This window comes from Micromys minutus, assembly GCF_963924665.1.
Source record: "Micromys minutus genome assembly, chromosome: 20".
In the NCBI taxonomy this organism is placed as follows: Eukaryota; Metazoa; Chordata; class Mammalia; order Rodentia; family Muridae; genus Micromys; species Micromys minutus.
In genome coordinates, this window is record NC_137955.1 from 51,885,167 (window position 1) to 51,956,974 (window position 71,808).

Below are 71,808 nucleotides of genomic sequence, written 5' to 3' on the forward strand. Positions count from 1 at the left end.
CTGCCATCAACACTTCTTATATGCATCTCAGGCTTAAGAAATGAGTAGCCATCAACCTACCAAACCCCCAAGAGCTCCTAGGGACTAAAACACCAACCAATGAGTACAGACAGAGGGACCCATGTCTCCAGCCACATATGTAGCAGAGGATGGCATTGTCTGGCATCAATAGGAGGAGAAACTCTTGGTCCTGTGAAGGCTCTTTTCCCCAGTGTAGGGGAATACCAGGGTGATGAGATGGGAGTAGGTGGATGGGAGTGGGAGCATCTTCACAGAAGCAGAAGGAAGGGGAATAATGGGAGGTGGGAGGGAATAGCATTTGAAATGTAAATACATAAAATATTCAATTAAAAATAGGTAAAAGAAAGAAAAGAAAAGAGTAGTCAGTCACTTTGTAAACCAGGGGCTGCCAACTGGCCTTCTGCTCTCCGGAGCCAGTGGTGGGGAATGCTCTAGGCCTCCAAACCTTCCTCTAGGAAGTAGACACAGCTGCCTTCAGGAGTCACCATGCACACCTTTAGCATGTCAGTGACATGAGCAATATGCCATATCCACTGAACAGTGTTCCTATCACTTCTTAGGGGGAGGGACTTTCTTGGGGAGCACAGAGGCCAACAGGTTTAAATTCAGGCTTTGCCACAACCCCGATCTCAGGAAAATCAGTTCCAACTCTGGACATATGAGTTCTCTCCCTAAAATAATGCTTTGGGGCAGGAAGGCTGTATGACCACTTGGGTTCTTATATTCAATAGGCAACTAGTTAGGTATTCCAGTATTAAATGTCAAAGTCAGTTAAATGTCACAATCGGTCCAGCTGTGAAGAACAATAAGTATTTATTCTGTCTCAGCAGTGAGGGCAGCAGAGCCTGGCTCCAGGTTTCTCAGGCTCTGGGTCATACATCATCCTGTTGCCTCTCATTCCAGGTCCAGATGGAAGCTCTGTTTCCAAGCCAACCTTTTGTCAGCTGCACTCACCTTCTGGCTCTATGGGCCCTCCAAGATGTTTATGAGCTTCCTCAGAACCAGCAAAGAAGGGAGATTCCAAAAGATGCTATTACAGTCCTATGAAATAGAATTATACAGATGTGATTACACATGTGTGTAATCTGATGTGAAGCCACATGTAACTGTGTGTGTACATGGAACCACAAGTAGATAACAAGCATACAGTTACATGCATTCAAATTTTTAAGCATGCATTAACTACATAGTATAACTGTGCCTATGAAATGACATGTATGGAATGTAACTTATACAATGTACTTTTACCATAATTATATGTAATCATATGCAGTCACCAGTGTGGCCATGCACATATGATCATATATGAAACTGTGCACATGTAATAACATAAAACCCCCATTCTAGCTGTACCTCAGTTTCCAATTGATCCAGGGAAGACAGGCTTTATTTTAGCTCACAATTCCAGGTTATAGTCCACAATAACAGGAAAGTCAAGGCAGAAAAAACTTGAAACACCTACTAACATCACATCCACAGTCTTGAAAAGAGGATATTTATACTCTTGCTGATTACTTGCTTGTACTCATTTCCCTTCATTTTAACAGTTTGGGGACCCCTGGCTAAGGGAATGGTGTTGCCCATAGTGGGCTAAGTTGTCCCATATCAGTTAACTTAATTCAGACAAACCAATATCCACAGGCCAATGTAGACAAACCAATGTAGACAATCCCTCCCTGAGACTCTATTACTAGGTAATTTTAGGTTGTGTTGAGTTGACAATTAAAACATTAATGTTGGACCTTCCCATGCTGAAGCCCAGAGCTACATGGAAAGCCAGGTGAACTTGACCTTTGAGGTGAACTTTGTCCTCCCCAGTGACCTGAGTTGTGGACAAAAGTGTTTGGAGCCTTACCAGGAGTCAAGAGACTACCACTTTGGTTCTTCTTGGGGAGAACAGGAGAAGTATATGGACATGGGTAGGACATACAAACCCAAGGCTAATCAAACAGAAAGAATTGAAGGAGCTGATCCCAGCTTAATGAGTGTCCTCTGTTAACGGAACTACTCCTGTAACCCCTTTACACAGGGGGAAGACAGGCTTGTTAAATAGCAACCCACAAGTAGCAGAGATAAGATATATCTGACCCACATAGGAAGGGAACCAGACAGAACTGTGGCTTTGGATGGTGCACTGAGCACTTTACCAGTAGGAAGCCATGGCTACAAGACAATTACACAGAACATGGGTATCTGTGTATCCATACATGCCTAAGTATTCCTGTGTGCATGTATATTCATATATGTGCATGCATGTAGATGTGTTCATGTCTCTGTATGTATGTACTATACAGCAGGAAGGTATAATAAATTCTTAGATGGAGATCCTGCCTTAAGGCAGTGCCAAGTACAAAGGCCAACTTCAGGAATAATGTCTGCCCTGACTACTTCCCAGAGTGCTCTTGGGTTCCAAAGGTCAGTGAGTAGCAACTGGTACCCAAACCCTACACTATAAAACCTTAGGTTCTGTGAGCTCTGAAAGAGCAGGAGAGGAGCTGGACGGAAAGAACTTCAGAACTTGACAGATGCTAGAGAGGTTTTTGAAGATGCTTTCTAAATGATGGAACTGCTTTACCAATGGTGTGGTGTGGATTCCTGAGCTTTGCTTGAGGATGCCCTCTGGCCTGAGTCTCACATTAATACACAACACTCAAACTTCCAGAAACCTCATAAAAAACATCCACTAGACAACACAGAACAGCCATAATCAGTGTCCAGCCCCAGATGCTACAGGTAGGGTCTCTACATACTGTGCTTGGACGAAGTTGAAAAAGCTCCTTTCGTGATCCATTTCTGTAAAGCATAAAGTGAGAGTTAAGGAAACATACATTAGAGTCTATATGGATAAGGAAGGCTGTACACAATTGAAACCTGGTGAATATGGGGACAGAAGATGCCAGATAAAGAAAGACACCATGACAGTAATTATTAATAACTAAAGTGGGTGGAGCTATCCTCTGTCTGGGAAATCTGACCACTGTATTTGTCTTTTCAAGGAACACTGAAATGGGAAATGTACACATCCCTGCTAAATATTAATTTCCCATGCTTCTAGTATGTGGTCAGAGCTGAGCACAGGGTCATAACCCAGGAGGGTCTTCCTAGCAGCATCAACTGCAGGGAGGCATGCAGTCTTCCCTAAGGGAGGGAAGGAGATGTCACAAGGTGCTGGAATGTTTGTGCATTAGAAGCTGCAGCTACAATATCATGCTAGCTAATCATGAATTCCATGTCTAGCAATCAAAGTTCACACTGTGGCCTTCACATGCCACCTAGAGTGTGCTTTGGAGGCCCGTAAAAGAAACTGGCTATGGTCTCCTGGGTGCACACTGAACAAGCGTGAACAAATCACGTCTGCTGACATCAACATTGCTCCCATGGGTGATGCTTATAACCAGGGCACCTCCCTAATCTATACAGAGCAGGGTGGAAGACAGGCGTCTGGGATGCCACATGCCAGAGCCCTGGAATGTTCCAAAAGTACACAATATCTCCATTGGACTTTCTAAAGGTCTTTTCTTCCACTGAGAAATCATTTTAAGAACAAGAATTCTCAGAGAAGAGGACGAGCACATCTCAAATATCACTTAAAGAGAACATAGCCCAAAGAGAAAAAAATAAAGCCTTTCAGGTCAGAGCCCATGAATCACTGCCTCCCTCAGCCAGCTTCACCAGATACACACAGGGTTTTCCCAGCTCTGTGCCCAGGTCTCTAACCCCTTTCCTGTCATAAAAGCAGAGTCTCTGATAAATCTAAGAATTTACACAGTGGCTTCCACACTATGGCAGGAGTCAATTCAATTGCAGTTTTGACTGTAAATAAAAAACACATTTCTTGGTTCACTAGAATGTGCTTGTTTTTTTAGTTGTTGTAGTTGTAGTTGTAGTTCTTAAGTTAAGATTGCAGAATGATTTGAAGATTGGTGTTGATTAAAAGACCTTCTCTCCTTCAGTTTGGATACCAATGTATGTTTTTTATTACTCTGATAAGTTTTGAAACTAAAGTGGGGTTTTCCAGTCCAAGAAAAGCATCTTTAGGTTGGACACATACCTCACACTAATACAGAAACTTGACTCTTGTGTGTAAGGCCCTACATTCTATTTCCCGCACTAAAAGTATATCTTTAAAAGATTATTCAAGCCAGACATGTAATGCCCAACTGAATGCAGGATCACACCAAGATTAAGGCCACCCTGGAGTTCCAGGCTAGGCAGGACTACTTAGTAAGACTCTCAAAAGACAAAAACAAAGTTTTTAAATATTGTAATTCACACCATTATAAACTGAACACTGCTTCTCACTTTGGTGAAATGTATGTGAATAGATTCAAGTTTAGGTGACACGTGTGTGACCATACACATTGTGAAATGCTGTCAGACATCTTTGTGGTGACATCAGGCCCCTTATAACTCTACCAATACTGTCAAGTCATTGTGTCATGGAGCAAGTGGTAGTCAAGGCTAACCTTAAATGGATTCCAAGAGTGTCCAACTCATTATTGTGATGGCTTTGGCGCTGTGTAGGGGATTGTCCTCCCCAGACACTGACTACACTCCCAGAATGCTTTGCTGTTGTGAGCCCCAGAGTATAGACATTCTCAAACACATGGTGGCCCTTCTGAAGCAGGACTTCATGTAGGACAGGATGCTCTTCTGCCAGACACAGGGACTTTTAAAACAACCATATCTAGAGAGAACTGGTTTTTCAGTTCTTCTCCACCACTGAATGCTACATTGGGTCTCTGGAGCTTGATGTGAATAAATATGTGTCTACTTCATCAATCCATGGGAATCCAAATTTTATATTCTCAAAACACAGAAATCACTCCCCTTCCCCAATGTTCTTGGTACTGCTAAAAGACAGAGGGACATAGACCTAATCAGACCCAAGACCAGCCTATTATTCTGCAAGTGCCCTGTAGCACACAATACCCTGTCTGCACTGAATCAAACAACTCACTTTCTTCTTTTCTACACGAATGAGAGACTGCCATTCCTGGCCCTGCCAGATGTCTTTGTAGGCCACATTCAGTCAGTCACCCTTGCCTCCTCCCAAAGTCCATGCTACCCACTGGCTGTCCATGTTGATCAGGAGGCGGGACAGTTCCTAAATAACACATACCCAGCCACCAAACTGCTATAAGAATAGACTAATACAGCCATTCATGTATGCCCAGCCTGGTGTGTCTGGGTGTCTGCACTGATGTGCTGACAGGCCAGGCCAGGGCCCCAGTCCTGACTGTCTTTGCATAGCCTGGCCTCTGACCATTCAGGATGCCTGATGGAAGCTCCCAGCCAACGACCCCTCTATCTCTGAGGGTGACAACACTCCCCTCTCAGCCTCTCCAAAGGTCAAGCCTGATAACCAGGGACCCCAGGAGGCTTATCTGCATCCTTCCTCCCCCCACTGTTCCTGAAAAGGGACAGATGTAGAGGAGCCTGTGAAGAGAGCAGATAGGTAGGTGAAGACAGGTTCAGAGGGCCCTGCAGCGGGACTCAGTCCACAAGTTTACAGAGCCCTCCTCACTTCCAGAATGGCGAGGCCCTGCATTCTGTGCAAACAGAGCCACGTGCTTCATGACTGTGCACCTGTACCAGCCATGGCCAAACAGCTGACAGAGCAAAGGACAGTGTTTCTCCAGGAAATGACAGAAAAACTCTCCCTACGGTGAAGAAGAACACTGAAGGTGATACTTCCCAACCTGTAGTTTTCTTCCCTTCTGGCCCCCCAGGGACATGTGCCCCCTACACACACACACACACTGCAGCCTGTAGAGGGTCACTGGGTATACATGGACACCCATCGAGTTTCCTGGCCTACTAAGGGATAACCACAAGGCCCTTACTTTTCTAGTTTGGAGATAGCTGAGTGACAGCAGAGGAAACACCTGGGCCTTGTGTGTGGCAGACCTGGTGGTGAGTCCCTTGGCACCCTCCTGACTTCAGCCTGTTTGTGTCTCCACTGCAGTGAAATGGGCAGGCTTGGATGTGGCCACTGGGGAGCAGTGTGCCCATGCTGCTCTGTCAGACCTTTTCTCTCCATGGTCACCCACTTTGAGTGATGTAAGGAGAGAGAACCCTCACTCTACCCTTCCTCCCCCTGAGCCAACCTTGGGAATTCCTTCATCCCCCCTCAGGCCCTCAGCTATCTCCCTGAGGCTGCAGCATCAGAGCCCCTCAGATGGGGTGTCTTGACGAGCAATTGTTCCTTGTACATCCAAGCAGGTAGTCTGAAACCAGGGTGCAGCAGGACTGCTCTTCATGCAGCTGGTCTTTGTCTGGTCTCTTTCCCTGCTCCCAGGACACCTCAGTGCTGCTTGGTTCCAGACATGTCACCCTACTTTCTACAGTGTGCTCCCTGGAAGGCTGTGTCAAAATCACCTTCTCGCTAAGACCTTGATCACATGGGACCAGGGCCCTAACCTAACATAACCTCATCTGAGCCTAACCACCCAAGCAAGGGCTCGGTTTCCAGATAATGTCCCACAGAGCTTACAGCAGAGGTACATGATTCTACCCAAGCCAACTGAAGCTCCAACAGACTTGCCCTGACTCTTTAATAAACCTCTGACACCCCAACCTGTCTACTGTTGGGTCCTGGAGCATTGGTCTTTCTGCCCTATTTTTGGAGTCACCTTGCCCTCCTTTAGAGGCCTCAGCAGACCTGGGGTACATATGGGTATATAGAGCTGGGTCTTTATACCAAGAGGGACTGTCACCACAGTAGTGCCTCCCGGGATGGAGTCGTGACTCTGGGAATCCTCCAGATCCCATGTCTCTCTTCAAGGCCCATCCGGGGTGTGCAAGCACCCATTCCCTGCATGATGTGGGGCTGCTTTCTACAGCTGTGTGGTCCCTGTGCTGCCAGGTGTCTACTGAGTTTTGTTGACCTCCACAGGCCTGAGGGGGCAGCCAGCTGCCTCCTGGAAGAAGAGGGACAACTAATCTCCTTTGTTCCCAGTGTGCTGGGCACACAGGGTAGTGCTCGGATGGAGCCCTGAACCTGAGGCTAAGTCTGTGCCTAAGCAGAGGCTCACCTGCAAATTGGCAGGAAGCCAGGGTTGTGACAGCCAAGGCACACGTGCTCTGTGACCAGTTTGGGTGGCAGAGAAAACTCTGTTTAAGGACAGTGGTTCAACAAGGAAATCAAGGCCCACGCCTTGTTTCCACATTAGAGAGAGCGAAGAAGAGCACGTGTTAATTACATGAGGGACTAAACAGGACAAACCTTTTGAGCAGCAGACATAACATTTAAGAATAAAATCGACACGGCGGGTAAAGGTCGCAGAAGATCAAGTAAGGCGTTAATAGTTGTGCTTTTTCCATTTTCTTATCGATCAATATTACATTTTTCCAAGCTAAAACGCAGCAGCAGAGTTATTGCTGACCTTTTCCTCACCCTTCCATTGTGTATAAAACCACAGCAAAATAACAAACGACTTTATAAGCAACGGAATTTTTCTGAAACAAACCCCCAGGTGAGCTAAAAATCTTCCTCAAAATGTATTTCTTTAGAAACAAAGAGGGAAGGAGACACTTGTAATTAGCACTGGAGAAGCCCTCACCTTAAAAATAACGTGTTCTCCATTTCCAGCGGCTTTTCAGTGGTGCCAAGAGCACTGCTGGGGGCCTGCACTCCTTAAAAGCTGGCTGGGTAGGGTTGGGAGTGGCTACTTGTACACACATGCTCTAGCCCTGCACCCGACCTGGGCTTCAGCAAGCCAGGATCATAAACAGCTTCTTTTGCTCCCCAAGGAATCAGAGCTCCCTTCCTGAGAAAGTGCCTAGAAATGGTCTTCTAAGTAAGTCCTCAGGGTTACCCTCAGGCCATACCAGACACACAGACATGTGTGACAAAAGGCATGTGACTTGTGTCTGGTATGTGCATGTTTAGCTCACTCTTCTGGGAGTGAGAACCCCAGCACCAGTGCCTTACACTAGAAGAAGAGTAGAAGCTTCCAGAAGGAGCCCATTGTAGGCTTGTGACAGTGGCTTCAGATGCTGAAGACAGAGCTAGCGATCTAGAGAGCGACCTGAGCCCTGCACCAGGGCTCTCTCCCTAGGCCCCACAGGCCTCCAGCAGAGTGGAAATCAATCAGAACTGATTTAACAAAATCAGGAGTGTGTGTGCGTGTGTGCGTGTGTGTGTGCGTGTGTGTGTGCGTGTGTGTGTGTGTGTGTGTGTGTGTGTGTGCGTGCGTGTGCGTGCATGTGTGTGTGTGTGTGTATGTGTGTGTGTGTGTGTGTGTGTGTGTGTGTGTGCGTGTGCGTGTGCGTGTGTGTGTGTGTGTGTGTGTGTGTGTGTGTGTGTGTGTTGGACTGTCCTTAAGACTTTGTTTTTATTATTTTCTTTTTTTTTAGATTTTATTTATTTTATTTATTTTATTTATTTATATAAGCACACTGTAGCTGTCTTCAGACACATCAGAAGAGGACATCAGATCTCATTACAGATGGCTGTGAGCCACCATGTGGTTGCTGGGAAGTGAACTCAGGACCTCTGGAAGAGCAGTCAGTGCCCTTAACCCCTGAGCCATCTCTCTAGCTCCCCAACCCGACACACACCTTTTAACTTATCTTTTTTAAGATTTATTTATTAAGAGTGTTTTAAAAATAATTTGTATTTTTATTTATGTATATTGGGGTTTTCCCTGCATGTGTACGTTTATGTAAGAATGTTGGGTTCCCTGGAACTGGAGTTATAGACAGTTGTGAGCTTCTATTTGGATGCTGGGAATTGAATCCAGGTTCTCCCGAAGAGCAGCCTGTGTTTTTAACTGCTGGGCTAGCCCCTCTTCAAAACCTTGAGTGACAATGACTGACCAAATCTAGAATTCATCAGCACCACAGGAAGCTCCCTGGTGCTGAGTCATTAGCTCCTCCAGGCTTCTAGGAAATGTGAGATCTGTATCGATGAGATTCTGTATGACCATGGCCTTTACTGCGGTTGCTACGTACTGGTATCTCATATTGGTCTCTCATAAGTATCAAACAGGCTTGGCTCCCACATGCCAAAATCCTAGTCTGATTAACACAAAGACCATCATCTCCCATTGAGATGAGGCCTATAATCTCTTTAAAGAAGTCGGATTATTTTTTTAATTCTGTCCCTTTGATTATAGGTAGAACAAATGAGATTCATAGTAACTTTTTATTTTAATTTAAAAAATGCATGTGCAGGAGCAGCTTTCCAAGAGGATGTGTCTGTTAATGAGAGTTTCCTCCCCTTTTATCTGCATCCCAGCCTTTGAGTTTGGCTAAAGGGGAAGTTTTCTTTTAAAAAAAATATTTATTTGTTTATTTTATGTATATGAGTCACTGCAGGTGTCTTCAGATGCACCAAAAGAGGGCATCAGATCACATTACAGATGGTTGTGAGCCACCATGTGGTTGCTGAGAATTGAATTCAAGACTTCTGGAAGTGCTCTTAACCACTGGCCCATCTCTCCAGCACCAAGGGGAAGTTTTCTTAATTCAAGCGTTTGAATGTGTACACTGGTGGTACACACTTGGTTGCTGCCAGTCTGAGATATGTTGACTTACCCCGCACCATGAAGTGATAGAACACACACAGGGTTAGAGGTTCACCTTGTCAGTGAGCAAAACCTCCTGCCCAGGTCTAAGGACCAGAGGGAACAAAAATAGGTATTGAAAGGTCAGGCTATGGCAACACTCAGTCCAGGCTGGAACCCAGGGTCTGGTGGAAGCAGGGTTAGGACTGGGAACACAAGCAGATTCATGTCCTTAGAGCTCAGAGTTCTGGGCCAAGATAGCAGCCTTCTTCCTATAGATCTTTGGGAAAAGAGATGATCCTATGGGGAGAGAGGGAAGGAGGAAAATGGGAATGGGAGAGGGGAAAGGGAGAAGGGAGGAAGAGAAAAGAAGGGAAGAGGGGAGAGGAAGAAGGGAGGAAGAAAAAAGAAGGGGAGAGGGAGAAGGGAGGAAGAGAGGGGAAGAGGAGGAGAGAGAGAGGGAGAGAGAGAGAGAGAGAGACCCTAAACCTGGGCCTATTGTACCCAGGGTGGCCTTTGGGTAAATCACTGAAGTGGCTTATCCCAGGTCTGAACCCACAGGTTCCCATGGTGCCCTGAGGGTACAGATGTGAAGCAAGCCCAGTGCTAGTGCACCATCTGGCACTGGTCTGTGGGAAGGTGAGACAGATCAATACAGCTCAGCCAGGAGCAATGCCTGCAGGGACGAGGGAGACAAGAAGCCAGGCAGCGGGAGAGGCAGGAATGAGTGACAAGGTAGGCTTTAGATCTGCGAGGCCTGGGCATATTAAAATAGAGGCTCCAGGAGGGGCTGTGATCATCAGGCTGCTGCTTTTGGTTTAAGAAGAAGCACAGTGAACTCTCCCTTGGTCTCCCAGCACTTGCCACCAGGGGCTGGCTTTTGAGAAGGACTGGTTTTCACTCAGAGTCCAGTGTGGCACTGGTGACTGTGCATACAATTGAGCTCTCTAGGGGAGGATACTGGCAGGGCACACAGAGGGATTATGTAGCCAGCATCATGATCTTCGTGAGGACACCACACCATATCTTCTAGGCTTAGTGCCCTACTTACTGTCCTGTGTGATACACCTGCACCATGCTGAGTCACAGCAGAATGAGAATCATCTCCTGGAGTTGTGGAGAAACATCTCATGAGCCCTCCTGGAGGACGAAGATGGTAAGAAACAACTGGGCAGCCCTGGAGAGTCCACTGCATGGAATCCATTCTTCCTCAACTGAGGGCATAGCTGAGAGGTACTGGGAAGTGCTCTGCCCTGAAAACTCTTGATAAAACAAACAACAAAAAACATTTCAATGTACCCCAGAGTAAGGACATGGAGTCCTACAAAAGAGGCAGCTTTCAGGGACACCAGTTGGAGGGCATGAGGACAGAGAAAATCCCAACCTAGAGGACAACATGTTAGGGAGGAAAACACCCCAATAGAGGACTTATTAGAGCACCAAGAGTCAGAGGAAGTGGAGAGAGGCCTGGCTCTGGGACTTAATTTGCCACAGTGTGAGTACAACCCAGAAATAGTGTTGACAGAGTGTCCCTGGAAGCCTGACCAGTGTGTGCACTCGTGGGACTCAACTATGGCAGCCCATGGGGGGGGGGTGTTGAGGGGAGGTCCTTCAAGGATTGCAAACCATCAGAGCTCACAGAGCCCAGAGCACCTTCCCTGGAGGTCTTTAGATTGTCATCTGTCACCTATTGCCCCTGTGGAGGAATGCAAACGCCAGATAGGGAACATGGTGCTGCTGAGTCTTCAGAAGTAAGCCTTGCATGCCTTTGCTAAGAGAAGAGGGCCAGGCACTGCCCCTCGGCAGCTGTGTTAACAGTGCTATCAAAGGGAACAGGCAAATCAGTACTGTGCGCTCAAAGCCTGAGGCTCAACAAAACCAACCAACACTGGGCTCAGGCGCCAGCTGTCCTGGAATGTCCCCTTACTGGCTATTACCTTTACTGACAAACTGCCGTTTATCTTCCTTGAAGGCGGAAGAGGATTTCACCCGCAGGTAGAGGGAAACAACCGTACAGATAAAAGAAGGAAACTTCAAACTGTGCATTTCTGGCTGTTTCGGTTGATAGCAAAACTATAGGAGGGAGGTTCCAGGGAACAATGATGTCTCTAGTGTAGCATTTTTGTCCTTCACATCAAAAGTTTGATTCAATGAACAAGCATTTTTGTCAATCCCCCCCAAAATCCTAGATTTCAGTACACATGTCTTTTTAAAAGTGGGTTAAATTTAATTCTTCTGCTTATAAATTAAGTGAACCTTGTAAATAATTATGCTTACCACAAAACACATCTTACAATAAAGATCTGGAATAATAGCATCACTTGAGGAGAGACGTGGTGCTTCCTGTATCCTTTGAGATCCTTGCCAGGGACACCTTCCTACGTTGTTAGTAGACATCAGCGGCAGCAGGCAATTTTGTGACCAAAGTCAAGCACAGGCCTTAAAAGCACACAGAAATCACCCAAGCCCCACAGCAGCAGCGACAGGGCCTTTATTTGCAGCCTGGCAACATCCCAGCTGCAGACAGGGTCTCCCCAGCCTCCCACCCTCACCTCAGGGTTTGAGAAGGTGCCTGCCCCTGTGGCTCCCTCTTGGAAGTTGGGATTGATAAAACAATGCAAACAAAAACATAGGAGCTAGTGTGCCGCCTCCGCTGTATTTTATCTGGGAGAGCCACACTTTACCTTGGTTTCTATAAGCGGTGAGGCTGCGTGGGCAGTTCTCATTCTGACTTTCCAGCCCCTATTGGTGAGGACTGTTGTGGCATCCTCTGCAGTCTGTTGGCTGAGCTGCCGCCTTTCCTGGCACACGGACTGATCAGCTGTCCCCATACACAGCTCCAGAAGATGCAAGACTGGCCCAGCACTCTTTGTCTGGGAAGGTAGAGGGGCCAGGGATGCGTCCAGCTTTAAGCCTTCTGTCCATCCTGGGAAGAGTCGGGATCATATGGTTCCTGTCTGCCAATCCCTCCTCCTCTTTCGATGTAGACTGACTCTCTGTGGGGGCTTATGCTGTTCTTTGGATTCTTTGGGGGTACCCCACCCACCCAGGGGAAGGCTGTGTTCCTTTTAGTAACAAAGACAAGAACTACAAACGCTAATTTGAAGAGTGTTTTCCTCCTCTGGTGATGTCATCATACCCTGCTCACCCTCATTTTAATGATCCTGTGAAATCTCATTTTTAATTACCTGAGCAGAAAGGTTTCCGACTCCATCCAAATGCTCTCCGCCGCAGAAGTATCAGCGCTCCTAACCAATTACCCACATTTCCATCTTACTTATTGCAAATGTGACCTTTCGTTAGAATTTGATTGTGAGCCTCCTGCTGTGAGCAGTGGCCATGTCTTGGAGGCCTGTTCTCTCTGCCTCCTGACTGCTGTTATTGCTAATCCCCTTTGATACCTGGAGGACAGGCGGGTGGGACACAGAGGCTCCTGACACAGGGAGCCCAGACTGCCTGGTCTCCTAAACAATTCCACATCCATGACAGGGACAGAACCAAGGAGCAGGTCTTCAGACTATGGAAGAAGCAAATATTCTCCTGTCTGTAGTTCCAGAACCTTCTCAGCCTCAGAGGATACACTGAGGTCAGGTGGAGAGGTGAGCCCATCACTGTCACCCACATTTTACACAGCTTTGGGGGAATCTCTGGTATCTGGGAAGTTTGGAGAAAGCAAGATTGTGACTGTTAATCAGAGTGATTTTCCTGCAAGGAGCACTTCATTACATTAGACCTGAGTCTGAGGGGCACAAGCCAAAGAGAAACTCCACATGGAATATGGTCTTTTCAAAGGAGGAGGATGTTACCAAGGGCTGAGGCCCATAGGGAGTCCAAATCTTCTTTTAACAACAGCCAAGGGCACTTGAAGAATAGGGAGCCAGCCTGCAAAGTTAAGGCTGGCTAGGGTGGGAACAGGCAGGGTGTCACAAGGTCTCAGAACCTTGAGTGAAGCCTGAGGTCGCTGTTGAGACACAGCCGGACAGCTCATCCCTATTCTCTTTCTAAGGGAGCTCAGACAGACCAGTTGTGTAGAGAGGAGAGAGAAACGCACAGGCCCTTCCAGCCAGCTCCAGTTACTACTACACACACAGATCAAAACCAAGTACCTCACTGTATGGGATTTAGATCCAGGAATCTGAAATCAGGGCAGGGAGTGCTGCTGCCTTCAGCCTGAGAGGCAGGAAGAGCTACTGCTGATGCCCATGGACAAGAGGTGAGCCTAACAAGCTTGTCTCCCAGAAAGTAACCACAGCAAAATGCCCCTAACTGTGGCAATTAGGCTCAAGGACAAAGATGGGGAAGCTGCCTGATACAGGATGATGCCCAAAAATGAATGAGCCCAGGCTTTCTAGTCAGGGAAGCTGTAGGCTTATGGCAAGCTGTGACAACCACACCCGAAAGCCTTCTAGATGTACAGGGCCAGAGAACCCAAGAGCTGGTCAAGGAGGCAAGAAGTCCACCTTGGAGTCTGCCCCATGTATCTTGTCAGGTATCCAGGATCTGAGAACCTTCAGAGTCAGACTCTGGAGGAAGATGAGAGGAGGAAAGGCATCCTAGAGGAAGAAGACCCATCCATGCTGTAAGTGGTGAGGGTGGTGGTCAGCGGTAGTGATCAGATAGATGGGAGGAGACAGGAGCTGAGTCATTGGGGCAGATGGCAGGGACGGAATATCCTAAGAGCAGCTCTCCTCCAGTGTCCTTCCCAGAGCCTGCTCCTGTCCTGGGTTCTCATCCTGGGCTGTGGAACCAGGAAGGCAGAAGAAAGGCACAGAGGCACCAGAAAGACAGGTTTCCAGTGAAGGTTCTACTGTCCCTGGAGTAAAGTTTACCCTGAACCATGTCTTGTAGGTTGATGTCCATTGAAATGGTGTCATTCATACAGGCGGCCAAGCCTTCCCTTTGGAAATGTCCCCAGGGTAGTATACTACAGACTCACAGAGGAATCGCAGGACATCCTCAGTGCAGGTTAGTACTGGTGCTGTAACTCACACAGAATATGTATGTAGAAGTGTGCAAAGACAGAGGCTTGTACCTCCTTAAGTTAACAGAAGCATCCACAATGCAGCAGTGCCAATGAGGGCCTCTCTTCCACACACTCACACACAGAGTCAGCAGTAACTGACAGGTCCTGCATACCATGCTGCATCAAACCTGCCCAGGACCAGTTCCTGTGTAGAGCTTCTAAAGCACAAGAAACACAAGAGAGAAGCAGATGAACCAGCACCTACAAGGGAAAGATCGAGCTAGGAGGCAGACCCTGGGGACACCATACATGCCTTCTGTAAACAGGCTTTCTGTTTCTCATCTCCGAGGGTTTACTCCATTTTCTATCAGCTAGAACAATCACAGAGGTTGGAGGATGCAGGGAGGGAGGAGGTTCCACCATCATGGCTTCAGCTGCCCCAAGCTTCTTTTCCTTTACTCAAGGTAAACTTCATGGCTGATCTGGCCAAGAGTGCTCTTCTTCCATGGTCATCTCTTCTGAGGATGCCTCATGAATTTTACAGAAGCCCCTCTGTGAACTGATGTTGAGATTTCTGAGGACCTTGGAAGACCAGGAACAGGGATCTATACATATATAAGGCTTGTGGCTCGAAAGGTCTCAAGTTATGCTAGAAGCCAAGGGACACCAGCCTAGGAAGCAAGGAGCTATCAGGGTTGGAGATTTTGTCCATGGACACTGAAGGGCTATCTGGGAAGGGCCCTGACTGAGGTAGAGAAAGTAGCCATGAGGTTGAAGGCCAGGGTCTTCCCCAGTCTAGCTTCAGGAATCTTGAGGAAGAAGAGGGCCTAACCCAGAAGGATAACCAACATTCCAGAATTCCACCCAGAAACAACAATTCCCAAGGCAGCAACAAGGCTCTGGAAAGGCCACATCCCAGGGGTGGGGCATACCACAGGAGCCCTATATCCCAAAAGAGGGTCCATGCTGCCAAGGGGCCATACCACCAAGAGATCTACACCCCCGAAAGGGTTACAACCTACAGGGACCACACCCTCAGGAGTACAACACACTCCCAAGGAGGAGAGACAATTCCAAGAGAGCCACACACTCAGGCAGTGGGTCCTAGGCTAGATGCAGATGGAGGTAGCCTGTATGGGAGCATCCATACAGAGGATGAGATGGACCGGTCTAGAGCCTGCAGGTGGGAGGCTAAGGCAGGATGGCGGATGGTAGGCACAGGCAGGCAATATGAATGGGAATTGGAGAGCAGCCGATGCTGTGTGAGGCAGGGTCGATGTGGTAAGGGTGGGGAGGTGCCCAGTGTAGTCAGCTGCCTTCGAAGGCCACTCCCAGAGTGTACGCTCATCTTGGCAACTTGACTTTAAGTGGGTGCCCTTCCACCATAAGCTCTGAATTCTGACGTGCCAGACGTCCCGGTGAGCAAGGCCAGTAAGACAGTTTCTGCGTGAGCTGCGGTTCCCCATCCTGTCTCCGTTTTGCCTCCTCCTAGCTTCGACACAGTAATCCCAAGAGCGGAGCCTCAGCATGGAGATTAAGTCGTTAAGGAGCACGGGGGACACCTCATTCATATTTCACAAGACTTAGTGCATTTAGAGCACGATTGACTGGAATTTAATTGGGTTAGACATTATCAGTTTAAACTTTAAATAACTGCACAAAAATGAAATTTAAAATCCCCCGTGTCTGGTGGATTAGCACTGTAATACTAGAACGGCCCCCCGAGGAGAAGGGAGGTGAGAGTGAGCCTGGAGTACTGTGTCTGAACTCTCCGCCTCCTCCCTGCGAGCTGTCTTCTGTCTCGGTGGTGGGAAGGCCTTGCTGGCGGTCACAGTGGTCTGCAGCCTCCTTGGTGCAGTAACAGGCCATCCATTCTCCTCATGGCAACCTAGATGAGGAGGTGCTGAGGCTCAAAGGCTGGGAAGACACAGCTGCCAGAGGCTCAGCCTCGCCTCTTCCGCAGGGGAGGCTGCCACCCACACACCATGCTGGGCATACCCTCAGCTGGACGAGATCAAGGCACTGCTCGGGGTGAGAGCTCAGTTCCTGGCACATTCTACATTTGAAGGTTCTCCATTTCCCTTAGGCCTGTCATGTTAGAGGACGGGCTCATTGAGAGGCCGCATCTGCTTTGGGGAGTCATAGCCTTGTTTCCCTTGGCTTTTAGATATCTCCCCAAATATCTGCTAATGTGTTCCCAGGAACAGATAGCAAAAGCAGTGTTATCTGCAGACTCCGGGCCTCTGCACGGTGTCAATTGTGGTCCTCTCCAAGGACTTGGACCCAGCACCCCTCGGGTCCCTGTTACTGAGACCAGGAGGACAGCTGTGCACTACTGCCCTCTGGTGGACAGGCAGGGGCCAGCTAGGCGTGAGTCCTGGCCTCATCCCAGAGCCACACTTGACCTACCCAAGGAAATGCAGCCATCTGCTCCCTGCAGGGATCTGTGGGGTGGGGAAGGATCAAGGCCTGTGCCTGGAAACTGAGGTGTCCAGGCAATAGGGCACTCTGGGAAACATTAGTCCACATTCCTGTCTTCGCACCATATATAACTGATGCTATTTTTCCAGAATGTTCTGTGTGGTGGCAGAAGAGAATCAGAACGGCATCCAAAGCTTCCTACTCAGCTCCTGCCTTACCTTCTTGGAGAAGTGTCCCCCGATCGATCGCATATCCTGACCCTTGCTCAGGGCTTGGGTCTCCCATCTAGGAGCTGGAAGCTGCTACCCTGCCAAGACAACTTTACGCTCACCACAGTCCTTATCCTCGGCAGAGCCCTGGGAAACCCAAGGCTTATCTTTCTTATAGTCCTGAAAGTATTAGTCATTTCCAGCACCACCAGCAGCCCCATAAGATAGTACATTCTCAACCCTGAGACAGTTTACCTACCCGATGTGAAGTGCTCATCCGCAGCTTCAGCTCAACCGGGGCAATGCCAGGAGTGTTCACCCAGATGCCTTTGGAGCTGGGTGAACGTGGTCCTCCACAGAAAGCACCTGCAATTCAGACTTAGAAACTAACAGTTCAAGAGAAGGCAAGGATAGCTATGGTAAGGTTAAATCTCACCAGTCCAGCCTAACCATTGGAAAATCCCAGGTCCACGGGCAGCCTCATGGGTCTCCAGGCTCCTGCAGGCCCGGTGTTAACACGGGATCCCTCCCGTGAGTCCTTGACTCCTCTTTCCATCCTTATTTTCCTATTCACTCAGCCCCATCTTTGAACAACTTCTAAGATATTACTCAAGCCGACCTTGGCAGGTTGAGCAGCACATACAGTTGGGAACCCTGGAGAGCATGCAAGCTGGGGCAGGGGTTGTCATGCCATCAGGGATGGTCAGATGTGGCTCTGGGCTAAGTGCTGCCTGTCTGTCTTGCAAGCTCTCAGTGCATTGTCACTGCCCATGGATGGGTCATGCCCAGGATGTACAAGAGGCAGGGGAACCCTTAGAGTATTAGAACACAGGCCAGACCTGGAATCTGTAGACACGGTGGAGCATCAGAAGTATGTCTATGGCTTCCAAGAACATGTTCAGGTGAGGCTGTGTACATGTGTGCAGACCTCCAAGGAATCCTGAGTCCTCACACTGATACAGCCCAGCATGGCCTTGCAGGCTCTGTTCCTTCCCAAGCCTGCTGTGGGCAAACAAGTAGTTTGAGTGTGCCCTGGTCTATCAGATGAAGCTGTTGCCCCTTTTCTACAAAGAACCAATTTCCAGACAGTGTCCTGCCTGTTAATAGCCCATTGGTATCATGTAGAGCACATATCAGGTGAGACACTCCACATGAGTGGCCCCTAATGTGAAGGTCACTGCCATATTCTTCTTCACCTCAGGAGTTCGGCCACCTGGGAACAACAGGTTGGGTTCTAGTAAAAGTTTAAAAGAATGAATGTTTGCCAGAGCCAGGATGCTCTGGGAGACTCAAGCTTTTCCTTGTCTAGTCCAGCATGTAGTATTGATTCTCCAGACAAATTAATATCCTTAGTTAGAATAGCTATCACTAAAAACTTCCAGGAAGTGGATAAGCACTCATCCACTGCTGGGAGCACAAACTGATTCAGCCACTAAGGAAACCAGTGTGGATGTTCCTCAAAAATCTAGACATAGATCTACCATAAGAACCGGGTGTCTCACTCTTGGACATGTTCCCAAAGGACTCTATTCTACTACAGAGACATTCCCTTATTCCTGTTCATTGCTGCTAGATTCACAATAGCCAGGAAATGGAAACAGCCCGTGTGTTCTTCAACTGAAGACTGGATAATGAGAATGTGACACATTTACATGATTGAATTTTATCCAGCTGTAAAGAAAACAAAATTACAAAATCCACAGCAAATGGATGGAGCTAGAAACAATCATCCTGAGTGAGGTGACCCAGACCCAGGAAGACAAACATCACGTTTCTTCTCATATGTGAATTAACTCTTCAGAAAATAGTTAAAGGGCCATGTACGGGGAGGAGGAGGGAGCAAGATTCAAGGGATGGGGTGGAACACGTGAGTATGAAGTGTGAAAGGGGAATAATGGAGCAGAAATCCTTAAGTGGGGGAGGGGTTTGAATGAGAATGGTTCCTGCAGGCTCATATATCTGAATGCTCACTCCCCATAAAATGGCACCACTTGAGAGAGATTAGGAGGCATGGCCTAGTGGAAGGAAATGTGTCATGGGGCAGGTTTTTGGGGTTTCAAAAGCCCAAACCAGTCCCAGAGTCCCTTTCTTCCTGCTGCCTGAAATGTAGAACATTCAGCTACTTCTCAGTCAGTTCTTGTACCCAGAAAGAACAGCTGAGGTATTTTTTTGTATTTAACATACAAAAGCAGACCTGCTCCAGTTTTCCCCAACATCCTTCAGTCCCTACCTGTTATAGGGTCTTTCTGGCTGTCATACCCTGCTCCCTACCCTAGACTTCTCCAGCCCTGAGGCTGGGCTGCCTTCTCTACGTAATCCAGACATTTTGGCTATCTGGCCTTTTTTCATCTACCCTTTACCTTTCTGGCCTCTTGATCTGGCTCTTCCCTCTCACCTCGTCCTTCTTACATGGCTCAGGGTCATATCCACTCAGAACTTTCCCAGATATCCCTGTGTCTGGCTGTGCTCTCCCTCCACCGTGTCCTTTCCTTTTTATTTCTTGTATTTGGTCATCTGCTGTAAACTCGGAACTATAACCTTTCCTTTTTAATTTCTTCCTTTCATTCAGCTATGCACCCCACCATGATGACAATGGGCTGAACCTATAAAGCTGTAAGCAAGCCATAAGTAAATGTTTACTTTTATAAGAGTTGCTGTGATTATCTTGTCTCATCATATCAAAAGATACCAGAGTAGAATAAGTGATACTAAAAATCCTTGAAAGAGACTGTAGAGACTTTCTACACACACACACACACACACACACACACACACACACACACACACACACGAGTTTGACTGGAATTCCTTATAACGTGGGAGGACAATGCTTCTCCCAGACACTATAGATAACAAAAGGCCTAGTGCCAGGTATGGATCACCTCTTTTCAAGTTGTTGTCCATGAGGTCCTATAACATAACAGTTCCCCAGATATTCCAGGTCATTATCACTGTTTTTAATTATTATATAGAACTTAATGTTAAGACCCTATTGCTGAAGACACCATACCTGCCACCCATACAGTGTGGAGAAATCTGCAGCTACTCTCCTCAGACCATCATCCCTACTTGGCAGTTCATAGTGCTGGAAGGTGTTGCCAGGTGAGAAGTCACCGAGGATCTTACCTGTGAACCCTGTGGCTTGGCAGGTTGTGTCCCTTACAACAGGGGCACAATGTTACAGGGGCAATCTGCTGCTACCTTCTGATTAAATGTAAGGCCCATTACACAAGAAAGAATTTATGCTTGGCACCATTAACTGGGCCAAGGGTCTGTGGTTGGGTAGGTCGCAGACTCTAGAGAAGCTGCTAAAGTGTCCCCTTTTATTCCCGTGGACTTGTGTGCCTTGCAGCCCTCATTAAAGAATCTTCACTTTGCAGTAAATGACAATTAACATAAAAAGCCCACGACTGGTGAGCACAGAATAAGAGACTATGAATGGTGCTCCTGCATCACACTTCCTCACTCAGAGATCACCAAGGAAGAAGGGGCAGAAAGACTGTAAGGTTGCAGGTGCTTTAGTGAAGCAGTTTTCTGTATGTGAACTCACAAGACCTGCACCAGATCACCATGGATGGAGAAGTTGTCACAAAGCCCCACCCTAGCCGAGGAGCTGCCGGGAACTGGTGGCTGCTGAGAAAGGAAGAGATAGTTTTCTTCAGGGATACAGGCTCTGAGAAGCTAGCCACATCCCAGGAGGTGGCCATACACTCACCCACCAACAGGCAGAACTAAGTGTACTGACTCTGTGGCTTTAAAAATACCACACATAAGGTGGGAGGAGATAAGCTTGGAGTTGTATCAAAACATGTGACACATGTATAAAAATCTCAAATAATAAAAAACTAACAGTGACTCAGTGGGATCCAGAATGACTTTGCTGAAAAAATATGGTTTTAAAATTCAGTATTACTAGCCTTATCTATCTAGTCTCTCCAGTATTGGAGATATTTCATAGTTGGTAGTGATGGTTGAACACAAGCAGATATATGCATTCAAGAGCAACTGTTGCTGATCTGAAGAGGACAGCAGGTGACTTAAATACTCAAAGAGCATAGTTTCCTTTTCCACTCACTCATGACTGCAGCAGGGCATGGTGGGAGATTGCAGCAGGGCATGGTGGGAGACTGCAGCAGGGCATGGTGGGAGACTGCAGCAGGGCATGGTGGGAGACTGTAGCAGGGCATGGTGCAATGCAGAAGTAGGTGTGAGGCTAACCAGGACCTGCAGTCACTTCTGTTAACACAGTGTCAACAAGGTGGCTGAATGAACATGGCGAATTTTTTTCTTTTCTGAAATTTTCAGTACTTGTGTTTTAGTCTGGATTTCTCTTTCTGCACAAAACATCATGACCAAGAATGGGAGGAAAGGGTTTATTCAGCTTATATTTTCACATTGCTGTTCATCACCAAAGGAAGTCAGGACTGGAACTCATACAGGGTAGGAAGCAGGAGCTGATGCAGAGGCCATGGGGGGATGTTACTGTCTTGCTCCCCATGGCTTGCTCAGCTTGCTTTCTTCTAGAACCCAGGTCTACCAGCCCAGGGATGGCACCACCCACAATGGGCTGGACCCTCCCCCCTTGATCACTAGTTGAGAAAATGCCTTACAGCTGGATCTCATGGAGGCATTTCCTCATCTGAGGCTCCTTTCTCTGTGATAACTCCAGCTTGTGTCAAGTTGACACACAAAATCAGTCAGTACAAATTGATAAGATGTTTTTCTTTGTAAATCTTTTGCATGGAAACAGTATTTTCATTTACTATAAAAAAACTTCATAAAGTATACAAAGATGCTATATCCCCCTTCCAGAATTTCATTATGTGACTCCCCGTAGTCTCAGGTCTAGTAAAGATGTCTGTAGATGAGAATATACATGAGCCACATGGGTGCAGAGTGGCCAGCATCGGAGCCACTTCGAATTTTCTGAACACTCGATTCATGTATATATCCTAGCCAACAATGAATCATAGTTTCTATGCCTTTGTGTCATCTCATTAAATTAGCATGAGAACTGAACTAGGACTATGTTTTTAACATGATCTGCCCATTGCCAATAGACCTCCACAAATATTCTTATATGTAAGTCTTTATACTCAGCCATCACAACTCACAGCACAGCCTGGTGCCAGCTCACCACAAACATCTGTGCCCCCCCCCCCACACCCTGCCTGTTTCTTTCAGCACCTTCACTACTTCCCTCATGCCCACCTTTCAAGTATGTCACCTGTCACCTACATCGCAGAAGATCAGGATGTTTTCACCACGAGAGCTGCCGACATTGTCTCCAGCCTGCATGTGACTTTTCTCTCTTGAAAAGAAGTAAACTTCTGATGTGTCCAGTGTGAATAATAAAATAATTCTACTCACAAGGAGATGCAGGGATGTGCAATAGCTTAGACAGGCCTGGCAGAAAAAGTCTGATGATTCAAACTGCAGTAAATCACTTTAGAAGAGATGGGCAAGAACCCCAGCTAAGAGACAAAAGGACTATGCTGAATAGCGACGCTCCAACTGGATCTCACTTGTAGTAAACATATGACATCACCATGGAAATAGACCCAACAGCAACTCAAGGAAGCAGTTTACCCTGGCTGGCAGGGTAGCCAGCAGGAAAGGCAGCTAGAGCTTGGAGCAGCTGCTCACACTGCATCCTGAGGCAGAAAGCAGGGAAGGGGTGCCCTGTCACCTTCTGCCTTTTTTAAAATTCATTCTGGGGCCTCAGCCCTTGAGATGATGACACCCACACCTCTCCCCAGTTAAAGCTTTCTGGGAATACCCTCACAGAAACCCCACAGGTGACTCATAGGTCATTTTAAACCTGTCAGGTTGGCAATGAAGATATTATCAGTCAGAATATCCAAAAGAAGGTCAAACTAAGGGCTAGAAAACAAGCTTAAAAGCACAATGTTGGGCTGGATGGCTAAGAGGTTAGGAGCACTGACTGCTCTTCCAGAGGTCCTGAGTTCAATTCCCAGCAACCACATGGTGGCTCACAACCATCTCTAATGGGATCTGATGCCCTCTTCTGATGTGTCTGAAGACAGCTACAGTGTACTTATAACAAATAAGTAAATAAATAATTTTTAAAAAAAGCACAATGTTACAGAAAAAAATTTCTTCATAAAAGAGGCCAGTAGCTAATTAGGTAGGAGGCTGAGAGCAATCTCAACTGTAGTCTTCATCAAACTGAAATAAAATAAAAACTAACTAATGAATAAATAAATCTAAAATGGAAGAAAAGGGTGAGATGGGAAGAGAGGTCCTGGTTCCTCACTGACCAGCCAGACACACATCTATGTGTGTATACACAAGACTTTCCTAAAAATTAGCCACCTAATGTGAAACAAAGCTTACTGACTTTACTTTCTAATTCGACTTTATTTTTACTTTTCGAGAGTATTAATTACTTCATCCCCCCTTCCCTTGTTGATTCTAAATGAAAATACAGAGGACATTCTGAGGTGAGAACACAATTAGCACAGGTGATCACCGTGCACCCCATGTACTTGACTATTTGCACTGGCTGGTTTTATGTCAACTTGGCACGGCTAGCCTGTAGTGTACTTTACTTAATGACTGATGTGGGACCCAGTTTGTTGTGGATGGGGACAGCCAGTAAGCAGCATTCCTCCATGGCTTGTGTCAGTTCCTGCCTCCAGGGTCCTGAACTGTTTCTGTCCTGATTCCCTTTGATAATCTAAGTGCTGTAGGAGTGTGAGCCACATCATACCTTTCTTCATCAGGTGCTTTGGCCATGGTGTTTTATCACAGCTAGAGCAACCTAACTAAGACACCCTTAATTAGCACATTTGTAACATATTAAGACTGAACACTGAAAGTAGCTCAGTGGTGGAATGTCTGCCTACCATGTATAAGGCCCCTTGTTAAGAGTCCCAGCACACAGAGGAAAACCCGTATGCCGTCCCAGCACACAGAGGAAAACTCGTATGCCTGACATATTTATAAATGCTATAAACCAAGTAACAACTTTCTGGTGCTGAGGGTGTGCCTAAAGATGAGACTAAAGGAAAATTCGTAGTTTTAAATACAAGAAAAAGAAAAGCTTCACACTGACAAAATCAATTATCCATTTTTGAAAAACAGAAAAAGCACAGCAAATCAGCAAATAAATGGAGGAAAAAATTCTAGTAATTGAAAATAGGCAGAAGTGAAACCAGAGAAATGAAACCAGCAGAGGATCGACAAGCCAGAGACAACTTTCACATGGGTGCTGGATTTCCAATCAGAGCCTCTTACTTGTGCCATCCAGCCACACAATATGAGAGGACATTTTTTCCCCTCTGCCTAGTGATCTTGAAGTCTGCTGTCAGACATGAGCACAGCTGATGGCTACTGCTTCCAGATTCCACCCACCTAGAATCAAACAGCCTGAGTCAAAAGTTCTTGCTTTGATGGTTCACACTTCATTCTTTACACACATGCTTGCTCCAGTAACCTCCCCATGTTGGCTAGGAGTTGTTGTGTGCTCCCGGCAAACCCTTCTTACACAACAAACTTTGGGAATGCCCACTGGGGTGCTCAAACAGTCAGCTTACAGACCTCAGCCTCCATGCATGACCATGACAGTCTCAGAGCAGCATATACAATGGCTGTGGGCAGGGAACATTTAAAGACCCACTCGTGGTGATGCAGGGACTGGGCCACTAGTGGTCTTGGCGCTCTCAGACCTATTCCTTGGAGATCCCATTTATGACTTGTGGTGGTTTGAATATGCTTAGCCCATGGGAAGTGGCACTATTAGGAGGTGTAGCCTTGGAGGACGTGTGTCACTGTCAGGAGGGTCTTGAGGTCTCTTCCTATGTTAAATCTCTGCCAGTATATGGAAGGAGCCTGTGGAAGACACTGTCCTGGCTGCCATCAGATCAAGACGTAGAACTCACAGCTTCTCCAGCACATTTGCCTGCATGCTGCCATGCCTCCTGCCATGATGATGATGAACTGAACCTTTGAACCTGTAAGCCTGCCCCAGTTAAACACTGTCCTTTATAAGAGTTGCCTTGGCCATGGTTTCTCTTCACAGCACTAGAAACCTTAACTAAGACATGACTTACCTCATCACAGACAGCAAGCACTGAAACTATACAGCTCACTCTTCCACACCGCAGCTTTCTCCTCTGCTCAGACATCTCAATGGCTCATGCCAGCTACAACTGCCTTGTGTAGTTTTCCACATGGTGTGATGTAGTATTCACAGGGACCAAGCCCATGGTCACACATATGACCCTGGTTAACCCCAGTGGACTGAATAACAAGACAGATAGGAACATGAAAGATGTGTAGATGGGGGAGAATGGTCAGCATGCACGGTGTGTGTATGCAAGATTACAGTAACAAACATTTAAAACTCTGGGCGGGAGAGATGGCCCAGTGGTTAAGAGCCCATTCTGCTCTTGGTAGCTCCAGCTCCAGAGGACCCAGTGCATTCTTCTGGTGTCCACAGGCATTGTACTCACCTGCATATGCCACACAAAAGTATAAACAAAAGAATACAAATAAAAAGTTTCCTTTTACTTGCTAAGCTTTAGATTTTTCTCATTCTCTCTCCTGGGAGTATAGTCTCTCCCCCAACCCATCCCCACTCACTTGCAGACATGTAAGAAGTAATTTGTATCCTAACATTTTTTCTCCCAACCTGGCTTTTTAAAAATCAGAACCAGCTCAGTCCTTAGTGCCCATACTTGTGCCTGAGTATCCTGTCTTGTGGCATGTCCTCCTCTGAGTTTCCCGCATCCTTGAGTTCCTGCCCACATCAGCCTGCAATCTGTGATGTGAGCACACTGTTAGGTAGTAAGGCACAGTTGATACTGTTAAGGCTTTGTCTCATCCCTTTCAGCGTTTGGGTTGTCTTCCTTTAAATGAGATGTTGGGGACTGGAGTGGGTTGCTTTCCTAACTGGCAGCTGCTGGGCCCTTTCCTGGTGATCCTGCTCGAGCACCTGGTGCCCATACTTTGCAGCCAGCACTGGAGGGGAAGCTGCTCCAGAAGCAAAGCTGCTCCTGCTCATGTCTGCTGTATGACACTATGAAAGGAAGAAACAACTCACTTCCATGGGGAAGCATCCTTTATTCATAACACAGGACACCATCCACAGAGCAGTGACCTCAGACCAGAACACTAAGCGTGGAGATGCTCCACAGGTGTCAGAGAACCAGGACACAGCCCACACTAGTGATGGTGCTGCTTGAACTGCAGGCCGCAGTAGCCACACGTCCCCGTTTTTGTTTCTTTGTCCTGAAAAAATTCAAAAGGAAGTATCTTTATATTATACCTCAAAATTCCCAATTAGACAGCACACTGAAAATCAGGTTAAACTCGAAATACACTGACAACTAGAAACTCCCTTGAAAACAGAAGGCAGGCTGAACTCTGAGCTATGGCTGTTATCTGGGACAACCCCATGCATGGTGGGAACACCCAGAGAGCCAGTGCAGAACGGTGGGAGGGAAGGTGAGCACTAAGAAACAGCAAACAGCTGAACTCCATACCAAGTTTATGTACACCTTGGGGTGGCCCAGGGCGCCACCCCCTCCGTCACAGGATATGATGCGGTGGTCCACCTTGTTCACAGGCTGCTGTGATATCAGGTCAATGGCAAAGTTCTCATTCACCTAGAATGAGGAAAGACAAGAAACAGACACACACAAAATCGTTGTAATTTCACACAACTTATATGTACAGCACCCACCCGAATCCATCCAAAGAGCAATGACATTCTTCAAAACACAACTGAGTCAACTAAACACAGGCAGGCACACACCATGTGCCCCTGCAATTGGAATATTATCCCAAACTTTCAGACTTGGAACAGGATGAATTCTCCCTTGTCCCTTTCTTGGAACCAGTGACTGCTGAGACCTGACCTGGCTTTGTGTCACCTGCTCTGTCTCACCCATGTTTCCCCACACACACTCACACTTCTCCCAAACACAACAGAGTACAGGTGACCACTCCACCTGGGCCTCTATACATTGCCATATGCATTTCCTCAGAATGTGATCTCAGGTAACGATAATGAAGCGCAGGTGAAACAACATAAACAGGCTTGTCTAGATTACAAAAGCCCCATCCCATTCCATGTTTGACCAGTGCTAATGTTCCCCAGGCCCAGGAGGAAGAAGCTATGGTGGCCCTCTGCTGTGGTCTATAGCCCTGAGTGCTGTCTGGGGCTCCATGCCTGTCACTGCAGCTGCCACTGTAGCACTGTCTGTGTTCACTAGACAAGCGTCTCAAAGCTTTCCACCATGCGGTCTATTCATAAATGAACAGGAAGTACTGGACCCAGTGTTATGTGAACATGTCAACACTTTACTTCTTCATGAATACTGGTCTGACTTAGTCCTACATTTCTGGGGTCGGTTTGTAAGCTATTTTCCTACAAAATTATCCATTTGTTAAATTTTCCAATTTATCTGCAAAGGTAAGTATTATGGTCAGTTAATGATTCTTACGTATGCCTCACCAATTAATTACCATTCCCTCTGGCCACTCCTATCTCTGTTGCATTCTCTCTATCAATCAGATGGATTACTGAGTAGTGAATGACCAGCATCTCTTTGTCTCTATCAATCAGATGGATTACTGAGTAGTGAGTGACCAGTATCTCTCTTACCAGGTTTCTTTACACAGCTGAGATTTTACTCTGAGCACTTCCCTTCCATCTCATAGCTTTCTCTTTTTTCAAAATGACTCAAACATCCTAGCATGAAACCCACAGGAGCAAAGCCCAGACACTAGACAGGGCTATGGCTGCACTAAACTGCCTCACAGCCTACCATTAAGATGAGAGGGAGGTTAATACTCTAAAACTTCACTCTGGAGTCATAGCATCTATATATACACAGGAAGAGAACTGCACAATATGTGCATGCGATAGACTGTTCTGACTGTGCATATACAACCTTTATACACACCAGGCCTGTGAGCAGACCCCGAATCTCTTCACACATGCTAGGCCTGTAAGAGGACCCCACATCCCTTTACATATGGCAGGCCTATGAAAGACCTTTTTGCATATCAGGCCTTCACAGATATCGGGCCTATAAGCAAGACCCTGTGTCACACATGCTGGGTCTATGAGCCATCCTCTAGAGATATACTGGCTACGAGCAGGGAAGATCTGTACCACTCAGCATTTCCCATTTAAACCTTACTAGAGTGGCCTTAAGATGCAGCACAAAAAGCCACCCACTTCTAGAGCCAGAAGCTGTTCAGACCCTTTACTTCCTGGGTACAGAGAGGGAGCCATAATACTACTCCTGGCAGTCAGATCACAGCCTGGCAGTCGGAACACAGCCTGCAGGCTGTTGTGAAGCTTGATGCGACACCTACAAATCTGGCTCAGAAAGGAGTGCAGGGGAGACATCGCTGCCATAAAGACAGGACACTGGCCCCTCACAGACCCCTGAGACCCACACTCATAGAAACATGTACACTATGGGAAGGCTTAGATATGCTTAGGGCACATTATCAATTACAGATCAGCCCCTAGTGCAGCCTGCTTTGGGGTTTAGCTCTGTAAACACTTTGGAAGACCCTGGAAATGGACATGTGCTGCAGCAAAGGAGCATTAGGCATTTTCACCAGCAGTGATTCAACATGCTCTGCTCCCCATAGATAGTCCCACGAACACAGTCCTCTGTGAACACAGTGTCCTATGAAGAAAGTCCTGCATAACACTGTCCCCTGTGAACAGTCCCCCAAGAACAATACACTCTGCAATAACAGTTCTCCATGAACAGTCCTTTGTGATACAGTCCCCCGTGACGGCATTCCTTGACACAAGCATCTAGAACAGCTAGGAAAGGCTGCTTACTCTATGACTCTGTGGTAAAGGCAGCGACCATACAAATAAAGCCCCACAGTGTAAATCCTATGAGTCTGCACAGGTGACAGCATGTCACAAAGGCCACACTAACAAACTCACAGGAATCCATCAGGGCAGTTGCGATGCCTGGCCGTCTCCTTGTGGGAAGGACAGCTGACACCTCCACGCTGGTGACTGACAGGTGCCTGCCCTCCTGTCATTTAATCACTACTCAGGGCAGCCCTGGCCTCCCATGATTAACATCTGCTCCTTGGAACTTGGCTCAAGGCAGGAATACAAAGAACCCGGGTGGTAAACAGCCCAACCACACACATCAAGTGTACACTGTGTTCAACCAGGCTCTGCCTGCTTCTTCCACCCAAGACAGGGGGAGGAAAGCACTGCCCAGGCCCCAAAGAAAGCCAACAAGAAGGACTGTCTCAGACTGTCAAGGTGCTGTCCAAAACTGTGACTGTGACATGTGTCCTTTACACAGGAGTGAAGTGAAACTTGAGAGCCACCCTTTCATTTTCTTCTTGACGCCGGCTTAGTGGAAGGATACTTGATGTCAGGTTCATTTGTCTACGGTCTGCTTTCCTACAGAGCATGTTCCTTTATTTCAGACTAGGATGGATGTTATGAAGTACATCAACTGAGGCTGCATGACACCCAGATCACTAGCCAATGCTGCGAGGTGGGAGCTCCCTGAGTGGAAGGCTATCAGTGCAAAAAACTCAAAGCTTGGGTTAATTACCACTCAGACACCATGTGTGCATATGTGTGGAGCCTGTAAATCTCAGACACAAGTGCAGGAGTGCCCACAGCAGCCTTCAAGCTGGTGAATGACACTCAACTTTGTCCTGTGCTGTTGAAATCTACAGTTGCCCTGAGGAGAAGTTATACCACTAGCCCCAGGTGGGGGTTATGAATTTATTAATAAACACAGTCCTCTGAGATCTTGACTTAGCATCAGCATTTCTGACAGGCCACGGCCTTCAAAATTCAGGTTACTTTATGGTCTGTCCCTTAAGAGACATCTGTTTCTCAACCCTGACAACAGAAAATCAACACAGAGATGTGCACAACAGACCCAATCTCAAGTCCTATACTTGGCCCAACTGCTTAGTTTTAAACTATTAAGTGACACCTGCCTTCTAAGGAGCTGAAGCAGCAGCAGCTCAAATAAATCAGGGTTCCCTAACCTTCTGTGTTTTTTTTTTTTTTTTTTTTTTTTTGTGTGTGTGTGTGTGTGTGTGACCACTGGGTGCCCACCAGTTCCAGAGGTGAAGACCTGAGCTCCTGTAGGGAGAAAGATACTAACCTGGCAGCCCAGAGTATGACACCAGAGACAGGAAAAAGTCCTCAACTGTGGCAAGACTGCTGTCACCACAGCCCTCGAGGGGACTATACTACAGTCAATACATGCCTGACAATCAAGTAACAACTGCTCTGCTTCCTCCTCATTCAGGGTCCCAGACCACCATCTGCTCTAGGATATCAGGTCTGAGTTCTGACCCCTTTTTACAAGGTAAAAAGAACTAATACATAACCTCAGGATGAAAATGCACCTAAGATCCTGAGTATTGTGCGGGCACTGAAACCCTCAGTTCATGCCTGGTCAGGATCCTCCCAAACGCTTCCCAGCCTTCTAGCAGAGCTGGTCCAGCTGCCCAGTATACTGTCATCCACAGTCCTCCAATCAAATTATTTTCTAACCTATGACTGATAAAACTCAAGTCTAGAAATAAAAGAAAACAAGTCAAAGAATTTTCAGAAGAGAAACAGCACACTTATGTGCGAATACAGAATTATGGCATCTGGGGGAGCCCTCTGAAAATGAGGAGCTAAGTAAGTACTCAGGTTCCAACATGGTTCACCGACTCTGTAAAGCAAGGCACAGCCATCAGCAAGAGTGTATGTGGGGCTTACACCTTCTGCAGACCTACAGGGCTGGTGATAGTTTCTTATGGGAACAGTTCAGAGGCCCAACACTCACCTGGTACATGTGGTACCTAAGTTCCACCCCCAGCACTGCCAAAAAAAAATTTTTTTAAATGCTAAGACTACAATAAATAAATATTTTAAACTACCCATGAACAGGAGATTCATGTTTAAAGAAAGAGTGCCTGAGCAGACACTTCCTCTTCACCCAACAAACAAGTGTTCACCACAGAAATATGCACCCAGGTCACAGTAACGAGGAATGCAGCAGCACCTAAAATTAACTATGAAAAACACTCAAAGCTACAAATGAGAAAAATGAACTTGAGAAGCAGCAGCCTAGGCTACTCACCCGGAAACTGTGCCAGCACATAAGTTCACCAACTTCCACCCGCTTAATACAGACACACCACACGCACACAGACACATTCATATTCATATATCCCTTCTTCCCTTCTTTCCCCCCTCCCTCCCTCCTTCCCTCTCTCCTTTGGCAGACATTAGAACCAATCTCAGCATTCTTTCACTGAAGCTGATGTGGATTTCAGGATCCTTCTTGCATCCAAACAGTATAAGCAAAGAGAGGATACAAATTTCTGTGCCTCTTATTCTTTAGGCACAACAGGATTATGTCTGGAACCTGAAAATGTGACCTCACAGCTAACCAATGCATAACAAGTGAGTTTGCTACATAGAACCCAAAACTAGACACCGGGACAATGTAGCCAGGATCAGAGAGGCCAGGGGAACTCTGATCTAGGATATGGTAGAACAAAACAACAACAACAACAACTACATCCTGACTGTAGAGGTAAAGAGTGTGACTGAAGACAGACATGGAAGGCAAACAATTCTGGAACCACAGAGGACAGACTGTGAACTACCATATCACAAAGAAAAACCAGGAGCTGTACAGGCAAATGCGACAGAGAAACTTACTTAGGCTACATAGGCAGAGGAGACCACAGCTTTTACTCTTTCCCTAGCAGGACAGAACATGTGTCTGAACTAAATGACCTTTCTCTGTGTGGAAGACTGAATCTACTGGTTACCCCTGGGAAAGCAAAGGACAATTAAATTGATGAAAACTACAAAAACCTTACCTCAAAAAAGTCATCAGAAGAGTAAATTTTAATAGTATGCCTTCCTTTAATCTAAGAGATATGCTGGCTAGTTTCAACTTGACATGCTCCAGGGTCATCTGGGAAGAACTCTTAATTGAGAAAATGCCTCCACATGATTAGCCAGAGGCAAGTCTGTGGGGCATATTCTTGGCTAATTGATGCAGGAGGGCCTAGCTCACTGTGGGCAATGCTACCCCTGGACCAGGTACTAGGTGCCATAAGAAAATAGGCTGAGCAAAACATGGAGAGTAAGCCAGTAAGCAGCACTCTTCCAGGGCCCCTGCTAGTCTCTGCCTCAAGTTCCTACCCTGACTTCCCTCAGGAATGTGACCTGAGAGTTATAAAATAAAACCCTTTTCCCCCCATGCTGCTCTGGGTCATGGTGTTTTATCAAACAAACAAACAAAAAATGCTATGACAAGTACCACACTGGAAACAAGATTACGCTTATGAAAACCTGAACGACTGTCCCATACTCTGTAGTCTGAGAGGAGGGGAGGAAAGTTGACACAACTTATATTTAGGACTCTGGGTTTTCTACGGTGGTTGTAATGTGAGAATTTCTTTAGCTCTTCCATGTTAAGCTGGTACACGCTAAGTACCACTTCAATGAGGAGCCTGGGACCACCAATGAGAATATGCAAATGTCCTAAAATATGCAAATATTTGCATATTTGAGCTACCTCAAGCTCAAATACCTTTGAGGTACATGAGTTACCTCAAAGATGGGCCCAAGTACAAACATGAAATCCACTTGTTTCTTTATACCTTATACAGAGCAAGAAGATAGTTATATGCAAGATCTCAATTGTGTCTGTTTTCATTACAAGCCACCACCCAAGCTGAGTGCAGAAATCAGTGTGGTATATTACAGCTCAGTATACTTCAGACATTAGTTGTTCAACCTGTTTAAGTTTTACAAAATCTTTTATATATATATATATGTATGTATGTGTATATATATATATATATATATACACATACATACATACATACATACATACACACATACACACACATTGTAGCTGTCGCCAGACACACCTGAAGAGAGGGCATCAGATCTCATTACAGATGATTGTGAGCCACCATGTGGCTGCTGGGATTTGAACTCAGGACCTCTGGAAGAGCAGTCAGTGCTCTTCACCGCTGAGCCATCTCTCCAGCCCAGTTTTACAAATTCTTATACCTTATTATCTCTTACTTGCCTCTTTCTGACGATCTACAAAACGAATCCTCCTGTAGTCCTTTTCATCGTACACCTGCAGGAAAAGGACCATCTATTATGTTTACACTCAAACTCTAAATGAAGTTGCATCATATTGATTGCATATACTACAGAATGATATTCCCCTTGGTCTACAACCACTGATGAGAAAACGGAACCACGAATTGGCAAGTGAACTTGTACTAAACAGTCTCGTGGGATGATAGACTGGAGACAAAGCTCTTGCCTTTACAAGCAGCCAACTCCAATAGGTGAGATTTCATTTCAACAGACATAGCTTCCTTTTGGGTTTTTGTTTGTTTGTTTGTTTATCATTATACTGAACGCTACAGTGCTTTACACACTATTGACAGGTTATTTCTCCACCAGCGAAATGACGCAATTCGAGCCAGTTTGATTTATATTAAAGGCAGGTTTATTGGGAAGCTGTTCTCAGGCAAGTACACTGGCCCCAAGGATTGAGGCCAGCGGAGTCACCAGGGCGGGAGAAACTAAAATGTCTAGATTATATAGGGAGGAGCCTCTTGGGAAAGGCAGCCCATCGCCTGGGCTGGATAGTTCAGACTTAGGGCCAGGGTATCTCAGGTAGGGACTGAGGAGAACCTGCAAGCCAGATCTGCTTTGATATGTAAAATATGCACCTCAGTACCTTGTCCCCGGGTCCAAAATACAGCCGTTGTTAAAACTTGGAACGTAATATAAATATACGGCCTAAAGAATGAATAGCTCCATGTTCCAACCGAAAGCCACCAGCTAGAAATCAGAACTGGGCAGCAGGCTGCATGCAACCCAAGGTGAGCCCAGTAGGGCCGCGCGCTAGCCTGGTAGAAGCACACCTTGCTACGCTCCCTGCTACCGTCAGTCTTAGGTTCCAGGCATGGCGGGCGCGGCCGTTACCTGGCCGGTATGCGTGATCTTCTCCCCGCTCGGCGACACTCGCACCCCGAAACCCCGCGCAGCCCTGGGGAGAGCCAACAGCCGGCGGAAGGTCAGCGCCGCCGCCATCTTGCCGCTGACACTTGACCCCACGCGTCCTACAAAGCGCCGGCGCAGGCGCACAACAATCGGCTGGGAGTGCTTGTGGAACTTATTTTGTCCTGTGGCCGAGCGGCTGGGCGGCTGGCTGGGCGGGTGCTGGACCCGACTGGGACTCGGAGCTACGACTTAACTGTGCGCGGTGTCCAAAGGTTACTACTGTGACAAAGGCAGTGGGGGACGAAAACTGAAGGTGCACTGCGTGCATTTTTATGGCAATGGAAAAAATACAGATATTCCGTATTTTTTTTTAACGTTCCTAGCCGAGTATGTCGGGGTGGGAAAGGAAGACTTCGGAGCATTTTTGCAACGCAGCGGTAGTAAAGTTAGACCGCAAGAGAGTCTACTTAGCATGGAAAAGCAGCCCTGAAAAGTTCTGCTAGTAGAGAGAACTGATGCACATCGCAGTCTGTAACTGGAGAACGTGTTGGCTTCTCCTGTCTCATTTGAAATCTGAGTCAGAACCTTCCTCGGAATAGCATACACTGTCAAACCATAGAGTGAGCAACTTTGCTCAGAGGTAGACTCAGTGCAGGGCCAGGTCACTAATTCTGAGAAAGTGCCAGAAGCTAACATGTATTGTTTAGGATCTCTTGGCATGACTGGAGGTTAAACCTGGCTCTACCTTTCTGAGCTCTGCCGTGCACAAGGACTAAATGAGTCCGCAGATGGAGGGATGGCAGAGAAGGCCATAAGACACAAGGACAAAGGCCCCACAAAGTTAAAAATTGCCCCAATAAATGTGGACCTAAGATGCCCGGGTTAGCCTTAGGCTCTGTAACCCAAGCTAACCTAGCATTTACCATCTTCCTACCTCAGCCATTAGAGTGCTGGGATTTCAGACCTATGGCATCACACCCTGTTCTGCAGATTTGTCTCTATCTCCCTCATTTTAAAGGATTTATTTTATTTTATATGTATGAGTGTATAGATTTATATATGGCTATGTGTGTGGGTACCTGGCACCAAGAAAAGGGCACAGGATCTCCTGACAAGTGGAGTTACAGACCTTTTGAGCAGTTATGTGGGTGGCCCCCTGCAGGTGCTCTTAGCCACTAAGCCTTCTTTCCAGCCCTGATAACTCTCTTTTTAAACTCTTAACATCCCCCGTCTGTGTATGTGTTCACACTCGTGAGTTTACACACATGGGTGCCACAGAACACATATGAAAGTTGGAGGAAGCCGGTCCCCTTTTCCATGGGAGTTCCGGGATTGAACTGAGGTCCGCAGGCTTTCATGGCAAGCACCTGTGACTCCCAGGCCATCTCTCCGACCAACATTATTTTTAAAGTGATACAACGCTGGGGTCAAGGTATTGCCATAAGTTCAAAGATGGGCTGAGTGAACTTAGTATGATGTGTGAAATTGGGAGCCAGAGGGGGGCTACGGTAGCCTTACTGGTAACCTACTTTGCTATACATAAAAATAAGAAGGGTAGATTTATGAACTACCTGAAATCCATATATATATATATATGAATTAACTGTATATATACATACAAACATGCATACACACACACGTGTGTGTGTGCGTGTGTGTGGTAGTTTCTTTTCCAGTCAAAGCCTGCTTTTTTGTCTTCCCTCCCTCCCTCCCTCCCTAAACCTCTCTCCCTAAGCCTCCCTCCCTATCTCTCCTCCCCATGGGCACCGGTCTTCCCAATACGTAGTGGTCCCCGCACCTGCATAGGCAGAGCTTAGAGTGCGGAATCCTGGACATGAAGGGCTCTATCTCCCCGGAAGCATGCTCCTCGGCCTTCCTCTGCAGGTCACACGTAACTTCACGTGACCATACGCCATCTTTCTTCCTGGCAGTGCGTCCTGCCCCCACTGCGCAGACGCGGAAGCTTCGGTAAGCCGCGCCCGAGGTCGATTGCGGACTTCTCCGCTGGTGGCACCCCTCCACAGGTGTAGGTCCGGGGTCCGAGGGGGGCAGGCAGAGGCGCGTGGCAGAGCTGCTGGCCGGGAGTGCGGGCGGAGTCTCTGGGCGGTCTGAGCCTCCGGAATCTGCGGCTTCCCTGGAGCGCACAGGCCCGGGCACGTGGGCACGCGGAGCGGAGCCCAGAGTGCAAGCCTGGGAACTGTGCTCTGACCTCTGACGCCAAGCAACCTTGCTGGGGGAGGACCTAGGGATAGTCAGACGTGCTGCACGGGATGACTAAGCTTATTCCCCTCCGCCCCCCATAGGTCTGGGCTCATCATGGCCGCCCTGTTTGTACGGAGCGTGGTGGCTTCAGTGGTGGACCCGTTTCTGCACCTGAGTCGCCTCGCGGTGAAGCCCCGAGCCTTCTCCTCTTTTCTTCTGGGGACGTTGCCAAGCACCAAACCCTGCGCAAAGGTGCGCTCACTTCTCTGTGGCCGTCCCCTACTGTCCTTGCAGCCCTCGGTGGGCTTCAAGACCAAGGGTGTCATCAAGAAGCGCTGTAGAGACTGCTACATGGTGAAGAGGCGTGGGCGCTGGTTTGTCCTCTGTAAGACCAACCCCAAGCATAAACAGCGACAAATGTAGCCCTTACCTTCAAGCAGTGTCCGTGGGAAATTCATTATTATCAGCGAAAAATAAAGTAAGCATTCTGTAAGATCCGTGGGCCTTGGGCCTTTGTTGAACCTGCCTCTCCCCATATCATAGCCCAGTTCCTTCAAATCTAATCAGACCAGAGCTGCAGATGGAGGATTGTTACAGTTCCTGTAGCTGTGTAAAAGCAGAAATTCAGAACTAGTTTTATCTCTTTAGCCCTGGTTGACCTGAAAACTTGGAGAGAACCTTCTGCCTGTGCCTCTCTGCAGTTTGTTACCATATGCAGCAGATTGTAAGAGCTTTAAGAGGCTGCCTGAGCCAGAACACTCCTGTGGGGTATACAACAATCCCAATTTAAGAACAAATGATGTTCTCATGTAGCAACTACCCCAACTTTTGCTCAAGGAAAACCTTGTTTATGTAGAAATGTCTTTTGGATGCTAATTAAAAATGTCATGACTGTTCTTACACTCTGGAGTAGCAGTGTTCCATTATTATACTATCAGATTAATGCTTTCTGAAGGAGGTTAGTACATTTTCAGTTAAAGAGAGTAACAAAGCATGCTGGCTTCTGCAGGGAGCTAGCTCTAGGACACCGGCTATTTTTCAAAGCTTGGAGTTGTCACTATTAATGCCCTCTTCCAGTGTGTCTAAAGACAGCTACAGTGTATTCACATTAAATAAATAATAAGTCTTTTTTTTCAAAAGTCTCATTAATCTGTTAATCTTCAGGTTCCACTGGTGTAGTGTATCAACTAATTCCAGTCTATAGCATGTTTGGCCCTGTGACTGAAGGAATGATACCTGGTAGCTGCTGGTGCCCCATATCATTTCCTTGGAGTGTTGTGAATTCAGAGATCCTTTCAGTGTAGGTAGTTACAGGAGATGAAGCCTTTTCCTGGGGTCTTGGGAAGTGTACACAGCTTTAAGTATGATAGTTGGTAAGCAAGAAAGTGTAAGCAGTGATCCTCTGGCAGGGCTTTGAGAAGAGGGATCCTGGCAATAATATATTTTTAAGGGGGACAGAAACCATGTGCTGTGATCTGTTGCATTTTAAAGGGCGTGTACCCAAAGCCTGGAAGAGAGTCTGAGGACACAGGAAGAACAGTTGGCACCTTAGGAGAAGGACCTAGCGTAAATCACAGTATGGAGCAGGTTCTCGGGTTCCTCACCCACACAAGGTCACATGCCGATGGTTTATAGTCCTGACTCTGCAGAAAGCCTCTGGTGGGCCCAGCCAGCAGGAGGTGAGGAGCAGGAACCCTCTTAGCCAGCTAAAGACCAAGAGCCAGGGTGACTGGAAGGGCCTGGCTGTAAGCACCCTTCTCACTGTGGTCACTTTAGTTCTGCCTCTTGGACTTGGGAGGCAATAGTGGGTAATAGGTCAACTCAGATGTGAATCCCAGCTTCACTATTTTTAGCTGGGTGCCTCAGTTCCCTGTCTATAAGATGAAAAAATTTTAAGTTTCAGAACTATAATGTTGGAGTCAGAAGAATATGGCAAACAGCAGACCTTGGTGTGTGCCTGTCAATAGGATGTTTGGTTCAGGCCCCAGGACAAAGGGCTGATGTGTATATTTTATATACCAAAACAGACCTGGCCTCCAGGTTCTCCCAGCATCCCTCAGCCCCTACCTGGCATACCCTGCCCCCAACCCTGAACTTCCCAGCCCAGAGACTGAGCTGCCCTTACCCCAGAGGTTCCTCTCTGTATAATCTAGACATTCTGGTCTCTCATTCTCCTCCTCCTTCCTTTTCTTCTTTCTCTTCCTCCTTTTCCTCTCCTTTCCCATCCCCCCCACCCCCGTGCAGGCACACCTGCACCTTTCTCTCCCCCCTCCCCACTTTTCCCATGGGGACTACCCTGGCCTTGGTTCTTGTGGCTAGTGAGCTCACCCACTCGAAAGCAGCTTCCCAATAAACCTGCCTTGAATATACTCTAATCTGGCTTGAAATGGCTCATTTCACTGATGGTGAAGAAATAAACTGTCACAGGACATTTGTCATCCTTTTATTTTCAGAATTCTCCAGTAATTTTCAATAGAAATAAGTAAACCTTTGAATGGTCTAATTCATTAACCCTAACCTCTAGCTACAGGCAGGGCCAGGGTGGGGGTAGGATTTCAGTCTGTAGAAAAACACTCCTGGCTATTTGGAAGAAGTGAGAGATGCTAGGCTCACCTCTTGAGCAACTCTCATGGCACACATTTTCGAGTCATTGGCAAGAGCTCTGTAAGGCTGTTTGTCTGATCTTCAGGACACTAGCTATAGTCCTGTCTTCTGGAGATGGTACCACATCAGTGACAGTGACCCTCTGGGGCCATTCACAGCACAGAAGATTCAGGCTGCCCCACAGGCTTCCAGAGTGAGGAGGGAGGGAGGAAGGGCAGGCATAACCTCTTAGGACCTGGCTTCTGCAATTCCAGGTCTGCTACCTCAGCTTGGCTGGCTCAAGACACCCCAGATTCCAGTCCTCTGACTGGTCACAATGACAGGATAGAGTCCGTGGGTCCCGCCCTAGCTACTGGATCAAATACACTGACTTCATACCTACGGTCAGGTCAGCAGGACCAGGCCTGCAGGGGTCTGATGGGAGCACACTTTATTTCCTTTCACTGGTTGGTCAACTTTTACTTTTGCCACGATGAAAAATTTAAGTCTTAAAATACTGTACCTAAATTTAAATTTTTAAAGCGCCTTAATTTACTGACCTGGTTGTCCCAGAAAAAAAAAAAAAAAAAAAAAAAAAAAAAAGCATTTAATTCTTTGAGTAAGATGTGTAGAAATGTTAGGTCTTTTCCGAGGGACAGCTTCACAGTGTTCTGACTGGACCTTATAAGCTTTAAGGGCCTAATGAAAACCTGAAAACCAAAAGACTGCCGATAACCCTCTGCATGTACATGGTGCTGGACACTGGCCAGAGCAGCCCTCCCTTTGGCACCTTCAGACTAGCAGACTTCTCACTAGCTGTCTTAGTCAGGGTTTCTATTCCTGCACAAAACATCATGATCAAGAAGCAAGTTGGGGAGGAAAGGGTTTATTCAGCTTACACTTCCATATTGCTGTTTGTCACTAAAGAAAGTCAGGACTGGAACTCATACAGGGTAGGAACCTGGAGGCAGGAGCTGATGCAGAGGCCATGGAGAGATGTTACTTACTGGCTTGCTTCCTCTGGCTTGCTCAGCTTGCTTTCTCATAGAACCCAGGTCTACCAGCCCAGGGATGACACCACCCACAATGGGCTGTGTCCTTCCGCCTTGATCACTAGTTGAGAAACTGCCTTACAGCTGGATCTCATGGAGGCATTTTCTCAACTGAGGCTTCTTTCTCTGTGATAACTCCAGCTTGTGTCAAATTGACACACAAAACCAGCCAGTACAGTAGCGAATGCTACTCTTGCCCTCCTGCTAGACCTAATGTTTTATGAGCATAGCTCCCAACTGGCCCCTTGGCATGTTGCCTCCCTGACACCTCAGTGGGACACCAGTGTCCCTGAAAATCCACTATAGCCTGCAGGCCACTTGAGTCCCGAGAAAGCTATGAATGAGACCTAATGCAAACCTGTAAACGTATTTATAACATTACAAGATAACTTTTTTGTGACTCACTTCCACTGTTTCTTGTCAATGTTAAACAATACAGATGTATGTGTTCTTGTAGCGCATGGGTGAAGTTGTATAGTCCTTATTTAGGCAGAGAGGTTCAGGAACTGAGGAAGCTCTTCATACAGTAACAAAGATCAGACAAAGAAGGCTTTCTAAGGCTATGGCTGTGGAAGACTAAGACTTTGAATGAGACCTGCTGGCTAAGCCACCACCCATCAATGGCAAATACTGTTTTAAGGATCCTTTCTGGGTGATCCAAATATTGTATTAGATGAAAACAAAATGGTCTTAGAAATTCTGGACTGCAAGACCTCCAAGAAGAAGACACGGCATCATCTGTGTGAAAGAGGCATATGCAGGTAAGGAGAGGCCAAGAGCTATAGCAGAACAGGATGAAGTATCAGGGTGGCAAGGTATTTGGTGCTACACATGCCATCAAGCTGAGCAGCTTCAGGGATGATCAAGAAAGGGCTGAAGGGTAGAGAGAGGAAGATGTGGGTGGGAATGGAGACTCAGGCTGAACTGGTTTCAAGAGCATCTAGAGCTTAGGAAGGACCCTGGCTGTCTCCTATGTGTGTGCTGTGAATTGGGCTGCCTCTCTCCTGCTCTGCTGCTCTCCCCAAGGCTGCCTCATGAATTACACACTACAACCACACACCACATCCCTCAAACCATACACTACACATTCATTACACAGGGATGCCAAGGACCGATTCCTGTTGGCACATCCCTCTTCTGTTAAGTGAGACCTGAAGCCAAGCTCTTTCACCTACATCCAGGATGAGCCTTGCCTAGACACCCCTTATCTAGGTGTTGAAACCAAGACTTCCTAAGGTACAGGACAAGTTCACTGTGGCTTAATGTAGAAACCCCCCCCCCCTTTGGAATACAACATAAGCTACATGGATTCAGGGAGGGGAGAAATATGTATGCAGATCACTAAAAGTAGATGATTCCAACTACTCTGTGGCTGTCCCCTTCTTGGGCAGGCTCCAGAGTGACTTTTATTTTCCCTTTAAAGAGTTTCCAGCCATTGTGGATTGTTTGTGTGACTGTGTGAGACTCACCCAGACTTCCCAATCTTCTCTTTCTCTCTCTCTCTCTTTTTTAAATAAACCAGCATAAAGTAGAATTTATTTACATAATGCAATGATCCGTGAAGGTTACCATAACACCGAGGGACCATATTAGCCGCTTGAATGGAATTCATTAGAAATTAACTACCACTTAAATTAATTTTCCCACAGTCACAAGGCTGTAATGGCAAGAGAAGGAGCCGTCCATCAGCGGGTGCTGACAGGGGACCTGTCACCACCATTATTTATAGGTGAGTGTGTCAGCCATGGAGCAGGCACCAAACAAGCCTCTGGACTCAGAAAGGCCACTTCAAAGGGCCCCTAAATCCCGTTCTTGATAAGGAACCCAGCTTTACCAACCCTCACTCTCCCTCACACTAGCAGTAGGGGATAAGACAGCAACTGATCGTGTAACACAGCTCAGAGGGACAGGAATTTGGTCAGAAACTATCCCATAAAGTACACATACTTACAGGCAGTACTGCACTTTGGGGCTTTTAAAGGCTACTCAAGAACACGGAGTCCAGAGCCCAGTGTCAGACCAATGACCTACAGTGGTGTCTCAGGCTTCCCTGAGAAGAGTCCAGACCCCAAGGAAGAGTTTGCAGGGAATCTACCAGGTCTTGTTTAGAAGATCATAACGTGTGTGTACATATGTTCCTTAAGCTATTGTGGTGTGGTATAGTATGTTTTGCAAAAGCAAAGGGTGTTCATGTTGTGTGTAATGTACATGTATGAGGATGAATGTGCATACATGTCTGCTTATGCATTATGTTTTGGGGGGCTTGTGCAAACAATACACATATGTGGTATATATTTATGCATATATTGCATTACTGTGGTTGTACATTCTAAACATGTGCCCACCTGTAATTGTGCAGGTGTGTTTGCTCACGTGTGATAGTTGTTCACATGTATGTTTGTATGCTTGCATGAATTGCGCATATGTCATATGTGTATATATACAGTGCATTGGCAGATACCCCACCCAGAATATAGAAGAGCCCTTGGCCCCTGATAAGCATCTGGACCACAATTTATTTATGAGAAGAAGGCATGATGAGGAGGCATTCTTTAGAGTCAGGATGTTACTCATGAGATCTTAGGCTCAGTCAGTAGTCCCAGGACAGAGGAGAGTCCTCTGCATGCTGAGGCCAGAACCCATGTCAGGCAAGGGACCTTTCTAAACACTTGCCTGAACACTAAGGATGTTTAGCTTTGGGATGAAATGAACCGATGGATAGGGAGGAGTACCCAGGAGTACGTGGCTTGTGGACACGTGAAAGAAGATAACGGCACAGGGAATACCCCACCAGGAGCCTGCATGTGCCCACTCAGCATTCTGGTCCTGAGTGTGCTGGTGCTGGGATACACCCCCAGCTGTGGTACAGCCAGAGTGCATCTTCTTCAAGGGGGGAGGGTACAAAATTCATGTGGTACAATCCCTTTCTCTTTCTGAGTACTCCTCTTGTCCAGTCCTGTCATCTGGCCATAGAGTCAGGAGAGATGAGCCAGTCCTTTTAGTAGCACAGCAGGTGGGTAGATGCAGTGACCAGTCCCATATCTCCATGGTGCTTCTCAGGCCTTGTGATGATTTTTATATGCTTGGCGCTGGAAGTGGCACTATTAGAAGGTATGGCCTTGTTGGAGTAGGTGTGTCACTGTGAGTGTGTGTGAGTGTGTGCTTTAAGATCATCCTAGCTCCCTGGAAGCTCCTATTCTCCTAGCAGCTTTCATATGAAGATGTAGAACTCTCAGCTCTTCCTGTACCATGCCTGCCTGGATGCTGCCATGTTCCCACTTTGATGATAATGCCTGAACCTCTGAACCTGCAATCTAGCCTTAATTAAATGTTGTCTACAAGTTGCCTTGATCATGGTGTCTGTTCATAGCAGTAAAATCCTAACTAAGACAGGCCTGCCTTGGGAGCGTTCTCTGCTGGGGAAGCCGTGGACATTGGAAGGCAGAGCATGCCTCACAAGTTCCACATGCTCCTGCACTCTGGGGAATTTATGAGACACTGTGCTCAATCAAATGACAAGGAGCAAATGACAGCAAGCAACCTCAGAGCCCCACCCTGCCTGGATCTGGAGTGCATCTGGTTGCAACCACATGGCGTGTACGCTGGGATTTTGCAGGAAGGCATGTATGAGAAGGTAACGTAACAGAGGGATGTTCGAGGGCCAGAGTAGCACATGTATGACAGTTCCTTTCTGAGTTTCTGTAACAAACACCTGATAAAAGCAAAATCAAGGAATAGGTTTAACTTGGACTCAGTTTGAAGGAATGCAGTCTATCATGATGAGGAAGCCAGGTCAGAAGCAAGAGTGGAACAGCTGGTCATGTCACCCAGTCGGAAGCAGAGGTGACTGCTGGTGGTCAGCACAATTTCTCCGTTTTATTCAGGGACCCACCCAATGGAATGGTGCTAGCGCATTCAGAATGGGTTGTTTTCTAGAAACACCCTCACAGCCACACCCAGGGGCACGTTTCCATGGTGATCCTAAATCCTGTGGCATTGATAATCAGGATTAGCAATCACACAAAGCCATATGGCGTACTGATGTCATTCCCAGGCTGCTGCCACCTCTGCTTTGATGGGCTTCACTGTGCCTGGTACTTAACACCTGAGCCAGGGTGAGATTCGATGAGACCTTCTGGAAATGTTTTCCCTCCTGCAGAGGAAAGAGAAAGCTGAGAAGCTGACATGTGGTGCGGTCAGTCACCTACTTGGCTTCCCAGAGATTCTCAAACAGCCAGGTGCCAGTGAAAAGAGTCCTCTAAAAGGCAGCCTTTAATGAACAAAAGCCCTCTGTCTGCATTCTGACATACATAGGCCCTCCTGAGTTATCCCTAAGCTACCTCAAGTTGGAGCAGGGGGAGGGGGGAGTTGTGCATTCCCTTGCAGCTCTCTGAGACTAAGAGGACACCTTGCTTGCTTAGGACTATGTAAGATTCTCCTGAATCTAAGACTGTTTCCTTCTTTTGTCTCCGGGTCAGTGGTGACTGGCCATATATATTGGGTGGGGGAAAAGACTAAAGAGCTACCTCTTGGCTATACCAAATGGTCATGCAGTGTGTGTGTGTAAGAAAGAGTGGTGGAGGAAAGGGGAAAGGGAGGGGCAGAGAGGAAATAGGAATAAAATTGAGACCAGAAAGTCAGAGACATTCTCTTGACCAATGAGCCAGAATCACATGCTGTCGAAACTCAGAGACCATAGTCCTGGTGGAAGAGGACATTGTGCTTTTTGGTAGACAGGGCTGCTGAGATGAACCCATGCCCTCCTACATGATCGGCCAGTGCCCTACCACTGAGCTGCATCTCAGGCTCAGGAATACTCTCCTTTGAGGTTTCCATATGGAAGGCTTTGAAGCTGGCACCTTGATGAGGAGGCAGAAATTGTGCACAGGGTCCACTGCTGCTTTGGGAAGCAGCAGCTATCTTTCAATCTGACATTCCAGAAGTTTCTTCTGTGGTTGGAAGGGCTGTGTCCCTTCTTCATAGACACTGGAGCTGAGTATCAGTTTAGCTAAATGCAGAGTTGCCCTAACAAAATCAACCCATGTAGCTACAGATAGAGAACAAACTCAGGGTCCAGAGCTCAGGATGTCCCCCCACCTGGGTCTAGCAGAGAACCCAAGTGCACTACTTGGAATTCTCTCCCTTCATCCCAACTACTCCAGACTGACCTGGAAGGGAACATGGCACCTGACTTTTCAGGGTTGATGAAGGTTGAAGCACATAAAGGCCTTCACAGGAACCCATAGGAATCTCCTCTGTGCATAGAATCCTCTGCAGATGTGGGGATGAGAGGGCCTTTACGCTGAGGGAGAAACTACAATATACAGTGTTCTCTGATGGGGTCTTGCAGAAATCTGTGGTGCTGCTCTCCCTGTGGGCTCTGCACCAGTGCTGACTTAGAACTTTGGTGACACTGACCCAGGATGTGACCCATGGAGGGAGATTCCCCATGCCAACCATGTTGAGTTTCACTTCTAGGTTGGGGACTTGTGGAATTGGCTACCTCTGGTCCCTCAGCCACCTGTCCCCACCCATGCCTCCGGACCTAAGGCCTTTTCAAGACAGCAGCATCTTGGCTTCTGCTGGTTCTGATTAACCCACAGGATGTGCTCCCCCTAATGCAGCACAGTGCTACTGTTTCCTCATCCCCTAACTCCTCCAACTGGAAAACAGCACATAGCCCGAGGCCACCAGAATAATGCTGGTGTCGAGTGCTAAGAAACATATTTGTTTTGAGTCCTCTAAGGACAAATGATAGACATGTAAAAATGTTTTCCTGCCTTTCTTGCAGGGGAAATACTTAGTTTAGAATTAACTTCTGTCAGGAAAAACACGATTTCCCGCGCTCACTCTCTATGACTTCTCACCATTTCTATTTTACGGGTGTGTGTTTGTGGGGAGGGGGTGGAATACCACAGTGTGTTTGACATGTATGATTACAAGTTTACAGAATCTACTTACGTTTCTGCTGCTATTACGGTTTCTCTTTAGGAAAAGCTACTCATTAGAACCAAACAGAAGCCTTCTTGTACAAGAAACAAATAAACACAGAAAATTGGTTATCCCCCACCGAGCCAGCCTAATTCCTGGGGAAAGTAGCTCCCCCACCCCAGAGCTCAGAGGACCAGGTTGGAGTTAGGGTCATGTTACTTTCCTCATGGGAAGACACATGTGCCCATGTGACACAGGCAGGCAGGCAGATGCTCACACATACCCTTCGCTCTGGGGACAAAGGGTCTGCTTGGGAAGACAGTGGACAGATGCTAGTCTGTGACACACACAGGCACTACTGACCTCGTGACATGTGGTTGCTTAGCCTGTGATCCAGTAGGCAGCTTTTTTTCTGCCATGTTTTCTAGCCCTTCTACCTTCTCACAGTGTCTTTGTCATACTCTTCCAAAGAGGGAAGGACACTGGATTCTTGGTTTCCTAGCTACGAGACCACTGCCTCAGGGGCTCACCTCAGCAGTGTGCATGGTTGCCCTCACTTGGGAGAGGAGAGAAGCAAGCAGAGGGTTTTTATACAAGAAGCCCACTCTTCCACTGTCCATAGTTTAGACCAGGAACAGGCAACTCAGATGTTATCCCGATCCCTGGTACTGTTAGGTACCAGCCTAACAGAGAAGCCTCCTGAAGTTTCCCCTTGATTCATTGTCATGGCCATTGTCATTGTCTCTTGTGAAGTCAGTGAAACCTGCTACAAGCAAGGACTCCAGACTGGCAGCTTTAATAGCCAACATCCACCTTCCCATAGCCATGAGGTGGAGATCCATGACCCTAGGTTTTCCTTGAGGACTCGTTGGAGGCCACCCTTCTGTGTACATGTGTTCTAATGGCTCTTCCTATGCCTAAAAGCACAGCAGTTCTGTTATAGCAAGATTCACTCTTATGACCTCATTCCACTTCAACACCTCCCTACAGAATACCTCCAGTGTGACACAGAAACAGACTGAGATGAACCATTACAAGAACCATTACAATTAACATATGGAAGTTGGCTGCAGAGAGACTGGCAGCCCTTAGCCTAACTGGCTTTCATTCAACCAAAGGAGCATGCTTAAAAAAATACTCCACACCATATGAACCTGGGAGAGGTAGATTCTATGCAAATGAGCCAAAATAGTCACATAATCTGTTTCCTTCCTATTTCCCCTCTTGGTGCTAGGCCACAGGCCAACTGGCACACCTCCAAACTCATCTGCATTTTCCCTGTAAAGAACTATCTCCTGTTCTGTAACTATCCATATGACCCTATATTATTCATTACAAAGAGGCATAAGAACCTGAAAACTCCAACAGCTGCCCCATGGCTCAGCCAGTCAGGAGATAAAGATGAACGTAAGATGCTTCTGAACTTCCTTCTGTCTTAACAAGGACACTATCATTCCCTCTTCTTCAACCACTTTGGAATTAGGAATGTGTCTCCACCAGTGGATTAATCATTTCTTAGGGAACCAAGATTCAAGTTCTCCCCCTTTCTTTTCTTTCCCTGCCTTTCAGCAGCACCTTGTTCCTGGGGACTCAATAATGTATGTAGACCCCTGAGACATGCATGCATTGGTAGCAATTGCTAATTCCAGAGTTAAGATTGGCAGACAGTGCTGGGCAACTGTGTACATTAAGTCTACGAGGTGCATATATTGCACAGGGCATCATGCTTTTGCAGTGGGCCATGTTATGATGGAGCTGCCCTGACCACAGGCTGACTTTGCCACCACTTTGATTAGTAAAGTCAAGATGGAGGTGATCATGGGAAATCACCAAGATGGTGATGATCTTATGATTAACCAAAATGGCAATACCCACACAAACTGCCTAAGCTCTTCAACATTGCTAAGTCCACAGGGGATCACCTCACTCGAGAATTTCCCTTGTCAGCAGCATTAAGTTATACTTTCTAATCTTCTCTATTTTTTTCTCTTTTTACAAAAACCTTCCCAGATGCCTACCAAGTTCATGAAAACAAGGAATCAAATCAGACAAGACTCCAAAGTAGACTTCACAGCTGCTAATTCCTAACCCCTTCGCACATGAGATCCCTTCTCCAGAGACATCAGGTCTTAGCTTGAAGATGTCTGGGTGTGGGGAAAGGAAAGATTAAGGTAAATGTGGACTTTGCATGCTGATACTTTCCTGTGTGTGCCCCTGTGCTTCTTGTCTCTACAGGGACAGTCCCTTGTAGGGATAAGAGTTTGAAGTCGGGTCCCATACCAATAAACACAAAAAAATACAGGGCAAAACTTTACAGCAGCAAAGCCAAAAAAAAAAAAAAAAAAAAAAAAGGAAAAAGAAATAGAGAAGAAAAGAAAAAAAGGCAGACAGATGCTATCTGGTTCCTCTGCATGATGAAGGTTAACTTCCATTTCCCCTCCCTGACAGGTAGAATCAGGTCAAGCTAAAGACAATGTTTCCCTTCTCAAGGTTCCTAATGAACTGATGTTCATGTTTTACTTATGTCTGGTTTACTCTGTCCTCACTACTCTCAATTCCTTGCTGTTTGCTTACTGGATTCAGCCCTGTCGTCGCCATGGGAACAAACAATTCCCCAGAGCTTAAAGTATGTTCCTTTAGCATTAGATCCAAAGAAATTCACCCACTTTCACTTAAAAATATGTATGTATTTATATTATTTATATGAGAATACACTATAGCTATCTTCAGACATAATAGAAGAGGACATCAGATCCCATTACAGATGGTTGTGAGTCACCATGTAATTGCTGGGAATTGAACTCAGGACCTCTGGAAAGCAGTCAGTGCTCTTAACCGCTGAGCCATTTCTCTACTTTCACTTTTAATTTGAGTGACCACTTCAAACAAAAATTGGCCAGAGCCATTCATTTAAGTAAATAGTCCCTTGTCTGAAACTGACAGTCTCACAGATCAAGGGTTATGGTTCTTAAATGCTTTAATGACCCTTCTATCCCACCACCCACCAGAGGTAGTGGAAAGGAAAGGATAATAGAGCTAAGGAGGATGTGGACCTGTTTAGAAATAGTTCTTGGAGCAAACTCAATGTGCATTGTCATCCGTCCAGCCCACAGGAATAAGCAACAGCAGCAGCTCAATTCACTCACAAATACCATTCATGAATCAGGCATCTTTCAAATGGCTTGTATCTCTGTGTGGGTTACCCATCCTCTGAATTAGAGAAGTCGAGGAAACCAGACAGTAGAAGCTAACCAGTGCAAATCCTCCAAAGAGGAACAGATGGACATGGGACATGTTCCCGGTCTTTAAAGAAGCAGCGTGGTTAATCAGACCCTGACTCATCCTGGCAGAGGGCTTAAATGGCAAAGGAAAGACTGAAGAAACCATGGCTCCTCCCAATCCCAAGCAACCCCTGAAGACTATATTTGTTCTTAAGTACCCAGCATTAAAGTATAGCCACAAAATCCAAAATAAAAACTAAACTTCAAAAAAAGACAATAATTTAGGACATGTACAGGCAGGCCTTCCTATCAAATCCTGTGTATGGTCTATTGACATACAAGATAGGACAAACATAACCACTCCAGGCATCATACAAAGATAGGCTCGATTTATTAATCTTTGCATTTTAATCTCATGTATAGAGGTGGTTTGCCAACAGGTATGGCTGTGTATCATGTGAGAGTAATGCCCTTGGAGGCCAGAAAAGGGTGTCAGATCCCTGGAACTGGAGTTAGAGATGATTATGAGTTGCCATGTGGGTACTGAACTTAACTCTGGTCTCCTAAGTGTTCTTAATCACTGAACTATCTCTCTAGCCATCCATCAAGACAGGCTTTATTTTTATAAATCTATTCATGTAGATATATCTAAATCATTAACATTAACCTTACTTAATCCTCTGTCTTATTCTTCTTTCATCTGATGCTTTTGGTATTCAGTGATTATAACCTTATTCTGTCATCCTTTTAATATCTTCTGTCATCAGTATTGTTTTGTTGTGGCTTTACAATTCAGGGCATCATATCTCTGAGAGGAATCTCCTGGAACAAACGTGGTCCTGGTTCTCCTGACTTTTGAAACCACCAACATTCAGAACCTTGTTATTCTTAATTTAACTTTGTATTTTGATCTTGTAAAGTTTGTATGTTCTAGAATATGCAACTCCTTATTTTCTGTTTCTTAATACCAAGGTTGTAATCTACCATGTGCAGATAGCTTCTTTGAGCTTGGCACAATATGTAGGACTCCCTTGCCTTAGGGGGTTACCTCTTCTCTACCTGATCTTCTACCTGAAGAATGTCACATAGTCCTTGACAAACGTACAAGTTCAACTTCCTCCTCCTACCCCTACCCCAGCCCCAAGCCCACCCAGTAAGTACCTGGGATTCCTGGAATACCTTTCCATACAAATGAGACATTCACAGTACTTTAAACTCCCAGCCAATGAAACTTAACCCTAAGAAGAACCCCTTCCCATTATCCAGGGTTCACATAGTTCATTCCAAATAAGGTGTATGCAAGCAAGCCTACCTCAAATAAAGGAATACTCACAAACTAAGGTTGTCTAAGAGGCCTGTTTCATTAGAAAGCTTGGCTCCCCCGGCCCCTTCTCCTGCAGACCCCACCTGTTCTGGGCTCTGCTTCATCCTTCCAGCTTGGTGTATAATAGTACCTGAACACCCTGAGGCAGGAAGCACACATACCAGGGAGTGGCACTATTAGGGGGTGTGGCCTTGTTGGAGTGGGTGTGGCCTTGGTTGGAGTGGGTGTGGCCTTGTTGGAAGAAGTGTGTCACTGTGGGGGTGGGATTTGAGGTCCTCCTCCTAGCTGTCTGGAAGACAGTCTTCTTCCTGGTTGCTTTAGATCAAGTTGTAGAATTTTCAGCTCTTTCCCCAATACCATGTTTGTCTGGATGCTCCAATGCTTTCTGCCGTGACGATAATGGACAGAACATCTGACACTGTAAGCTAACCCCAGTTAAATGTTGTCCCTCATAAGAATTGCCTTGGTCATGGTGTCTGTTCATAGCAATGGAATCCTAACTAAGACAGTAACCTGTAGCTCTCTAGTTAGATTTAGAATCCACTCAACCAGAGGGAAACCAAGCCTTGTACCTAGCCAACTAACCAGAGCTACTGAGGTTATGGAATCTACTTTCACCACTTTATTGGCTAGTTTTATGTCCCATCCACTTGATACAGGCTAGAGTCATCAGAAAGAATGGAGTCCCAACAGAGAAAATGCCCCCATAAGATCCAGCTGTAGGTAAGACTTGCCTTAGGGTTTTACTGCTGTGAAGAGACACCATAACCATGGTAACTCTTATAAGGACAATATTTAATTGGAGCTGTCTTACAGGTTCAGAGGTTCAGTCCATTATCATCAAAGCAGGAAGCATGCCAGCACCCAGGCAGGCATGGTACAGGAAGAGCTGAGCACTCTCTATCTGGTTTCCTATAAGCAGCTCCTGACCCATGCTTTTAAATATCTGTGGGTAGCCAGGCACTATGGTGCTTGAATGCATGAGAACTAAGCAGCCCCTTAGCCCAATGCAAAAACCCTTTTCTTGTGGATATTGCAGCCCTGCTGCAATAGGGCTCATGCCATCCTGGGAGCTCACCTGCTTTACCACACCTCCCAGTGACATCTCCAAGGGAGAAAGTTCTCTCACATTCCCAGGGACACTGCCACAGGTCCTTCCTAGGGGGCCACCTGGACCCTGATATTATCCTAGCTCTCGTTCCTGGAGTTAGAGCTTAGAGTCCAGATGTGAGTGGTGATTTTACAAGATTCCATTCCCACTGGCACTGCTACTTTTAAATAAAGGGATTTTTCTTTTCTTTCTTGCTCCCAACCAAAATAACATGCTAGCCAAACTTAGGTACCTGCTTTTCTGCTTCAGAGAAAAAAAAACATTTGATTTCTTAGACTTACGATTAACACAGTGATTCCTGTGCCTGGAACATGAAACCCATTGTAGAAAAGACCCTATCTCCTATTTGTCAGGAGTCTAGTATTTTCTGTTTCTAGGTAATACCACTCCAGAGTCAGCCTTGCATGTTCCGCTTATATTTTATCTCATGTATGTGAGTAATCACTTAGAGAGCCAGAAACATAAGAGGCTTAATTGAGAATAAGTCTCCTAATAATCAAGAAATTTCTCTTTTTCTTTAAAGTGGTTTTGCCATTCCTTATAGTGTGTTTGTGTGAGGAAGGAAGAGGTGTGGGAGCTACTCAGCCTTCTTTGTGTGAAGCCCTAGACCATGGAGAGACATGAATCTAGGTACTAATTGGAGTTGGAGGACTCACCTTTTTATCTTAATTATCAAAACACTTCATAAATGAGGCTAACACAGAAGCCAGGAGATGGCAGTATGTCTGGTTTCTGAGTGCTTTTGTCTATGACCAGAGTATGGATATACCACGCAGCATGGGCTGGAGACAGTATGAACACCTGATCCTCTTGGATGCACCACTGGAAATGCAGGCTTGAGATGGGTGTGGCTCTCTTCTCCTGTGATAGAGGGAGGACAGGCTGATATGACACCTCATTTCTGTACCTGCCATGCCAGGGAGCGGCCACCTGACAGTATTGACCGACAGGAGGAAAAAATGATTTATTTGGGATTTGTTGGGAGCTCCCCAGAGTGATCCTTCCACGTAAGATGTTCAAAGCAGCAGCAGACTGGAGGCTCAGTGTGAGCAACAGACACAGTCTTGAGTCCGAAGTCTGTGGTCAGGTCAGAAACTAAAGCAGGTCAGCTATGGCCTTTAAAAGACTCAGCCTAGCAAGGTGAGACCACCCTTGAAGGGAAGGGCTATCTTCTTCAGAACTTGCTGATTTGAGCATCAGTCTCATCTAAGAATGACTTCAATCAACAGCCAGGCTGGTGTTTAACTCAACAGCAGAGCTCTTCAGCCTTGCCAAGTATGTCATAAAATTTACCATCTGATAAAGAAGATGTATTGTTGACATCTGAAGCTCTAGCAGCCACGTTACCACTATGAATAACCAAGGATGAGGGAAAGACTGTCAGATGGAGAGCAATGACTTCAGCCTTTTCTTTATTAACCCTCTCATGCTAACAGTTCAAGTCTATCTATGTGTCGACTGTCATGCTTTTAATTAAAGACTATGCCCACTGAACCTGCAGAATCTGCTACCAGTACAGGAGTCCCGGTTTTTAGCCAGTCTGCAGATGCTCATCTCTGGCTCTTTCCACAGCCTATGGACATTTGTGTTAACCTGGTAGAGAGCCACTACTCACCCATGAGAGGCATTCTGAGGACTTAGAGGCTCTTGGCTCAGCCTCTCAGCAGAGCAAAAGACACACCATGAAAGAGCTTCTTGGAGTGGGAGCACACTCATGCTCCACACACAGAAGGGGAAGAGCAGGTAGCCTCAGTTATCTAACACTAGCCCTGGGAACTAGCTGCCCGATTGCATCCCACCCTCCCCAACAGTAAACACTGCAACTCCCACCAGCCCCTGCCTCTCATCAGACCCTGCACATCCCAGGTTATCTACGCAGGAGTGAGTAGCTTCCTAGAAAGTCAGGTTCATCTCAGACAACTTGCACTCATCTGCAGCAAAGGGGAAAATGTTTATTCTGAAAAGAGCAATGGGCATGTGGATTTCATTGCACAGGCAAGCACAAATCTTCTCTCAAGTAAGAATGAACTGGAACCAGTAGAGGTGTCCATTTGGTGTTCCTAGACTGCCCTCTATGGACATGCAGCTTTCCAGCTGACCCGTTCCCACCTCTTCTTCCAGCCGAGTGATGCATAGGAACACCCAGAAACAGGAAACAGGTAACAACTTCTTCTTCTTCTTCTTCTTCTTCTTCTTCTTCTTCTTCTTCTTCTTCTTCTTCTTCTTCTTCTTCTTCTTCTTCTTCTTCTTCTTCTTCTTCTTCTTCTTCTTCTTCATCATCACCATCATCTTCACCATCATCATCATCTTCTTCTCCTCTTCCTCTTCCTCCTCCTCCTTCCCCTTCTCCTTTTCCTCCTCCCCCTCCTTCTCCTCCAAAGAGGAGGATCCTCTCTACGGCTATCAGAGGTAGTCACAGATTTAGCTTCTGGTTCCATGGTGTGCTGTGGCCAGTACTCACCCCATGAGAGGCATTCTGAGGACTTAAAGGCTCTTGGCTCAGCCTCTCACCAGAGCAGAAGATACACCATGAAAGAGCTTTTTGGAGTGTGAGCACAGTCATAATGTACACACAGGGGCAGAGATGGCTACTGACCTCTATGCCTAGAGATATCTGCACAGCAGGGAAACAAAAGAGTGGTTGAGTGACCGCCACTCAGAAGCTCACAGTGGGCATGCAGGATGATTTAGCTCAAATGACCAAATGATATGAAACATAATCACTCCACACACATTTACAAATCAGACACAGGGAGGGAGGAAATGCTTCAAGCACTTCCTGTGTCAGCTGTGCTGCTGATTTTAGAACCCAGAGAGGGGACATATCCTCTGACAAACCCAGCAGATGCTTCTGGGTGCAGGTATCATGGAAATCCAGGGAGAGAGGCAGGCAGCAGACCAGATATGCAAAGATCTGGCTATGATAGTTCAACTGTCCCTACCAGGCCAGGCTGTTGCTTGGGAACTCATGCTGCCCTCTGCTAGTCCACATAAGTCATGTGCGGTTCATTGACTGCTACCCATAGGGTTGTATGTCATTCAGAATTCTCTGCAGACCATCCCCCCAAACCCATGCAGGTGAGGGTAGGGTGGTAAGAGTGGAGCTCAGTATGCATATTACTGCTACATGGTGATGATGCAGACCTTGAAGAAAGAGAGCAGGCATGGCTCCCACACTCTTAGAGGTGTGAGACACACCTAGATTTTAATTCCTCTGAGGGAGAATTTAAGTGGTGACACAGTGCCCTCACAACTCTGACCCTGAAGAGCCAAGCAGCCTTGGGTACCCTGGTGGATATGTGTGCGGAGCCCAGGATTCATCACCAGACACTGTTGGAGGTAGACTCCCAGGAATGACCCACAGCCTCATCCATGGCCAGCTGCAGAAGCCCATGTGGCCCTATGAGGGCCAGGATTCCCATTCAGCAAAGTGGCACATGGTGCCTTGACCTAAGCAGAGACGAGTCAGGTCAGTCTGAAGGGTGTCTGTCCTGGCCCTGGACTTCAGACAGACCAGGCGAAATAGGAGCAGGGACCTGTAATGAACACTACTGGGCTGGGACCTCCATACTCTTCCAAGTGCGGTTGACAAGGGTTCACCTCTCAGGAGCCACACTTCTCCAGTCATTCTTCTTTCCTGCTCACTACATTTCCTCACAGTTCAACTTGACTTCATGAACTAGTTGTACTTTCCCCAAACAGTTTACTTCAGCTAGTTTAAACTCTGAATTTCAAGCCAAAGGATGCTGACACATAGGAGGAGCTACACTTCCTTCTACTATCAAATGCATGGGACTGCTCTTGAATTAAAATGGGGAGAACCCATGCTTTTCAAAGGCTTAACAGTTCACGCTTATGCTGTGGAAGAAAAATCAATTTGGAAATGAACGAGACCCCAGGGTTCAAAGACTAGAATTTGCTGGTCATATGCAGCAACCACTTTTCCTATTCCAACTTTTTTTTACAGGTTCCAAAAAAATTACACCTGTCAAAATAAACACTCCAACCAGAACAGCCAGCTCTGCCATGAGACAGAGTCATGAATGTGGCTGCAGCACTTTCTGGGACACTTGGATAAGTATTGCTCTGTCCTCCAAGGAATGTTAAAGTCCCCTCCTTTGTAAAAGCCCCTCCCAGAGGCCTCTGCATAGGCAGCACACCTGGGCTGGGGGACCCTCTCTTCTGCTAAGGGGAATAGAGCAGAAATAGAGCCCACGAATTTGTCTAAGGGTTAGGTGCAAGCCTATGGCTGCTGGGGTTTAATGAGTTCTGTGCACATGCCACAGTGCCATGACAACAGACAGGGAATATGTGCAGATCCTCCCTCAAAGATGATATTCATAACGAAGCAGGGACTCAACAACCCTGACGGCAGAGGCATTGCCTCTTCAGGAAACTAAAGCTTTTCATCACAGGAACAGGTCTCTTTTGGAGACCATGAGAATCTAACCTGTTTTCTAGAGGTACCACAGGCATTCCAGAATTCATGACAATGGAAATTGTAAAGCCTTCTGAGAGATCTAAGTAAGAACCAGGGTCAAGACCTTGACAAGAGGACACACACACCCCACAAACATGAGCTCAGATATGCGCACATGCACCATGCAGAGAACATACATATGCACAAATGTGTACATGCATAGATATACTTTCACTCACATGCACACATGTACAGAACATGTGGACATATATGCACACACTCACAGACTCATCCTTTACCAAAGCAGACCCAGCCCAGATCACACCAATCTGGGTCACAGGAAGATGTGACCCTGTTCCTGTAACTAACACACAGAATAATCTAACATTCCATTGGATTTTCAAAGGCCTTCCAGGGCAATGAGAACATAGCTGTGAAGTCTCTCTCATAGGCTATGTCCTCCAACTTTAGTGTCTGGACAGATATTTGTCTGGCACCTGGAGGACCAGAGGAGAAAAAAAAAATCAAGAACAATTTGGAGAATGCATGGACATCCAGACCCACTCTGCCAAGAAATAAGCACTCAGGATTCTAAGAGGCATAATCTTGTCAGCAGCACCAAACTTAGGAAGAGAGCACGCCATGGCTGACACTCTAGTGAGGGTCACAGTCCACACAGTCATCAAGACCTGCTTCCCAGTCACTGCAGACTCAAGATGATTCACAGTACGACCAACCAGCCCATCAGACACACACAGAAATTCCTTAAAGATTTAAAAAAAGTTTTCTCACAGATCAAAAATGAAATTGTGTGAAAGTTAATCAAATAAAAAGTGAGAGCCATTTCTAACAAAGACCTAGATTCTTGGATAGTTTGTGTTGGCTTCTGTGGGTGTAGAAAAAGTCAGATTTTGATGAGATTGTTGTGATATTTTTCTGCACTTAACTATTTCCCATCTTTATAGTCCTTCTATCTTGATATATAAAGTCATAATTCATTCTTTTCTGTGTATGAATATTCTGGATATGCACCCGCGTGTTTGTGTATGTGTGTGCACATGTACGCACTCATATGTGGTACTCGGACCCATATGAGCACATATGGAGGACAGAGGCCAATGTTGGATATATTACTTGATTGCTCTCCACCTTAGTTTTGGAGACAAGATCTTTCACTGAACCTGGCACTTGGGGGGGGGGGGCGTCCTGTCTCCACAATGTTATTAGTGCTGCTACTACAGACACCTGCCACTGTTCTCTGCTTCTAAGTTAGTGTGGGGGCCCCGTCTCATGTCCTCATGGTTACACAGCGCTCTACAGAACTCTAGCACCAGGGGTTGCAGGTTGGGTTAACACTCCCATTTCCTGAACTTTTAAATGTCTCACTTTCCACTCCCGTGATGGTGTCTGGGAAAATGTCTTTGCCGATGTCATGCACAAGTGTATTTGCAGGAAAGTTCTCTAAAAATAAAACTTCCAAGTCCAACAATGCGATCAGTTAGTTATGGTAGTGCACTTGCCTGGCTGAAGGGCTCCTGTTTGCTTTAGGACTAGGGTCACTACTATGGCAGCCTCTATTTGGAGCTTTTCCTTTTTATGTGAGCTATTCCTTCCTTGGACAATTTGGGTCTTTTCTTTGCCTTTGTTGTCCTATGTTCTCTGTGGGCCACAGCCCCAGGGGGAGCATGGCTTAGGGGCAGGTGCACTGGAAAGCATCCTCACCCCACAGAGCGGTGGCTGATGGCTCTCATCCCTTCAGCTCTGAAAACCTATGTTCCTTCTCTGGCTGTTTGTGTTTCCTTCCTTCTTCCCTGCAATCCTAAGGAAATGATGGGGCGGTGGAGAGAGCATGTGTGTCTCTTTCTCTCCATTTCTCAGTGTTTTTCACAGTAGTAAATCACACAATGAATGGCTGTCTTTCTGCTGAGACCTCTGACTTCTGACCTCTGCTCCTGAGAGGTCTTCTCAGCAAATTGAGACTGGCAAATCACTGGTGTGACCTTGAGTCCTGTTCACAATGCTTTCCTGTCTCGTTCTTATTTTTTTCTGTTTAGAGAAACATTTGTATTTAAATTTTTAAAATTTATTTTGTTGTTGTCCTTACTTTCGTGAGCAGGCTTGTTTTATTTTTTATATGCTTTAAATCCTCCAGTATGCCCCACTAAAAGACATCTGTGGTCATTTTATAGATCTAGATCCTGAAGTATGTACTTCCCAGCCCACCCATCTGCCTGTTTACCTCATTCCTTCTTTTTCATGAACCCACTTTTATCTGTGTGCCCGGAGTACCCTTGCTGTCTTCATGGCTGATGGAGGACCAGCTTGCTACACCGAATTATTCTGCTCACTTGTAGATAGTTTTCCAACATCAGTGACTGCAGGAGTTGAATGAACATACAGAATATACCATCAGCAGCTGTCTCAAGATGGCCGTGTCTGGACCAGGTGTCTGCCCAGATTCCCCTCCGTTAGCAATGACAGAAACTCCACAATGGGGTTTATGTCCCCCTTTTCCTAGGTACCACTGCTTTTCCCTGTCATGGGTCAGCTGTCTTAGCTTCTAAGCCACTGTGGGAAGTTTCTCCTCTCAGCTCTCTGTGCACAACACACTAGAGGAGGTGCTCCCTTCTGTTGAAAGTACCCTCCCCTCACAGCTCAACTGAGCAATTGCTTCAGTAGCTCTTTTCTTGGATACCTACCATCTCCCCCAATTCCTCTCCACATCTATCTGTAACGTTCTGTCTATTCATTCTGATTCTGCCTTTGTTCCTTATGAATGTGACATGGCTCTCAATTTGCTAGGCTTTTTTTTTTTTTTTTTTTTGTATTGACAAACAGCAACAAGTCAGAAGAAAAGCCCACTCTGCAATTCACACTATGTGTGGAGGGACTGCAGACCATTCCTGCATCCTCTCTTAGAGGTGGGCTTGAAGGCTGGGAGGGAGATAGCTCACATTTTCATTAGATTCTCTGCCTTGCTACAGTGAATTTACACTGCTTTGGTAATTAAAACATCAAGTAAAACACAACAATGCCAAAGTTAAATGAAGTGGAGAAAGCTTTCATAATTGCTGGGTCACCACAGTGGGATCGTTCTGTGCAGGGTGCAGATGAAGTTTTGGGTGGAGGGCCATCCTGTCCCTCTCTGAGGGCCCTTCTCTGCAACTGAAAGCAACATTGTTTCAGTCACTTTGAGACACTGTGACAGTACATGACAGACAATAGCAAGAGGGTGGATTTGTGTGAAGCAACACTCTATCAGCCACTTTGTGACACTGTGACAGTATATGACAGAGAGGGTGGACTTGTGTGGCTTGGGGTTTAAAGGATTCTGTCTAAGGTGGGAAGCTCCATTGCTTTGAGTCCGGAGCTGATATCATGGGATCTGTATTGTAAAAAAAGATGGCACTCCCATAGTAAAAGATGATGGTGGCTATGAAGCAGGAAAGGAGATGAGATATTTTCTTTAAAAGCATGTCTCAGTGACCCCTTCTTGCAGGGAGGCCCCACATTTTACAGCTGCTACCACTTCCCTGAGCCCTTTCTTATTACAATTCTATCTGTGAATTGATCCCTGAGAGGCCAGGGCCTGGAAATCCCAATCACCTCTGTGGTCAGATCTATTCAAGGCCTTTGGGAGGACCCTTCCCATGCAAGCCACATCAACCCCTTCTGAATCAACACCACAGACATGTTTTATCACCATGCTGGAGGTGACAGGTGTTGGGTCACAGTGCAGATCAGTCTGGTCTGGAGAGAGCTGCCTCCTGGATCATAGATAAAATGGTGCCTTTTCACTAGGCCTTCACATGGTGTCAGGGCTGAGGGACTTGTATAGCAGTGCCCTTTTATAGTAATGACAACCTTATCCACAGAGTCTCCATGCAATAAATTCAAACTGCTCCCCAGACCGAGTGACCAGGTAAACTGTAAGCTCTGCCTAGTGTTTGCCTAGCATGCTCAAAACTCTGATTTTTTTTCCCAACACTCAAAAAACTTAAGGGTAGATATTTTTCAGATGTTCTAAATTATATGAAATTATTAGATAAAATGATTTAAATGTTAAACAGTGTAAGACAATATAGTGAGGTAACAAGATATTTTCCTATATTTGCTACATAATATGAATATGCATCATTGGACATTTTACTTGTGATGCCATACTAAAACATAAATTACAACATAGAGCACCACACACACACACACACACACACACACACACACACAAAGAGAGAGAGAGAGGGAGAGAAGAAGAAGAAGAAGAAGAAAAAGAAGAAGAAGAAGAAGAAGAAGAAGAAGAAGAAGAAGAAGAAGAAGAAGAAGAAGAAGATGATGATGATGATGATGATGATGAAGAAGAGGAAGCAGGTTGTCCAGTCTCTTGGCACAGGAACCCATCTGAGGACTTCAGAGATGGAAGAACAGTAAGAGCTGACTGCTATTCTTACAGAGGATGTGGGTTGGTTCCCAGAATCCATATGGCAGCACACAATCATCTGTAACTATAGTTCCAGGGGATCTGATGCCTTCTTCTGGTTTTTAGGGCACTGAATGCATATGGTGCAAATTTTCACGCCCAAGCTCACATACAGACATACAACAATAGATAAATAATTAAAAAATAATAATTACAAGGAGCCCATCTTAAGGCCACCATGCCCCTTCACCCCCATCCACCATCTGAGAGGCTGAAAGGTCAGATGCCTTCTTTACTTTTACTTATAATTCTTGGTCACTCTATGTCCACACTTCCTCTATGCAAGATTTTTCTAAGTGCCCCCAGGAAACTAGCTCCAGGGGTCTTTGTGTATCAAGTGCCCTTGTATATCGAGGCATAGCATTTGCAAACAAGCTAGGTCCACCCTTCTGTGTACTTCAGTCTAAATGACTCATAATAGCTACTTCATTGTAAGTTTATGTAAATGCTTATCATGCTGCATTGTTTTGGGAATGACAAGAAAAAAATATAGTCTGCACATGCTCAATACACACCCAGTTTTTTTCAAGTAATTTCAATCTGCGGTTGGTTGAGCCAGCAGATGCAAAGCCCAGGGACACTGAGGGCTGACTGTAATTTAGATTGTTTTAGAACGTTGGATGAAATGTCAGATTTCCTCAGGTTTTCATTTGCTCTGACAATATTTCCCAAGGAGGGTAAGCAATCAAAACACTGTGTTCTCACGTCACTGGAAATAATACTTCTCTCCTGGGCTTTGTCACCAACCTGATACATAATTAGGTTCTTTTGTTTTAGCTTGTTTTCAATTTCCAGGATTGCATTTTCTTTTCTCAGCTTTAATTTTGGTCTTTGTTTGCAGAAAGCATAAATGACTATGAAGAAGCTGCCTTGGCAGCAGGAGGCATCTTGATGTCTCCCTGTCTCACTGTAACCCAGCCCCTCCTGAGTGCATGCTTTTTGGCTGTGTCTCTTTTGTGCCCCATTGCCACAGTCTTACAACTGTAACCCCAAAACTCCCTTGCCTCAATACCTAGTGGCTCAAAGCAATAGTGACCTCCAGGCTGTTACATTGTTGCCTTAATACCTAGTGGCTCAAAGCAATAGTGACCTCCAGGCTGTTACATTGTTGCCTCAATACCTAGTGGCTCAAAGCAATAGTAACCTCCAGGCTGTTACATTGTTGCCTCAATACCTAGTGGCTCAAAGCAATAGTGACCTCCAGGCTGTTACATTGTTGCCTCAATACCTAGTGGCTCAAAGCAATAGTGACCTCCAGGCTGTTACATTGTTGCCTCAGCAAGCCCTTCTTAAGGGTGCATATGGATTTTCTCTGGTGGATAAGTGAGATCCTGGCATAAACTTTCTGGTTTTTGGAGTCTTTCCATGTTCTTCAAGAATGTTCCACCCATACAGTGTGAGAGATTCCTTACTGGGTCACTTTCTCACTAACACTTGTGCAGATGGGCAGTGCACTTTCTGTGATGTGGGTGTTGGACTGGACTTTCCAATGGTTCACACCTCCTTGTATGTAGTATGTGTTTTTCACCTATTACTCTGTTCTGAAGCTCCAGTTCTGCTGAGTGTCTTCCTGTTGGACTGTTTCTCAGACCCATGTATAGTAAAAGCACATCTGCTCATATGTGTATGTGTGTGCATGCAAATATGTGTTCGTGTGTGTATGTGGTGCATATGAGTGTGTGCATACGCATCTGTGTGTTCGTGTGTGTGTGTGCCAGAGGTCAGCATCTGGTGCAGAAGCAGTTTGATTTTTGAGATAGGGTCTCTCACTGACATGGGAAACATGAATGGGCTAGGCTGGATGGTCATTAAAACCTAAGGATTTGCCTCTACTTGCTTTTCCGATGATAAGAACAAAGTGCGTGCCCACGAAATCCAAAACAGGACACATGATCTCCTAGAACTGGAATTACAGGCAATTATGAGCTACCATGCCATGCGGGTGCCCGGAGCCTAACCTATGTTTTCTGCAGCAAGTACTCTTAATTGACATAGCAGTCTTCAGCAACAGACACCTGGCCTTTTACATGAGTTTTAGGGATGGAGCTTGGGTCCAGTGTTTGTGTGGTAACCAGTTTATCCACTCCTGGCCCCACTGCACACACTTTATAAACACTTGACAGCAAAACTTTTCCTCTGCTCTTGGGGCTGAACCAGTGCCTTCTTTTCAGGCTTACCTGAAACCAGGACTTTGAGATGGTAACACTTGTCTCAGTCTCTAGATGAGCCTGTTAAGGTTCCAGAGTAAGATGCAATGTGAAGCCAATGTCTTCAGTCTTGCCCTCCCTGAGCATCTCCTAGAGCACTGTAGGCCTTCACTGGGAAAGGAGGCCTGGATTTGGGGTTAGTGGTGAGATGAGCATATCCTCTTCGAGTGATGGGCAGCTGTGTCCCAAGACCACATGACTTATGGATGCTGTGTTCCCCGCAGAGCATAAATACTGCACTAAAGCCTCCATTTGTCATTTGGGCTGAACATCTCTGGGCTTATGCAATATGAATTACATTTTGTAATGGCCTTCGTACACAAGTCTTATGGGAAAATATTGTTTTCAGCAAGACAAAGCAAATTGCAGGCATTCCTGAAGGGGCTTTGGACTTGTACATGGAAATACATTTAATCTGACACAGTTACTCTAATGATCTCTTCTGTTATCTTTTCTGGAACATAGAATATGCTTTGCCCGTCCAAATGGAGCATGCTGCTACGCTGGCAAGAAGGGCCAAAACTGCACTGAAGGAGGCTATGGGAGAGAACCACAATCAACTTGAGGGGACAACCTGGTGCCCTGCCATGCAGGCTCCAGTGGAGACTAACTGAAGACCCCAAGCCCAAGAGCCCACTGTGATCTCATATCCCAAAGCACAGAGGATTGGGACAGCTCCCTATCGCAGGCTCTGGCATTTGGCCATCCTCCACACACTGAGGCCTGAAGCTTCCAGCCCCTCTCTGTCAGTTTCTGCAGCACCAAATGAAGAGGAGCAAGAATCAAATTCCCAGCAAAGCCCTCTAGTTCTGCGCCCAGGCACATGCCATGGCTGAGACTGCTGACAGTTTCTTGTGTCTTCTTCTGCAGACCTATGCTGGGGACCCATTCCTTTAACTGTCCCTGAACAGCCTTCTGCATCCTTTTTGGACCTAACCATGGTTCTGAGTCCCAGCTGCCCCATGCCCAAAGCCTCCCGGATAAGCTCGGGACATCAACACCAGGTCCTGGAGCCTAGGGGAAGGAAGGCTGCAGAATCTAGAGGCTGCTTCCATGGCTGGCATCCAGGTGAGCTCCAAGCTGGGGGCCTGCAGAAAATTAGTTTGTGAAACATCTTGAGTAAAGATGGGAGGGAAAGGGCCTGGAACAATGAGCAGTGGGAATGGAAGGGCAAGAAGAGAAGAGGGGACTACTGAAACAATTAGAGAGAAGACAGGGAATGCCCTTGAGTGTGGGATTCAGGAGAGACAGAGGGAATGAGTTTGGAGTTTCCAGACACAGGAGGAATAGAGTTGGGAAAAACCATCAGGACATTCCATATGTAGAAACAGAGAAGTAAGATAGTAGGGGCTAACCTCATCATCACTAAAGAACAGATGTAGAGGGGAGACAGAGAAACAAGATGGTGGGAGCTAACCTCATTATCACTAAAGGACAGATGTAGAAGGGAGAAGCAGCAATTTCCAGCCATACTCCTCCACAACTGGCCTCTGAGGAAAGTTTCGCTTCTGTCATGTGCTAACATACAGGAAGGAGTCTTTGCGTTCAGACCAACCTGGGATAGGGGGTTACCCAAAAAGCACCCCAGGGACTCAGAAATTAGAAGGACCACTAAACCTGGGGCTTCTTAAGTGTTGTGGCAGGATCACCCGTGTTTGCCCATCACTAAAGTTTCCTAGAAACCAATGTTTTCATAGAGATCTACCAGCCAAATGTTGGGTGATACTCATTCAGAGACCTGCATCTAGGCAGATGGGTGTTTATATCAACTTGGCTTCAGATGAGAGACAGTGGGGTGGGTAGACATTCAATTGGATCTTAGCAAAATGAAATGACCCACAGGTTTAGTCAGCTACAGATGAATACTCTTGGGTGTAGACTATTGCCTTCCTCTGTGCCTTGTGGATCTGTGTACGACTGACACAAGCTGGGGCATCTAGGAAGAGGCAACCTCGACTGAGAAAAAAAATGTTTCCATCAGAGTGGCCTGTAGGGACAACTTATTGATCAGTGGTTGATGTGGAAGGGGTCCTCTTACCGTCAGCAGTGCCACCTCTTGGGTGTTTGTATAAAAAGGCAAACCGAGCAAGCCACAAGCATGTTCCTTTATGTTCCTCAGTTCTTTGCTCCAGGTTCCTGCTTTGAGCTCAGGACCTCCCTCAGGGATGGAGTGTGACTTGTGAAAGGTGAAATAAAATCTTTCCTTCTTAAGCCGCTTTTGGTCATGGTGTTCATCATAGCAAACTATGCCACTTGGCCTGGGCCACTGGGCTGGGGCTGGGACAGGATTTTTCATTTCACAAAGATGAGGAACTAGATGGACAGGACAAGACTGATGGTCGTCTCAGCTCCTGGTTTGCCAACATGACATTCCCATGGTGCTCTTGCATAGGGAGAAGAGGATGAGGGGAGACAGGGTTAGTTCCTCTCCCATGGTTTCCTCCAGGTCTATTAATCACATCTTTCATTTTTATTTTAAATTAGCACACACAGTTTGAGGCTTCATTATGGCATTCTTTCCAAGAGCAATTTGTTTTTGGTAATCTCAGCTTTTTAAGGGTTCCAAAGGCCCCTCTTCTTACTCACCGCTTGGAACTGAAAATTTGACATGAGTTCAGGGAAGATACAGGCATTCAGCTCACAGCACCATGGGCTCCGCATCTATACTGAGCCATGACTGTGAAGTTTGCCCCCTATAGAATCCAAAGCTTCAGAAGATGCCCCATCCTTCAGTTCCTGTTCCCTTGAACTTGTAGAAGGATGAAGCAGACTCCCTATACCCATTCTAGATCAGTGGTTCTCAACCCGTGTGTACTAGCTGGTTTAGTGTCAACTTGACCCCAGCTCGAGCCATCACAGAGAAAGGAGCCTCAGTTGAGGAAATACCTCCATGAAATCCAGCTGTAAGGCATTTTCTCAACTAGTGATCAAGGAGGGAGGGCCCAGTGCATTGTGGGTGGTTCCATCCCTGAGATGGTAGACCTGGGTTCTATAAGAAAGCAGGCTGAGCAAGCCAGGGGAAGCAAGCCAGTAAGTGACATCCCTCCATGACCTCTGCATCAGCTCCTGATTCCTGACCTGATTTAGTTACAGTTCTGACTTTTTTTGGTGATGAACAGCAATGTGGAAGTGTAAGCTGGATAAACCCTTTCCTCCCCAACTTGCTTCTTGGTCATGATGTTTTGTGCAGGAATAGAAACCCTAACTAAGACTTCATGGGTAGTGACACTTTCACAGGCATCACCTAAGATGGCCAGAAAAGCCAGATACTTACATTACAGTGCTCAACAGTAGCAAAATTAGTTATGAAGCAGGAACAAAAATAATTTTATAGTTGGGGGTCACCACAACATGAGGAACTTATTAAAGGGTCTCATCATCAGGAAAGTCAAGAACCACTGCACTAGATTTCAATGCAGGAGCTGGCTGGAATTCTGTGTCATGAGGAAAGAAGCATCTAAGCTGATGGCTTTTTTTGTCTCCTAACCTTTCTGTTTCTAAATATGCAAACATGACCTATCAGGAGAAAATACCATAGACTCACAAGAGTAAATTCAGTATCTGAAGTGAGTTACCCATTGCAATCCTGCAATGGATCAATCATGGGGAACTGTTAATTCCATGAGCAGCCCCCACAGTCCTCCAAGAACCGTCAGCATTTCAGACATACAGACAGAGTTGGCAGTGCTTGCTCTCAGAGGCTGGCATCCCAGGCATCTTTGTTAGGCTTTCTATTGCTGTGATCAAACACCACGGGCCAAGGCAGATTGGGGAGGAAAGGTGTGAACTTGGAGGCAGGAGCTGATGCAGACAAAGGATGTTGCTTACTGGCCTGTTCACCTGGCTTGCTCAGTCTGGTTTCTTACAGAACCAGGACCACAGTCCAGGGATGGCACCACCCACCATGGGTGTGGCCATCCCACATTGGTCTCTAATAAAGAAAATGCCCCACAGCCTGATTTTATGGTGGCATATTCTCAACTGAGATTCCCTCCTTTCATGTGACTCTAGACTGTGTGAAGTTGACATAAAACTAGCCGGCATACCAAGAAAGAAGATAATGTCACTGAGATGGACCACTAGGGAGAAGAAAAATAATATGATTGGAGAACTGGAAGTCAAGACCTAAGCATGACACCAGGACTAGAGTGTCAAGGCCAAAACATCCATACTGGGGTGGGGCACTGGCTGGACATGCACTGAGCCTGTGTGGAGAGGAGGGATGCCAAGGGCCTGAGAGATGCCACAAAAGCCTGAAGTCCAGAGCAGAGACTACTGACACTAGGGCAGGGACAGGAAGGAGTCAGTGACCTAAGCAGGTGGGTGAGAAAGATGAGGAGGGCAGCAGGTAAGATGGAGCAAAGGAGCCGGCTCTGCAATTACCATGGGCCCTGCACTACTGTCTCTGCACTACTGCCTCTGCACTGACCACTGAGACTCTACAGTGACCACTGGCTCTACAATGACAACCGGCTCTGTACCGACACTGGCTCTGCACTGTTGTCCCTGCATTGATCATTGACTCTGTACTAACCACTGGCTCTTCACTGACCACTCGCTCTATACTAACCACTGGCTCTGCATTTACTGTTGGCCCTGTTTCAGAGCAGAGCTGTGTCACAAAGGCCACAGAGAGTAAAGAAAATTGAACCAAGTAGCAAAAACAGTATGAAACCTGTAAGAGCCAGAAACAGACTAAGGCTCAGAGGGGATTGTGGAATGGTGAGGGAAAGGGTGAGCCCAGGGTGGTGAGCCTTTATGCAGAGGAACAGCATGGTCAGCCAGCTGTGGTAATGCCTGGAGATGTCTAAGCAGATTCTTCCTCAGTGTCTGCAGCGACAGTTCCACTGACTTCATGATCTCAGGCACCCAGTCTACAGTCACTTGTCACTGCTGCCACAAGGATCACTGGCGTGTCTAGACTGTATCACATCCTGTCTTATAGACTAATAGCCCATCAAAATGATTGTGAATACCTATCTCCAGTGCCTAGGTGCTTTCTGTGAGGAGAAAGCACAGATTTCCGTAGGCCCCAAAGTCCAATGTGAGATTACAGTGACCTCCTTCCATGGTGTCTGCCATGAAGCTTAGAAGCCACAATCAACATCTCTCTTGCTCCAAATGACCTCTCTTTATAGTTTCCAGACCTCTGTTATTCAATTTCCCAAAGGATGGTGGCGGGCAGACATGCCCCTTAGCCCCTGCGATTGGCTAGCCGTTGTCCATGATCACAGAATGGGTCTGAGTATGGGGTCAGGGCCCGGGGATGCAGAGTAGTGTCGATGCAGCGATAACTGCTTATCCACAGCAATACATCGTCAGGAGCCCGTCGCCCTAACCCGCTGTCTGTAGGAACCCTGTGGGATGGATCACGCTACATGGAAACGCAAGTGCTGTGGGCCAGGATGGATGCTCCTGCCTGTAAAGGAGATACCGTGTGTGATGGATTCCCCACTAATGGGCAGAAGAAGAATGGTAGCAATGCGAGAGCCACTCAATGCCTATGCATCTTGCGGTGGAGCGGAGATCCTAATCTCAGCCACTCGCTCACTCACATTCGTCTTCTCACCCTCCCCCACCCTGGAGAATAGGCAAGCTGCAAACCCCTATGGGGTCCGAACAGTGATGAAGGACCTGGGGCTTGATAATCACAGGTATGGAGTACGAGCCTACTAGAGTGTTGCTTGCAGCTTGACAGATAACTGGCCCAAGATGCTTCCCGCTAGGCCAGCACTGGGCTCATTAAGATGAGGAGAGACCTGTGGGAGTTCTTCCTACATCTAGTTTTCCATGAGCCTCAAGGGGATGGGAACAGAGAGACAGAGAAACCCATCCTTTACTCTAGCATCTGGAAGGTTCCAAAACCCATGATCCAAAGGTCAATGTGAAAGGTCATAAGTGCACTTTTTTTTTCTAGTGACATTTGTAACATAGCCATGAAGGATGTGCTCCACTAATAGGTCTCGGGGGTACTTCCTTTTCCCTCTAGCTCCCAAGGATATGGTTGATATGGTCCCTTGAGGCAGATAAGGACTAGATGTAAGAAGAATTCCCACAGGTCTCTCCTCACCTTAAAGAGCCCAGTGCCAGCCCATCCTCTCTCTGCTAATAGGAATAAGTACATTTTTTAGCTGTTGCATTCCTAGAGTCATTCAGGGCAGGCTTAGGTCCCACTGTGCAGGGCAGTTTTCAGCTGGAAGCCAAGCATGGGTTCAGAGTCATGGACTCAACACTGGGGTTATAGAAACCCCAACTCCACTGTTAGCTATTTCCAAATGAATGGCCAAAACTTCCCATCAGACACTGTCGGCTAACAGCAGGAGACCTTTGTAACTAGTGTGTACTTTGAAGACTAACTACACTGATGTCCTGGGGCCCATGGAACAGACTACGTTCTGGGTGTCCTTGCCATGAGTCTAAAGGCTAGAGTCAGACAACAAGGCATTAGGCTGGTTCCTTTCCAGGCCACCAAGGAGAATATTCCCTTTCCACAACATCCAGTGGTAGCTAGTCATCTCTGAGGCTCCTTGCTGGTGGCAACACTCCAATCTGCATATCTATTGTAATTTACTGTCTACCTTCTCTGGGTGTCAATTCTCCCTCTTCTTATAAAGACAATTGTGTCATACTAGACTGAGACTCACACAGAGCACCCTCATCTTGGTTGATTACAAGTGTGATGGTGTCTCCACATAAAGCTATCTTCTGAGGGCTAGACCACACCAGGAACTATTAGCAACACCAGCTTCCCAAACTGTTCTGTTAAGCCAAGCTGTGGTTCTAAGCAGGAAGTCATGGCCAACTGTATGTAGAGTTTTCATTCTGTTTTTGCTCTGGTGACTCTTACGTCATCTAGAGGCATCTGAGGAACACTCCACAGAACACTCCTAAGGCCAAGGGGCACTCAGGACACTGATACTAGTATTGTCTTTATTTGGCTTTCAAACTGTAGATAACCTCAAAGTCATTGAGTCCTTGGTGGCAGACACATTGGTGGCTCCGCTCAACCCTGAGCCCTTGTGCTATGTATATAACCAGTCCCATCAGCACCTCAGCAAAATCAGTTTCTGGACCAAGAACTATCTTGCCACTGAAGATTTGGACTATGACTCCCTAATAACCACAGACACAGAGGATACACAAAAAAGAAGGCATGGGGTTGTGATGGCTAGTATGAATGGTCAATTTGACAGGACCCAGAATTCTACTGGAGACAAACTTCTGGGCATGGCTCTGAGGAATTAGCAGCATAAGGTCATCAATGTGGAAAAACACACTATACATGTAGGCGGCACCATTTCTTAAGCTGGAATTCCTAACTGTATAAAAGAGGTGAAAGTGAGCTAAATTCCAGCGTCTCTGGTCATCATTCTGCTTCTGACTGAGGATGTAATGCAGCCACCTGATGATCCTGCCACCACTGATGTCCTTAGCATGATGAATTATGTACCCCTTGCCCCACAAGCAGAAAAAAAAGTTTTATCCTTAAAATTGCATCTTAACAGGTATTTTGTCATTGCGATAATGAAAGTAAGTGATAAAGTGTGATTAAGGAGCTTAAGTCACCACCTAGCCAAACCAGCAAAGTGCTCAACAAGAGGAAAAAATATTCATTCTTCCAAGATCTATGAGAAAAGTGAGATCAAAGGGCAAACCGCTGTTCCTAAACTGGATGTAGACAAGGGGCTACACACTTTCAACTTACCTGAGCAGAAATCTGTGTGCAGAAATCTCTGTGAGAACCATGCTGGGACAGAAAAACCCAAATTCAACATGGTAAATGTATGAATAAGCCTTGGAGAGAGGAAAAAAAAAAACCCACAGAGGATTTAGTCACAAGAGGACACTTTAGCTAGAGTTCTAACTGCAGAAGCTATGGGATCCTCACAACGAAGACAGAAACTACAGAACGTTGCCAGAGGGGAACAGCTGTCCTCTTAGACAGCTGGAGAATTCTGCTGTCTGCTAGTTTGTCCTAAGCAGGTCATTTCCAACCAGAGCCCTGATTTCTGTGACTTCCTCAGCACCTAGCTTGCCTCAAGAGTGGTGCAGGCTCAACCCAGCCTATTCCAGCCACCCTATCCCACCTAAGCAAAAAATATTTAACCAAGAGCAATTGAATATGACATCACACGAACTGAACTGGTACCCAGTGCTCAGCTCACAGGCTTGTCTCACCGTCTTCCATCACATGCACCTTCCAAAAGAGAGCTGCAGGCACAATGTGAAGAGACTGCCTTAGTACCAGAATCAGTCAGATAGAAACAATCAATATGATCAATAGACTAATGGCTTTCATGTGCAAAGCTGATAGAAATGCAAAAACAAAAAAAGTAATGTAAGCAAATGACATTTAAAGATGTATTCATTTTTTAAAATATGTACACTGTAGCTGTCCTCAGACACACCAGAAGAGATCTATTTATTTATTATAAGTACACTGTAGCTGTCCTCAGACACACTAGAAGAGGGCATCAGATCCCATTACAGATGGTTACGAGCCACCATGTGGTTGCTGGGAATTGAACTCAGGATCTCTGGAAGAACAGTCTGTGCTCTTAGCTGCTGAGCCATGTCTCCAGCCCCAGCAAATGACATTTAAAAGGGATGTTTTAAAGGACAGTGATAAGAACATTGAAACAAGAATGCAGAGGATCCCAGATAGGCTCACTGGTGGACTGGTCACCACTGAGGGTAGAATCACTGAGCTGGAAAACATACGACAGGGACTGAAAAGCAATGCCAAGGGAAGATGTAAGGACTCACGGGCCACAAAGGGATCATATGTCCCTGCTGGCAGCTTCAGGAGAAGAAAGGACAGCACAACAGAAGCCAGGCACAAAACAAAGCAATAACAAGGAACTTTCCCCACTGAGCATCTCACACAAGCCATGCATGTGGTGACAAGATACTTGCAAGCATCAGTCTGTCTTCCAAAATAAAAGAGAAAGAAAAACCTTGACAGAAGCCAGAATGGGGGAAAAAATCCTTACCGATTGAGGATATAAAATAAGAATTATATTGGGCTTCTCAGAAACTATGTGAGGAAGATTTAAAAAAAAGTCTGAAGTATTTAAAGCATATGTGCACTCACCAGTATAAAACTCCATGTATTGTCTCCT

The 71,808-nt window shown here is 46.4% G+C and overlaps 2 protein-coding genes across 4 annotated transcripts; one reads left to right on the forward strand and one right to left on the reverse strand.

Moving 5' to 3' along the window:
* Positions 1-26,193: 26,193 nt before the first annotated feature.
* Positions 26,194-34,279, reverse strand: NDUFS6 (NADH:ubiquinone oxidoreductase subunit S6). 2 transcript variants are annotated; one of them, XM_080933546.1, is made up of 4 exons: positions 34,141-34,279; positions 33,224-33,277; positions 26,636-26,758; positions 26,194-26,374 (listed from the first exon to the last, which is right to left on the reverse strand). In XM_080933546.1, the coding sequence occupies exons 1-4, from the start codon at positions 34,246-34,248 to the stop codon at positions 26,291-26,293; spliced, it is 369 nt and encodes a 122-aa protein (XP_080789672.1). In that variant the 5' UTR covers positions 34,249-34,279; the 3' UTR covers positions 26,194-26,290. The 2 variants fall into 2 exon arrangements, with proteins under 2 accessions (XP_080789672.1, XP_080789671.1); XM_080933545.1 differs by having other exon boundaries at positions 26,194-26,381.
* Positions 34,280-35,959: 1,680 nt separating this feature from the next.
* Positions 35,960-37,434, forward strand: MRPL36 (mitochondrial ribosomal protein L36). Of its 2 annotated transcripts, none has more exons than XM_080933788.1 (2): positions 35,960-36,126; positions 36,462-37,434. In XM_080933788.1, the coding sequence occupies exons 1-2, from the start codon at positions 35,993-35,995 to the stop codon at positions 36,781-36,783; spliced, it is 456 nt and encodes a 151-aa protein (XP_080789914.1). In that variant the 5' UTR covers positions 35,960-35,992; the 3' UTR covers positions 36,784-37,434. The 2 variants fall into 2 exon arrangements, with proteins under 2 accessions (XP_080789914.1, XP_080789915.1); XM_080933789.1 differs by lacking the exon at positions 35,960-36,126 and adding an exon at positions 36,128-36,184 and having other exon boundaries at positions 36,462-37,429.
* The last annotated feature ends 34,374 nt before the right edge of the window (positions 37,435-71,808 follow it).

What these genes read in the sequence shown, in the direction of transcription:
- NDUFS6 (XM_080933546.1), bottom strand. Translation starts at nt 34,248, where the DNA reads ATGGCGGCGGCGCTGACCTTCCGCCGGCTGTTGGCTCTCCCCAGGGCT. An exon ending in AGATCACGCATACCGGCCAG is followed by an intron (nt 33,278 to 34,140) that starts GTAACGGCCGCG and finishes CTTTTCCTGCAG; the next exon opens with GTGTACGATGAAAAGGACTA. An exon ending in CCAAGGTGTACATAAACTTG is followed by an intron (nt 26,375 to 26,635) that starts GTATGGAGTTCA and finishes TTCAGGACAAAG; the next exon opens with AAACAAAAACGGGGACGTGT.
- MRPL36 (XM_080933788.1), top strand. Translation starts at nt 35,993, where the DNA reads ATGAAGGGCTCTATCTCCCCGGAAGCATGCTCCTCGGCCTTCCTCTGC. An exon ending in GCGCAGACGCGGAAGCTTCG is followed by an intron (nt 36,127 to 36,461) that starts GTAAGCCGCGCC and finishes CGCCCCCCATAG; the next exon opens with GTCTGGGCTCATCATGGCCG.